At 37.1% G+C, this 72089-nt stretch overlaps 2 protein-coding genes across 5 annotated transcripts; one reads left to right on the forward strand and one right to left on the reverse strand.

Moving 5' to 3' along the window:
• Positions 1–31600: 31600 nt before the first annotated feature.
• On the forward strand, positions 31601–33310 carry LOC104212954 (zeatin O-glucosyltransferase-like). Its single transcript, XM_009762327.2, has one exon. It carries the CDS (start codon positions 31754–31756, stop codon positions 33170–33172), a length of 1419 nt encoding a protein of 472 aa, XP_009760629.1. The 5' UTR covers positions 31601–31753; the 3' UTR covers positions 33173–33310.
• LOC104219890 (glycine-rich RNA-binding protein 4, mitochondrial) lies at positions 32176–46627 on the reverse strand. 4 transcript variants are annotated; one of them, XR_011406672.1, is made up of 6 exons: positions 46428–46627; positions 43771–43839; positions 43586–43692; positions 43433–43496; positions 42983–43134; positions 32176–32327 (listed from the first exon to the last, which is right to left on the reverse strand). XR_011406672.1 is itself a non-coding variant. In XM_009770653.2 (5 exons), exons 1-5 carry the CDS (start codon positions 46519–46521, stop codon positions 43118–43120), a joined length of 351 nt encoding a protein of 116 aa, XP_009768955.1. In that variant the 5' UTR covers positions 46522–46627; the 3' UTR covers positions 42655–43117. The 4 variants fall into 4 exon arrangements, 2 of the variants coding, with proteins under 2 accessions (XP_009768955.1, XP_009768956.1); XR_011406673.1 differs by lacking the exon at positions 32176–32327 and adding an exon at positions 40917–42597; XM_009770653.2 differs by lacking the exon at positions 32176–32327 and having other exon boundaries at positions 42655–43134.
• Positions 46628–72089: the final 25462 nt, after the last annotated feature.

Below are 72089 nucleotides of genomic sequence, written 5' to 3' on the forward strand. Positions count from 1 at the left end.
CGCCCAAACCAAGCTTTTAGAAGTGAGAAGGCCCCAAACAGAAAAACATTTACTCCGATGGGAGAATCTTACACCACTCTCTTCCATAGATTGAAACAGTTGGGAATGTTGATCCCAATTGAGTCCAAAGCACCAAACCCCCTTCCCAGAAACCTGGACCATTCTGTTAGCTGCGAATATTGCTTAGGGATGCCGGGGCACGATACTGAAAAATGTTGGAAATTGAAAAATGCGGTACAAGAACTCATTGATAATCGCCGTATTGAAGTACAGGCTCCAGAGGCCCCAAACATCAATCAAAACCCGTTACCAGCGCATTATGAAGCCAATATGATCGAACTGATACATAAGGGGACAGAGCCTAAAAAACCCTCGTAGACGGTCATGGTGATCCATTCCACGGAAGCCAAGGTCAAAGAAAAGACAGTTAGCGCGAGGCCAGCGGTTCAGCTAAAAGCGATAAAAGATAAGCCAGTATTGGTAATGGGAAAAGGACCATTTGTTGCTGCAAAAAAGCCAGAGCCAGTCAAGTTAGTGGTACCGGGATCATCATCTGCACCCGTGGTTGTTGTGAAAGGGGCTTACATAGAACCAGTTGTCATAAAGCCGGTAGTCCAATTACCCATGGTTGATAGCAAAGTCGTACCGTGGAAATATGACAAGGTAGTGGTGACATACAAAGGAAAGGAAATTGAGGAAGAGAGTTGTGAAGCATAAGGACTAACTCGGTCGGGACGTTGTTTTGCTCCGGAAGAGTTGAGAAAGGCTAGGGGCGCTAAAGACAATCCAGTGCTAGTCAAAAAGGCTGTGACGGAAGAAGAGGCAGAAGAATTTCTAAAAAAGATGAAAGTGCAAGATTATTTCATTGTTGAACAATTGAGAAAAACACCGGCCCAGATCTCGTTGTTATCATTATTGATCCATTCTGATGAGCATTGCCGAGCTTTGATGAAGATATTGAATGAAGCTCATGTGCCCAACAAAATTTCAGTGAACCATCTGGAGACAATTGCCAAAAAAATCTTTGAGGTAAATAGGGTAACATTTTCTGATGATGAATTGCCTGTGGAAGGCACAGAACACAATAAAGCTCTCTACTTGACGGTCAAGTGTGAAGATTCAATGGTTACTCGGGCATTGATCGATAACGGGTCAAGTGCTAATATTTGTACGTTGTCCACATTGAACAAGTTGAAGATTGATGATGATAGAATCCGCAAAAATAGTATTTGTGTTTGAGGGTTCGACGGAGGGGGAACAAACACAGTGGGGGATATTATACTCGAATTGACTATTGGCCCAGTCGAGTTCACTATGGAATTTCAGGTGTTGGATGCTGCAGTGTCCTACAAACTTTTGTTGGGTCGACCATGGATCCACGCGGCCAAAGCAGTGCCTTCCACACTGCACCAAATGGTCAAGTTCGAGTGGGACAGACAAGAAATCGTGTTATATGGGGAAGATCCCACATGCGCCATGAATGATGCCATTGTGCCCTTTATAGAAACTGAAGATGATAAGGGACCATGGGTTTATCAGGTCCTCGACACGGTCCCGGTGAACAGAGTGCCCGAGGGTAAAAGCATTCCATGTCCCAGGGTGGCAGCTGCGACCGTCATGGAAGTATCAGAAATGCTGAGTAATGGGTTCGTGCCAGGAAAAGGTCTGGGGGCTAAGCTTCAGGGCATTGTTCAACCTGTTTCTCTGCCCAAAAATCTGGACACCTTCGGACTGGGGTTCAAACCAACAGCGGCAGATGTTAGAAGGGCTCGTAAATTGAAAAGGAAAGCTTGGGTTCTTCCCAAACCGATTCCACGCTTGTCCAGGTCCTTCGCTAGGCCGGGTAGCAAGAAGCAGTCAATGGCAAAGGTGTCGGGTCCACTGATTGGTGCAGAGGGGAACTTGGATAAGGTGTTCGAGAGGGTATTTGCTGAAGTGAACATGGTTGAGGCCGGGGAAGGGTCAAGAAGAGCAGATATACAGTACATCGGACCACATGCTAACATCAACAATTGGGAAGCTACTCCTCTTCCAATTCGGAGGGAGTCGTGGTAGTGGGTTTTGTTTTCCTTTTGTCACCTGGATTATTCCAGGGTTTGTAATTCAGTTGCTATGTTACGTCCGTTTGGATGAGTTAAAACCCTATTATCTTTACATTCAATGAAATGAAATTTTCTTCATTCCTAATTTTGTTTCCATTTTTTTTCTTTTCTTTTGTACAGTTCTTTTTATGCTGATATCAATGATATGACATGCATGAGGAATATTTGGCCCAGTTTTAAAAGCCAATCTAGCTCAGAAATAATAATACAAGAAATTGAGTGTGATGATGGGGTGGATTGTAACGACGATGAGGCTTATGAGGAAATTAGTAAAGAATTAAGTCACTTTGAAGAAAAACCCAAACCTAACCTAAATGACACAGAAGCAGTTAATCTAGGGGACCAAGACAATGTGCGGGAAACTAAAGTAAGTGTTCATCTGGAGCCACAACTCAAGGAGGAGATGATTAGAGTATTGCATGAGTACAAAGATGTTTTTGCATGGTCGTATGATGATATGCCAGGTCTAAGCACTGATTTGGTGGTTCACAAATTTCCCACTGATCCAGCACTCCCTCATGTCAAGCAGAAGTTGAGAAAGTTCAAAACGGACATAAGTGTGAAGATCAAAGAGGAAATTACCAAGCAATTTGATGCAAAGGTCATTCAGGTTACACGGTATCCCACTTGGTTAGCTAACGTTGTGCCTGTGCCGAAGAAAGATGGCAAGACCAGGGTGTGTATCGATTATCGAGATCTTAACAAGGCGAGTCCAAAAGACAATTTCCCACTGCCCAACATTCATATACTGATTGACAATTGTGCCAAACATGATATTGGTTCTTTTATGGATTGTTACGCGGGTTATCATCAAATTCTAATGGACGAGGAAGATGCAGAAAAGACGGCATTCATCACGCCGTGGGGAACGTATTGTTATGGGGTCATGCCGTTCGGTTTGAAAAATGTTGGGGCAACTTATATGAGGGCCATGACAACAATATTCCATGATATGATACACAAAGAAATTGAGGTGTACGTGGATGATGTGATCGTGAAGTCTAGACAGCAGTCCGACTATGTCAGAGATTTGAGAAAGTTCTTTTAAAGGCTTCGCAGGTACAATCTTAAGCTCCATCCTGCAAAGTGTGCTTTTGGGGTGCCATCTGGGAAGTTGTTGGGGTTTATAGTCAGCCGGCGAGGTATTGAATTAGACCCGTCGAAGATCAAAGCTATTCAGGAATTGCCACCTCCAAGAAACAAAACTGAGGTGATGAGTTTGTTAGGAAGATTGAACTATATCAGTAGGTTCATTGCTCAGCTCACGACAACTTGTGAGTCGATTTTCAAATTGTTGAAGAAAGACACCGCAGTCAAATGGACTGATGAATGTCAGGAGGCTTTTGATAAGATAAAGGGGTATTTGTCGAACCCACCCGTGTTGGTCCCGCCAGAACTAGGGAGGCCTTTGATTCTATATCTGACGGTCTTGGATAATTCATTTGGTTGTGTACTGGGGCAGCACGATGTTACGGGTAGAAAGGAGCAGGCTATCTTACGAGGTTACGTATACTCATCTGGAGAGGACATGTTGCGCTTTAACTTGGGTGGCACAGAAGTTGAAACATTATTTGTCATCCTACACTACTTACCTCATATCTCGCTTGGACCCGTTAAAGTATATTTTTCAGAAGCCTATACCTACAGGGAGGCTTGCAAAGTGGCAGATCCTGCTTACAGAGTTCGACATTATCTATGTGACACGGACTGCGATGAAAGCACAGGCACTAGCCAACCATTTGGCTGAGAACCCCGTCGATGAAGATTACAAACCTTTGAAAACTTATTTCCCTGATGAAGAGGTGACGCACATTGATGAATTGGAACAAGCTGAGAAGTCGGGATGGAAACTTTTCTTTGATGGGGCTGCAAATATTGAAAGGCGTGGGAATAGGAGCGGTGCTTATTTCTGAAACAGGTCAGCATTACCCTGTTACAGTTCGGCTTTGTTTCTATTGTACGAACAACATGGCAGAATATGAGGCGTGTATATTGGGATTGAGATTAGCTGTAGATATGGGTGTACGGGAAGTCTTGGTCATGGGTGACTCGGACCTACTGATACACCAAATTCAGGGAGAATAGGAAACACGAGATTTAAAGCTTATACCGTACCGACAATGTCTGCATGAGCTTTGCCAGCGGTTTCAGGCTATAGAGTTCAAGCACATTCCAAGGATTCATAATGAGGTTGCCGACGCTTTGGCTACTTTGACGTCGATGTTGCATCATCTAGACAAGGCTTATGTTTATCCGTTGCAGATTCAGGTCCGCGATCAGCATGCCTACTGTAATATAATAGAAGAGGAAATCGACGGTGAGCCGTGGTTCCATGATATCAAAGAGTACATCAGGACAGGAGTATATCCGGTACAGGCCACCGGTGATCAGAAAAGAATGATTCGGTGATTGGCAAGCGGGTTTTTCTTTAGTGGAGGAGTGTTGTACAAAAGAACTCCAGACCTCGGGTTGTTGAGATGCATGGACGCAAGACAGGCCACATCTATCATGACTGAGGTACATTCCGGAGTTTGTGGACCGCATATGAGTGGGTACGTTCTAGCAAAAAAGATTCTCCGAGCAGGTTATTATTGGCTCACTATGGAGCGGGATTGTATCAGTTTTGTGCGTAAATGTCATCAGTGCCAAGTGCATGGAGATTTGATTCATTCTCTACCATCAGAACTACATACGATGTCCGCACCATGGCCTTTTGTTGCATGGGGCATGGATGTTATTGGGCCAATTGATCCGGCAGCGTCAAATGGGCACAGGTTTATTCTGGTAGCTATAGACTATTTTACCAAATGGGTGGAAGCTAAGACGTTCAAGTCTGTGACTAAGAAAGCTGTGGTCGACTTTGTGCACTCAAATATCATCTGTCGGTTTGGGATTCCGAAGGTAATCATCACGGATAATGGGGCTAATCTTAATAGTCATTTGATGAAGGAGACATGTGAGCAGTTTAAGATTACCCATAGGCATTCTACTCCATACCGTCCCAAAGCAAATGGGGCGGTTGAAGCAGCCAATAAAAATATAAAGAAAATACTCCGAAAGATGGTTGAAGGGTCTAGACAGTGGCATGAGAAGTTACCTTTTGCATTGTTAGGGTACCGCACCACCGTTCGTACCTCGGTGGGGGCGACTCCTTATTCATTGGTGTATGGCACCGAGGCAGTAATACCTGCAGAGGTGGAAATCCCGTCTCTACGAATCGTTGCAGAGGCTGAGATCGATGATGATGAATGGGTGAAAAGTCGCCTTGAGCAGTTGAGTTTGATTGACGAGAAGAGATTGGCATCAGTGTGTCATGGTCAACTGTACCAACGAAGAATGGCAAGAGCATACAACGAGAAAGTGCGTCCAAGGAAATTCGAAGTCGGACAGTTAGTACTGAGGCGGATTTTGCCTCATTGGGATGAAGCAAAAGGAAAATTTGCACCAAACTGGCAGGGACCATTTGTAGTAACCAGAGTGTTGTCTAACGGGGCATTGTATTTGATAGATGTAGAAGGAAAATGTATAGAAATGGCCATCAATTCCGATGCAGTCAAGAGATATTATATATGATTTCTTTATTTCTGAATGTATCTGTTTGTATTTGGCATATCTTAAAGATTGAAATGACGAAGGCGTTTTGTCCTACTATCCAAACACTTTTATCCCTTGTCATCCCCTTTGAGCCTTACTTATTTTTCATACCCCTCTTTCGGAATCAATGACACTATCGAGGAACACAGGTGCCGAACATAAAAGAAAGAAAAGAAAAGCAAAGGAAAAAGAAAAGAAAAGAAACAAAAAAAAAGAAGGAAGAAGGAAAAGAAAAAAAAAGAAGAAAAAATGAAAAGTGAAGGAAAAGAGAAAGAGAAGGAAAAGAAGAAGAAAAGAAAGAAAGGGAAAGGAAAAAAAAAAGATAAAAGACACACAGCAATAAAGGTAACTATGATACAATGAACTACATTTGACTTGATCCCGAAAGGGTACGTAAGCAGCCTTACTACGAGGTTCAGTCATACCAAATAAAAATCCAAAAATCCCCAAGCAAGAAACTGGGGCAGAAGTTGTGATTGTTGTGAACAGTTGGATTCCGAAAGTTGTAATTTGAACCCATTTGAAATGTTTTGAGCCTTTTTATACCTTTCTTTCTAACCCAATCCAAAAGTCTACATTACGGTCCAAAGAAAAACCTTCTGATCAGTTTTGAGAAATGCCAAGTTGAACAGGTAGGAATAACTCACGATAGGGGCAACACTCTGGTTCAAGCAAGGGAAAAAATAAAGTAATAATGAGAGAGTCTTATCGGTGAAAACCTTCACAGGCACCCTAAGGCGACGGGAGTTGAGAGAAAAATAAATGAGAGAGTCTTATTGGTGAAAACCCTCGCGGGCTCCTTGAGGCGAAAGTGAGTTGAAAATGGTTATTTGGCAAGAGGGCTGTGGGTGGAAAACTGTTTTGAGGCACCGCAGGATGAACAAGGTTAAGGTCTAGGTAATTCAAACAATTGATGGAGGTCCTGGGCAATGAGGTATGGCAATTGAGAGTTGTTTAGTTGGATCGGTTGGGCTGATTAGTCCGAAATGCATGTCATGACCATTGATGCCAGCTGTTCTGGTCAGATAAGTTTCTTTTCTTCACTTCATTTTTAGTAGTCATCCGGTTTTGGATTTTTCTTATCCCTAACCCGTAAAACCATTGCATTTCATTCTCTTTTTTTTTGGGGGGGGGGGGTTGTTTGTCTAAATGTTCTAATGTCAGTTATGTTCAAAAGCAAGTGGGAAAGGATTTCAAGGCTTGCTACTAGCTTCCGAAATTGTAAAGCACAACGTGGTCAGAGCATATCAAAAACAACATGATGTCAAGTGGAATACAAGGAGTTAACGGAAATTTCATCGGTGGAATGATTGGGAAATGTCGTGAGAAATTTAAAGGTTCAAACAAAAGAGTCAGAAAAGTGAAATAACAGCATGGGTGTAAAACATTTAGGTCGCCAGAGGTTGGGGAATTTAAAAGTTGGTCAGAAAATCAAACGGTTCAGGGTCAGTGCGTGGAAGTCAGTCAACACAAAGCAATGCAGGGGAAGGATTTTTCAGCAAGAATGTCATCAACTAACCACCATTTTAAACTAACAGAATTTTCTTTGATTGGAACAGGGGCAGAAAGTTGGTTGTTCAGGAGGAATTCTCCATAAAAGGAAAGCAAGCAGTAATCAGATTTGACCGCAAAGTATGGTGGGATTAAAAACACAAGATAATCATGAATAGCATAGGGGAATATAATTTGATTTCAAAGTTTGCATGTTTAGGATAAAATGCAAGTTGTCAGGACCTTCCTGGATAATAGGACGTAATTCAAATACCCGGGTAAGATAACATGGTATAGTGAGAGGTAACATCTTAGAGGTTCATAATCGTTTGGAGTTGTCAGGATCTTCCTGGATAAAAAGATGTAGTTTAAACCCTTGTAGATAACATGATGTAGTGAGAGTAATACATTAGGTTTGTAATTATGATGAGTTGTCAGGACCTCCCTGGATAATAGGATTTAGCTTTCAATTCTTAGTAATATGTGATTCAGTTTAACACTCACCCATACACCCAGTTTCAAAACTGGGGCAGAAAAATTTTTGTTGGTTGATTATTCTGTTGAAGTCAGGAGCTCGCCTGGAGAACAGAGACATACTTCTCAAGTTTGGTGTCAGGAGTCTGCCTGAAGAACGGAGACATACAGTTTAAATTTTAAAAGTCAGGAGTCCGCCTGGAGAACAGAGACATGCATTTCAAATTTTAGCAGTCAGGAGTCCGCCTGGAGAATAGAGACATACAATTCAAATTTTAGCAATCAGGAGCCCGCCTGAAGAACAGAGGTAACACAATTCAGATGTTAGTTTTCAATCAATTTCTTTGTTCATTTTAAAGTCAGGAACTCGCCTGGAGAACAGAGGTATAGAATTCACAATTCAAAAGTCAGGAGTCCGCCTGGAGAATAGAGACATGCATTTCAAATTTTAGCAGTCAAGAGTCCGCCGGGAGAACAGAGACATACAATTCAAATTTTAAGCAATCAGGAGCCCGCCTGAAGAACGGAGGTGATACAATTCAAATTTTAGTTTTCAATCAACTTCTTTTGTCTATTTTGAAGTCAGGAGCCCACTTGGAGAACAGAGGAATACATTCAAGTTATGAAGTCAGGAGCCCGCCTGGATAGTAGAGGAATACTTTCAATTTCAAGGTCAGCAGTCAGGAGCCCGCCTGGATAACCGAGGAATACATTCAGGTTCAAGTTTATTCAAGTTCAGCAGTTTGGAGAGAAATAATAACATCTCAGTTCACGATTTGAAGTAATAATAGTGAGTTTCACAACAAGACAACATGGCGACAAGGAAGTTCAAGATGCAAGTTTGAAGACTTTAGATAGGACTTTTTTTGAAATTCGTAGTTCATAGTTTAGTTTAGCTTCTTTTATTTTTCCATGGTGTAATAAGGAAGGTTAGCGAGAAGTAGCAGCAGCAGCAATCGCAGTGAAATCACAGCTCCCGGTAGTCCCAGCTACCGGACACTCCCGAACTACACTGACCTGATTCCTGTTTAGCCCAGGATATGTAGCAGGGTGCGGTTAAACTTTTCAAAATGCTTCACAACGGAATATTTGAATGGGCAAAAATCGCTCGTATTTGCTCACTTATCTTTGCACAAAAACTCATCGTGTTTCCGAGCAAAGAGGGGCAGCTGTGAGCACGTGATTTTTGCCCTATATATGAATAATTCCCAAAAATTCAAACAAAATAATTTTTGTGCATTTTGGTATCATTTTCTGATATTGGTTGCGTTTTATGTGTGCATGTTAATTCATACAAAAACATGCATTTGCATTTAGGATATAATTTCATACTTTTAAGATCAATTGGGGGTTAGTTTATTTTAGAACCAAGCATGAAAAATTATAAAATAGTTCACTTTTGCATTTTTATTTCTTTTAATTGTGAATTTGTCGTAAAATAGGTTTAAAATAATTTCAGAATTTAATTAGTGTAGCTTTGGAATATTAGGACTTTATTTTAATTCTTGCATATTTATAAATAAAGGGGTTTTCAATACAAAGCCACAATTGAGCTCTTTCAATTGAATTCCGCCACAACCCAAAACAATGTCATCCGCCCAGGCCCAATGTCGCCCCATCCGGACCCAACCCTCTTTCAACCAAACGACATCATTTGGCGTTGTTAAATCTGAGCCCTTAAATCATGTTAATCCAACGGCCCATAACTCTTCCCCCATTTGACATAAAACTGTCCGAATAAACCCCTAACCCTATAGACATCAACCCTTCTTCCTCGTACCAATCTCCAGCCCCGCCGGAACCTCGACGTCGGCAAACGATTTCCATGCCAAAAATCCCCAAATTAACACCATAGATCCCCCATGAATCCCTCTTTACATTCTTGCTATTGGTTTCCCTCGAATATTGTCGGAGCTCGTCGAATCTCCGATTAAAGTTTTCCGGCCAAGTCGCAAACTCATCCAAACTGGCCCAAAATCACACCACACCATCCCCAGACTTCCCTCAACCCAAATCGATGACCATTTTCCTTCGAATCTCGGTGAAGCAGCTCGAATTTTAGATCTAAGAATTTCTGGCCAAAACCCTAACCCAAAATCTCTGTGATTTTGGACCGTAATATCCTTAACCATGTGTTCTCTTGTAAAAACACATGGTTAGGGATGTTATGTGTCAAAAATCTGGAAAGATTCTAACGGCAGTGGTTGATCGGAGTTTTCTCTCTGTTGGTCAGTTTCTCTCCAACTTTCTAAGCTCGATTTCCATCAGTGTAGCCTAACAGTCTCTTCTTCTTCTCTATTTGATTTGATCGATTGTGGAAATTGTACATGGTTAATTCTAATTTTTACTTGTTTTAAGTCTAATTTTGTTAGGTCGTGTTTCTATGCTTTATCAGTTAGTCGTTTCAATTAATAGTAGGACTTAGGCTCTGAATCATTGTTAGTTTAATTAGTCAGTTAGATTAGTAGTTTATTGATCGTACTTTAGGGTCATTCATAAATAATAGAATTTATTAGTTGAATGCAGTGGTATTAATGTTAATTCAATGCATGTATGGATTCTTGTTCTGATTTTTCCAGGCCTTTGTTCTGTTCTTCTCTTTTGTCTGTTTCTTGCTTATGGGTGATGATTCCATGATTAGTGGTTAGCTTAGTCTATTCTCATGTTGATGATTACTTTCGGGTGTTTATTGGCTTGGTAGAGTGTGCATTAGGATTAATTGGTAGTATGATTCAGCTTGAATATTTTGCATTAGAGGTGAACTTGGTTGGTTACAGCTGAACAAAATCTTTTGTTTTGACTAACTTTAATTAAATTTTAGCCAGGGTAAGGGACTGGGATCAGTTAACCTTAGTCTGTAGTTTTCAGACTATTGGAAGGGCATTTTAGGCATAGAAAAGGGCAGTTACTTTGGGAATAGTAATTTCAAAGTAGGGGTAAGGGTAGTATAGGTATTTTAGGGGTAGAAGAGCATCCTAGGGCATTCTAGAAGGGTACTTTAGTATAGGTGTTAGCACAATAGAGGGATTTACTTGTTGAGCAAGTCAAAAATAAGGGGACTAAACTGAAAATAAGAAGAGGGACTGTTGGGAAAAACTGAAAATCTGAGGGCTGCCCTCATTTGTGTCTATAAAAGGGCATGCCCTTCACTTCATTCAGAAGTTTGGGAGAGCTCCAAAAACTTCCCCCAAAAACACTTCTCAAGCCTGCAGATCTGAGAATTCAAATGGCAGCTCAAAACTACTTTTAGATCTTAGCTTTCCTTAAGAGAAAATCAAAAATAAAACAGTAGAAACTTTCAAAAAAAAATTAAAAATCACTGTTCCATTGCTTTTTTTTAGATCCTTTCTGAATTCCTATTTGAATGTCTTCATTTCTGTGCTAAATTCGAGTTATTAAAAGTTTCTGGAGCGAATTGTTGCTTTGTTCAAGTGATTCTGGGCATAACTGAACTGGTTTGGGTAGAGTCATTGTCTTTGATGTATTTTGGGTTCATCTTCGAGTTTATTTGGGTGATTTTGAGTTTTAGTTGGCTGGTTGAGTCTATTTTGAGCTATTTGGATGACTGTTAGCTTCAGAAGTTGTGTTGGGAGTAGTTTTGAATCTCTTTGGGTTTCTGCAAGTGAATTTGGTCTACTATCGATGTTGTTTCTTCTCTGAAAATTATTCTGGGTTGTGTCTCAATTTCCTGGGCTGTGTATTGTTGTTATTTGATCATCACTTGGTCTACTATTGTTTGAACTGCTACTGACTCACTCTTCTCCTTTATTATTCTTCAAATCTCCAGGTACAATACTCAAACCTAACATGGAATTGAATATTGATTGGCTTGCACGAAGCTGTTGGAAATTCAAGTTGAAATTCAATTAACTATCTCAAGTTTGATGTTGTTTAATACTTTTAGTATACATGATTAAGTGCTTCAGTTCCGTATATTTCTGTTTTTGGTTTGTATCGAGTGCTAGTGCATGCTAAGGGCTTAGGTTGATTTTGTTGCTTGGATCTATTGTATAATTTCAGAATACTGGGTGTTTTAATACCGTTCGAACTCAAGTGTAAGAATGGATTGCTTTTAAGCTTTCAAATGGTGATCATGTTAAGCTTAGTTGAGCGACTTTTGCGTTTCTAACTTTGAATCTACATTGGCACTTTCAATTGTGAAGTCACGTTGTTGTTTTGGTTAAAGGTTTTCAATGCTATTATAGCATGAAATGGTGACACAAACTGTATATGAGTTTTATAACATCATGTATGGCATCTCTGCTATAGAATATGATTTGGTATCAAGGAATGCATTTCATGTCTGTTTCAGATTATAAAAATAATCAGCACTTGATCGGCCTTAGGGGGTTCTCATGAATAGCTAATTTGTTTCAAGTAGTTGCCGTAAATCCCACAGTTGCGTTCCGAGGCCTCTCATCTGAATCAGCCTAGTTTAGATTTCTTCTTTGTCCCCGAGCCCAATCTCCTAATTTACATGGCCTTCGTAATTAAGCCTAGGAGTCATAGAATAATTGAGGCGCGTCATACCAAATAAAACCTCAACATGCATGGCCCTCGTTTAATTAATCATGTTTATCCTTAAAATTTGAGGCGTGCCGTTTAGCAAATTCTACGGCCCTCGCAAAGTACAAACGCGTAGTTGCTTTAGACGCGCTCTTAATAAAATTACCTTCCTAAACTCGGGTGCGCATTGATTCGACCCAAATCCAAATCTTGACGAAGTCGAAATGTGTCGACAACCACGGGTGCATTGATTGTGACGTGGTTCGAAACGCGCTTTCAAAATGTCACAATTATTTTAGAATAAACAATGATAAAAAGCGGTTTACGAATAAAAGGCACATAAGCTAGTATGTATTAAAATCAGATAAAATCAAATAACAACAGTTGAGCGACCATGCTAGAACCACGGAACCCGGGAATGCCTAACACCATCTCCCGAGTTAACAGAATTCCTTACTCAGATTTCTGGTTCGCGGACTGTTAACAGAGTCATATGTTTCCTCGGTTCGGGATACAACCGGTGACTTGGGACACCATTAATCTCCCAAGTGGCGACTCTGAATAATAATATTAAATCCCTTTCCGATTGTCCTTTAATTGGAAAAACTCTTTTACGCCCTTCCGGGGGTGTAGGTGAAAAAGGAGGTGTGACACTTATTTCAGATATAATCTATTTCTTGTTTATAAACTTTGTGAAAGGTTCAAATATCTTTTAGCATTCACTTCTTTTGGGTATATTTTGCAGGGCCCTATCATGAAGAGCCCTCAAGTTTTTGGTAAAGCTAAGGATGGTCTTTATCTTTTGGAGCCTAGTATAGCAAAGTCTAGTAGTCACTCTTCAGCAGTTGTAGTTCCTTTACCTAAAAAATGTCATTCTCATTCTATTTCAGTTAGTTTACCTATTTCTGCAAGAACAAAATCTGATGTAAAGTTATGGCATGTAAGACTGGGGCATTTGCCTTTTCAAGCAATGAAATACATCAGTTCTATTTCATTCCTGTCCAATCTTGTTTGTTCTTGTGATATATGTCCTTTAGCTAGACAAGCTAAGTTGTCTTTCCCAATCAGTCAAATCAAATCTAAAGGCATTTTTTATTTAATACACATTGACACATGAGGCCTTTTCGAATTCCTACTTATAATGACTATAAATATTTTCTCACGATTGTGGATGATTTCAGTTGAGGAACTTGGACCTATTTGCTGAGCACTAAGAGCAATGTATTTCCAGTTTTTAAATGGTTTCTTATTATGGTGGAAAGATAGTTTGCTTCAAAGGTTAAAGTTATAAGATCAGATAATACTTTAGAATTAGGGAAGGGTACAGTAGAATCTACATTTCTGAATTCACGGGGAATTTTGCATCAAAGATCATGTGTGTCCACACCTCAACAGAATGGGGTTGTTGAGAGGAAGCACAGGCACCTTCTAGAGATTGCTAGAGCATTACTGTTTCAACTAAGCTTCCTATTTGCTACTGGGGAGAATGTATTTTGACTGCTACTTTTCTTATCAGTAGATTTCCTTCTAGGGTTCTTCAAGGCAAAACTCCTTATGAACTACTGTTTTCTGAGCCACCCTCTTATCATTTCCTTAAATCTTTTGGATGTTTATGTTATATTTCCACTTTATCTCACAACAGGAGCAAATTTGAGTCTAGGGCAAAGGTTTGTGTCTTGTTAGGATATCCTACTAGGTAAAAGGGATACAAAGTGTTGGATGTGGAAACTAAGAAGGTTTTTGTTTCAAGGGATGTCAAATTCTGTGAAGACATCTTTCCCTTTTCCTCTTCCTCTTCTGACACTGCTTCACTTTTGTTTCCCTCTCCTTCTCCCTCAGATAATTCTGCCCCATCTGCACATTTTGAGTCTACTCCTATCTCACACCCAAGCTCACCTCCCTCACCTGTACATTCTCCATTACCCTCACAGCCTGCTTCCCCACCTACTTCTCTTATTTCTTCCATATTACCTAATCCCATCTCTCCTTCTCCACTATTCACCCAGCCTGTTGGGCTCATAAGGTCTCAGAAACCCAATTTAGGTACTAAGCCTAGTCATCTAAAAGATTATGTTTGCAATAACATTTACCTCGCTGATCTTACCACCTCTTGCCTTGCTACTCCATCTACCCCTCCTACCTTTTTCTTGTCATGCTCTCTCTCTCTACTCAGAGTAAGCATATTCTCAATTCTCCTTCACCTATCATAAAACCTACTAGTTATTCCCAAGCTAGTTCTCATGCAGGATGGAAACAAGCAATGGATGTAGAGATTGAGGCTTTAGAATCTAATCAAACATGGGATGTTGTTATTCTTCCTCTTGGAAAGAAAGCTTTACCATGCAAATGAGTTTACAAGGTGAAACAACATGCAGATGGGAGTATTGAGAGACCTAAAGCTCGATTGGTCATCAGGGGTGACATACAAAGAGGGAGGATCGATTACACCGAGACATTTTCTCCCATCGTTAAAATGACTACAATCAGGTGTCTTCTCTCAGTTGCTGTCAAAAAGGAGTGGATTATTTCTCAGTTTGATGTTAGCAATGCATTTCTACATGGGGACCTGCAGGAAGAAGTTTACATGAAGTTTCCTGCAGGTCTGTCCCCGCCTAGTCCTCACCATGTCTGCAAATTAAAGAAATCCCTCTATGGCCTTAAATAAGCCTCGAGGCAATGGTATGCACGGCTTGCAGGGGCTCTTAACTTTAAGGGTTTTTCTTCCTCTCTTAATGATTATTCCTTATTTTTCAAGAAGGCTGGTGATTTCATTTCTATTGTTGTCGTCTATGTTGACGACATTCTCATCACAGGCAATTATCCTAGTGAACTTTCTGAGCTCAAATCATTTTTGCATTCTGAATTTCAGATTTAGGACCTTGGTCGATTGCACTATTTCTTAGGTATGGAAATTTTAACAGAAAAGGAGGGGTTCATTGTCACTCAAAGGAAATTCACAGAGGAATTACTTACAGACGCACTGATCTTCCAATTGTTTCCTCTCCGCTGGATCCCTCTTCCAAACTCACTGCTGATTCTGGACCTCATTTAGCTAATGCCACTATTTATCGCAAACTTGTGGGGAAACTCAACTACTTAACTCACACTCGCCCTGATTTTTCTTTTGCTATGTTGACTCTCAGTCAATATATGCAAAGACCATATCCTGGTCACTTTACTGCTGCTTTAAGGGTACTCCGCTATCTTCGTGCAAATCCAGGGCAAGGTCTTCTCTTGAATGCCAAACCTTCATTTTCTCTATTAGCTTTCTGTGATGCCGATTGGGCTACCTGCCGTGACACCCACCGGCTTATTAGTGGTTTCTTCATCAGTTTCGGTGGATTCCCTATCTCTTGAAAATCAAAGAAACAAGCCTTTGTTTCTTTATCCTCTGTCAAAGCTGAATATTGACCAATGAGACGATTGGTGGCCGAACTCACTTGGCTCACTCGTCTCCTCACTGATCTGTCTCTTCCTCCACCAGTTCTGGTGCCCATTTATTCTGATAGCAAGGCTGCTATACACATCGGCCGGAACCCTATTTTTCACGAACGAACTAAGCACGTTGATCTCGACTGCCATTTCATACGCCAGCAGTTCCTTTCTGGGTTGATCTCTCTCTCATTTGTGCCTTCCCGCTCACAGCTTGCTGATTTATTCACTAAACCTTTGTCTGGCCCTTCGCGCAAATCCATTCTTGGCAAGTTGGGGGTTTCTTCGATTCCCTCCAACTTGAGGGGGGATGATGGAATTCGACCTCACTCTCACCATTTCAGCTCCTCAATTTTAACAGAGAAAAGAGTAAATGAAGAAGAAAGAGATGATTCGAGTTCGGAGTCTTCGATGTGTTTGGCAAACATTATCAAACAAGGCCAATTTAAAGGTTTGATAGATAAGGAGCCACCTGTTCACATCACAAGGCTTGATAAATGTTTTGATGGATTAAATCAGGACCATCCGATTAGAATCCAAGGAAGACTAAATAAATGATGAAATCTGGAAGCTTCTTACACAGTGGAAACCTCTCTACACGAGAGAGGAATAATAGTTAGTTAGGTTTGTTATTTTGTAGCCAATGTAATTAATACACATAGGATATATATTTTTATTTTTATTTTTCTTTACTTGATATAGTTTGTATTTATACACAGTCCATGTACAGATTGATTTATTCAATTAAATGAAAAACACAGAAAATTTTCTCAAGTCTCGTCTCTGATTTCCAATACATAAATTAGGAGTGAATAACTTTAATTTCAGTATAATGATGAGAGAGAAAGATTAATATGTAGATTAAAATGGATAATAGCTGATCCCTTGAAATTTGGCAAAGTCATTGACGTTTAATGTTTAAAATCTGTTATTTTGGTAAATGAATTTGTTATATTTGGAATAAATGAAAAATGCTTTCTTTTAGATAAATAGTCTCAAAAAGTGATCTACGATGTAAAAGTCTCATATTTTTAATAGTCTGCTATTAATGAGAGTCGCATTTAACTGTTTAATTTAATATAGCCAACCCACAAAATTTAAGTGATTCAGAGCTCGTTGCCCGAATTTATGAATCTCGTGAACATTAGCACACAAAAAGTTAATAATTGTCTTGAATTCCTGTTTTATGACCCTAAAATGCCAAAAATGAAGAGCAGTCATAGTGAAGTAAAAACTATTATTCATTAGGTCGTTTCTGATGGGCCCGTAAAATTTTAGACAATTTAACTCATTGTCCGAATTCATGGAGATAGCATCGATATTAGCACACGAAAAATTAAAAATCGTCATGAATTCCTGTAAGGTTTGTTAGGCAATTTTAGGTAGCCTTGATGAGGTCATGAGGTGAAACACTACATGGTCTCTTGTTTTTTCCTTTTTCTATTTTTGACAAAAAAATGAGGAATACTTGATCTAAGAGAATAATATTATTTTTAGTTTTTTTTATTCTATATTTTGACAGGTAAATATATAAGGAGTCAGCATATTATCTGTTTTGGCCTAACCTTTGGTGTGTTGGTGTTTTGTTACCTTGGGTTTTAACCCCCAAAGGCTACTCAATAATTGAATCTTGAACTCACTCTTATACGACCTCTAACCCAGTTGTCGGACGCTAACTTAGGAATCATATTAATTGCGGAGCAGATTCCAAGTGAAACTGAAACTCTAAAGAAAATCAACGATTTTGATGCTTGATTTTAGGGGTATCTTTTAAAGATTTTAGTGGCCTTATGTGTAAAATACATTCAACGCCTATCCAAGTGGAAATTTTCATGTAATTTTGCTTACTTATGCTTTTTGCTGCCAAATTACAATGAGCCAGCCCAAGCTAGCAATAGTAGCGTGTGGATCAGACATGGGCCTAATCAGCCCATTTGCTAGGTTTAGACATGATTACTTCGAAACTGGACTTGTTGATAGACCAAGCTGTCATGGGGGATTTGCATTTATACCCGCTTTTTGTGTCACGTTTTAACTTGTGCTTGCTTTGCAAAAAAAATTACAAGTGTACTCGTTTTTTCGCATAACTTCAGCATACGGGGCTGAAGTTGCAAAGGCAATCACGCAAAACTTCAGCATTCTAGTAGACGGGCCTGAAGTAGCAAGTGTGTTGAACCAAGTGTGCTGAAGTTTTTGTTTGTAATTGCTTAACTTAAGCATAGTAGCTGAAGTTGTGTTTTCTATTTGCTGAAGTTTTAGTTTGTAATGAAGTTTTTGTTTTGTAACTGGTGAACTTCAGTTCAAGAGCTGAAGTTTTTATTTTTGTAACTGACGAACTTCAGCTCTAGAGCTGAAGTTTTTGTTTTGTAACTTGCGAACTTCAGCTCTAGAGCTGAAGTTTTTGTTTTGTAACTGGCAAACTTCAGCTCTAGAGCTGAAGTTATTTAGTTCATTTGTAAAAACGTCAACACTATATAAGCTTCCATATTTATTGTTGACAGAGCTTCCTACTCAAAACGCTCTTTTCCATCAAGATGAATGCTCAAATACTTGTACATATTGCTTTGAATCATCAACTTGATATCTTGAACTTTTTCAGCAGTTAATTTGTTTCCATTCAAAAAATTTGCCTAATTAGTAAGGTTGTAGAATAGAAGAAATTGAGTATATGTAACAATAGAAAGCAAAGAAGTACAACTACGAACTTAATGACAAAGGAAAGTCAACATTAACCAATATATTTCGTTTCACCAGCAAAAAGCAGTATGCAACACGGCAAGGAGGAAGCATAGACAGAGTCAAGAAGGAGAAGAGGAACTGAAATCCATACAAACAAGTACATAGCCAATCATTAACATTAACTACATTGCTAATCTTCATAAAGAAGGAGGAGGAGGAGGAGGAGGAGGAGGGGGAGAGAAAGGGGGCTGAAGTTATTTAAAAAAGTGGATACAAATTAAAAGTTTTAAAAAAATTGGGTATAAGTTAAATGGGGGCGACCAAATAGGGCGCCCCATGCAATTTTTACAGCTGCCATATACGTAAACAGGTAAAATTCACAAAGGAATTTTTACATTCCAATACACTATATGAAACTATATTATCCTTCCTATTCAAGTTTTACTATAATTACATTTTATATACCAAATTACAATTTATGTACATTTTAAGGGAATTAATGATAATAATTAGTGCTCTAAAATTACTCTAATATATCTTCCACTCCCCCATATTTCTCTCTCCACATCCCATCCCCTCTCCTGTGTATCTTGCACCCACCCACGATTCCACCATTGACAACCATTAAAAAGTTTTGAAGCTTTGAATTCGAATTTGGGTTTTCAAAAAATATTATTTATTTGAATTGGGTGTTATTACAAAGAATTGGAAATTCTCTCTACGTCTCTCTATCTCTCAATCCCTAATTTCAGTAATGTAAAGCAAAGGAAAAGAGAGCATCAATTCCACCATTGACAGCCATTAAAAAGCTTTGAAGCTTTGGATTCGAATTTGGGTTTTTATTATTTGTTTGGATTGGGTGTTGTTGCAAATAATTGGGAATATGGTTTGGAGTTTATATCTCAATTTTGAGAGGTTTTGATGAAGATTAGACTTGGTTTTGGCTGAATTTCATATTGAAAAAGATTAAACATGATATACATTATATTTACGAAATTGTAGAAAAATTATATTCTGTTGTTTATATATTTTTCTTTCATTTATTTGATTATTGTATGAAAGTTGAACAATATTGTATAAAAATTGGGAATATGGTTTGGAGTTTATATCTCAATTTTGAGAGGTTTTTGTGAAGATTAGACTTGATTTTGGCTGAATTTCAGATTGAAACTCGAAGAAGAAGACATGATATACATTATATTTACGAAATTGTAGAAAAATTATATTCTGTTGTTTATATATTTTTCTTTCATTTATTTAATTATTGTATGAAAGTTGAACAATATTATATAAAAATTATATTTAAGTTGTATGATATTGTTGTTGTATATAACTGAGTAGAAATAATATATGAAAATTGTAGATAAGTTGTATAATATATAGTTAGTTGTATGAAATTTGTTTTTACTATGTATAAATCAGATACAAAATATACAAAAGACATATTGTATAAAATTTGTATTTAAGTTGTATATTATTGTAGTTGTATTTATCTAGGTAGAAATAATATCTGAAAGTTTTAGATAAGTTTAAGTTGTAAAATATATAATTAGGTGTATAAAATTTATTTTTACTATGTATAAATCAGATTCAAAATATACAAAAGACATATTATATAAAATTTATATAAAAATTATGTTTAAGTTGTATGATATTGTAGTTATATATAACTGTGTATATATAATGTATGAAAGTTGTAAATAAGTTTTACAAGCCTATGACATAACCTTTGGGATTTTCTCGGTCTCTTTTTAGACGATTAGAATAGCATGTAACTTTTTCTTTCCCTTGCAATTTTAAGTTCACAACAGCTTCTGTTATCACAACTTCTTAAAAAGAAAAGGAGATATGTCTTAAGACAAATACATGTTTGTAAAGAAAATCCATCCCCTTGAACGTCTACAAGCCATTGAAAGAGAGTGGGGCTTCCTCTTGTCGCCGGGTATTGCAATGGAAGAAATCAAGTTCCTTAAAAGGGAGTTTAAATTCCTCGATATTTTCTCAGATCGTACTCGAATTTAGTGATGCAGTTGTTAGTATTTTTGGTGATCTAGCGAAAAAAAAAGTAAAGGGTGTAACTAAATCCCTTAATTGAAGGCGCTAATAATGGATTGGGAGCCTTTTAAGGTGAAATATATATATTTTGTAAACAAAACTTGTGTAGGTAGGGCAATTTACTAAACGTAAACATTTAGGGTAATAAAGTTTTCAATAGTGTATAGGAATGAAAAAATCATATTCACAAATAGTCAATTTTTAACTCCTGTAATCAAGAATAACTATTGTCTTGAAATTTCAAATTCTAAGTAATACTCCAATATATTATCATGAAGTTTTACTTGTGAAATTTTGAACTCCGGATAATGACTATTTTTAAAAGACATGATCGAAAAGTGGTCAGTGGATACTATTTCTGTTGCGCAAACTGACTCGGACAATGTTGGTATGAAAAAATAAATTATAAAATGAACATAAAAGAAAAACGGCGAAGATAGATGTTCGCACCTTAAAAATAGCTTCTTACTCTCATCGGAACATAATAAGTGATAATTTTACTTTTGGCATGCTCATCAAGAAAATACGAATTCCTAGAGAAAAAATATGTATTCATCAAAATAACTTTAATTAATTATTACTTGACACATTGGAATATGTAAATAAGGACAAATTTTAAAAAATAAAATTAATTCTTTCTTGATTATGTAATTGAATATTTATTTTGGACCAAAATAAAAAATAAAAATGGTCACATATTGTGGACCGTGAAGACGGGAGAGTATTAAATTAAGGCGCCAATAACCACTTAAGACGGGGACATGCTGTGAAATTGAGCTTGACATGTGTGCCAATAGGATGGTGACATCTGGCTTTTTTGAATTGAATCACATGTAAAATTGTGGGTGGCTCCACACTATCATCCTATTAATTTGTTCTTTAAAAAAATCACAGTTTTATATTTAAAAATAATATTGTAAACGTCACATTTTATTTTTAATGAGAATGATGCTATAGTTACGGGTTCGAGCCGTAAAAATAACCTCGAGCAGAAATGCACATAACGGGTTGCGTATGATAGACCTGCACATAACGGGAGTTTAGTCACCGGGCTGCCCTCTTAGAAGATGTCACACAAATTTCAAAATTATTTATTTTTTATTAAATTTTGTGCCGAATCAATGTATGCCACGTACGTTGCAAAGTGAGATAATTAATGCCCAAAGAGAAGAAAATAAAACGTGACTAATAATACTCCCTTTGGTTCATAATAAGTGACCAGTTTTCTTTTAGCACGCCCATTAAAAAATGCTAAATCCTATACAAAAATACCTAGTATGACTAAACTACCCTTATTAAATATTGGTCACATAGTTATAGTGAGGAGTGAGAAAACTTTTTAGGGATATGCATATAAGGGTAAAAGAGTAAAAACAAATTAAATTTTTTCTTGATTACCTAACTGGACACTTATTTTGAACCAACATGAAAAAGTAAACCGGTCACATATTGTGAACCGGAGGGAGTAATTAATATGTAGTGGCGCATGATGTTCCTTAAGTTTCCAACACCTATCAACCTGCCTAACAAAATGAACCAATCACAATAATAGATTAAGCCCAAAAAAAAAAAATTTGATTCTCACTATCGTATTAAAAAACAATTGGTCATGAGATAATTAACTAAATAATAATTTATTTATTATATTTAGCAGATTATTTGTCTAAACTTGTTCCTTTTGACAGCTATTAAACACCTATTCTGATTATAAAACTGAAAAGTTTTATTATCGAAGTTTAGATCTCGTTACGGATATATGTGCATTTTTTCATGTCGACAATCTGATTTGTTATGAGCTAAATATTTTATACACATATTTACATAAAATCATATTAATTTACTATAATTAATTGGTGAATCGAGATAATTATATATGAATTTAACTAATATACCAGAATTTTTTTAACTAATATAAATTGAGTCTATCTTTAATTGAACTAGATTTCATTTCTTCCAATCTTGTCCAAAGTTTCTTTCTTTTTATTAATCGGTTTTTACGATGTGTAAGGCCCATTAAAGGAGAAGCACTTCTTAACATGATTATTTTTCATTTTTATGACTCAACACAAGATGTTTTGTTAAGGTGAAAAAATTATATTCATTTCGCCGTAACCTTTGATAGGAGCTACGCATTAATGTATGTAGCCTATTGCAGAAGATGAGAATTTTTCAATTCCTCCCCTAGCAAAAAGTGATCCGCCAACTGAATTTGCCTTGTTGTGATAGGGGTACCACCTTTTCATTCCCACCAAGGAGCCGTAGCTTTACTTAGATAGGGCTTGACTGCCTTACTTTCTATTATATTAGTAAAGGGTCTTTAGGCTTGACTTTACTAATATAATATCAAGTAAAGGGGCATGTATCCTTTTTTTTTTGTAAAGAAAGAGGGCTACTTCACGAGCTACTACTAATAATCGAAAAGGTTCGCAGCGAGTTTAGTCTATAGTGACAAAGGGAACGTTTCCATCGGAGGGGTTTGTCTCCATGGAAAAAGTATTCACTACTGCTTACAGCACCTTCATTCACTCGTCTTGCTACTTCGGAACTGTTCAGCGGACACGTAGAGTCGAACGTCTCTCTACAATGTTGCATAGGTAGACTGATTATTGTAGGTGACTGTCTCTAGTGGTTTAGAAAGAGTTCTGTTGCTACCAACTTCTTTCTTTGTAGTCTAGTAGATCTATATGCTCTAGTGGATCTAAAGTAGGTTTATGTTCAGCAACAGAAAGAGGTGAGGTTCTGTTTTCTTACCTGAGAATATTTACAAGGGGAAGCCTCGAAAGGCATACGAGTGCGCCTCTCGTAGACGAATACCGACTTAGTCCGCTCCTACTGCACGGGAGTCTCAGCCGGTTGGTGCCAGGTCGGCCCCTAGGGCACTATTCACCTTGGGAGTGGTTCGGCCATCAAGCTACTTTGTGGGGTAGGGGACCAGACTGGTGACTGTTGCGGTTGTTGTCTGCAGGGTATGTGACACCCCACAAGTTGACTAGTGCTGAGCCAGGAGATTTTCCGTTGGACCGTTACAACGCTCGTTGAGCGGTTCAAGTAGAAGTGAATAGGTAAGAAGTAGAAAGTCCCATATCAATTTATCTCCATAGGAGACAATATGAGCAAAATACAGGAATCCCTAAATCCCGTAGAAGAATGGCTAATGTGAACAATGGCTAAGGAAAAATGACATTGTATAGTCGTTCTTCAAATAGAGCCAAAAAAATATATATGTTTTGTATATGTATATCCTTTGTATTTTATATACAAAAATTATACAAATTTTATACACTTTTTCAGCTACCAAATGTAAATAGTTTCTGACGCAGTTTAAAAGTAATAATACCTTAATGGTTAATAAGACTCCGAATAATTCTTTGTACTTGAATACTTGAAAAAACATGAATATATAGTTATCGATATCTGTGTTGGTGGGAAGTACTAGCGAATATTCTATTAAATTACTTCACAAGCTGACTCGAACATTGCAATTATTAAAATAGACATAAATACATGATTCTCTCTCCCATTTTTTTAGCACGTGCTCTATTTTCCTGTGTAGTGGTATTTTAAAATCTGTCGTTTGTTTTTTGAAGACTTACCCACGGAATAGTTCTCGACAAAGTTGTCGGCAGGAAAAAACATTAGTTGTACATCCTTGGTTCTATATTCCATATAAATATACACTGATTTTCTTAATAATTTTGTCAAAATTAAAGGATAAAAATAATACTTTTAATGATGAATTCAAACTTGAGAGTCGACGTATTAATTTAATTGGGACAAAGATTAATTTCTATTTAACTTATAATAAATGTGAAGTCTACAATCTATTTAGAATCACTAGAAAAAAATTAAAATTAGCTATGAATTTTGTCACTAAATTATTAGTAGCTAACAAAAAATTTTGATATTCTATAGTTAATTCGTTGCTAAAATAAGATTAGCGACGAATTTTTTATGTAGCTATAGCATTTAACCGTCGCTAATTTATAGTCTTTTAATAGTAAATATATTAACGCATTCGACTAATCCGAATTCGCATGGTAGAAAGTCCACCATAAGAAATAAAGGATTCCTTTGGATGTACCTAATTGGATAGTATTGAAGTGAGATCAATAGGGTGGGGCCAATATTTTTGTATGAATTAATATTAGTACAATTTTAGATTTGTGTCTAGTTGTTGATGTGGATAAAAGCCACATGTTTCTAACATTTGGACCAATAATTAATAACTTAATAAATTCTATGTGCATATCGCGGTATCAAATTAATTTGCATGTATCTCGACTAATTTTACATGATATCTTTCTTTCTTTTACAGCAAACCCTAAAAAATTTCAACATGCAAAAAATTTCCATTTCGTCGAACCCCGAGCTTATGGTCCTCCTTTAAATGTGGGTTCAATTGAATGAATCTGTTAAGTCAAGGAACACGCACGTAGCAAATAAGAATGCTACCTATTGTTCTCTTTCATATATCAAAGTTTTTTTCCAATTAATATTATCTGCCATTTTATATGCCATTTAACGAATTCTTTTCTACACCTATTACTTTTTCCAATTCATGTTAATATGCTTTTTAAGTGAAATTGAGTGATTTTTTTATTATAAAAAGTAATTTAATAACTTTGATGCAATAAAGCAAAAAAGAAAGACCATTCAGAAAATTAATCTCTTAAACCTCTTAATGATGATTACAAACTTTGATAAGCAATCACTTAATGACAGACGAAACATATCTTTACTAATTTTCTTTTCACTCGTCAGTTCCTATTTATCGACGAATTAATGATAAATTATCAAAAAAAATTATCAAAAAAAAAATGTTAGCTATGAGCAATTTAGCGATATATTAACAGTGAAGTTTATATATATACACGTAAAAATCCCAATATAATTCCCTCTCCCCCCCACCCCCCTAGCAATATCCCTCCTAGTCCTAGCTTTAAAGTAATATGCTAAATCCAAAGGAAGCACATGCAGGTTATTTCTTATAATAGATCACTTTGTTCTCTTTTAGTTGTTGACTTGTTTAGTATGCATTTTGTACTTCTTTAAGAAAGTACTAAATAAATATTTATTGTTAATTAATTTTCATATTTATTTGCTTTGAAAATTTGACTATTAGTATTTCAATAAATCTAGAAATGGTTACTTAATGATGGATAAAATTGGAAAAAATAATAATTAATTCTCTTATGATTTGCTAAAATAGACAAGTAAAAAAGAAAAATTTTAATATATTGGACATGTAAAAGAGAATGGAGGGAGTATTGTACTACTATAACAAATACTATTCTGCATCGAATTTGAGTAAAGCCGGATATATGAATTCTTTTATTGTCAATATTTTTGTCACGATCCAAATCCTCCTTCCATGAGATGTCGTGACGGCACCTAGTCTCTACGACTAGTTAAGCTTAATATTTGCGGAATAATGAAAATGAAAGCATAAATTTAACAACTAACTACCACATATATTTAAATAACTGATATAGATGTCGCTCAGCACGTACAATAATCAACTCTCGAATATACACAGAATTTTTTCAAGACCCGGAACATCATAAGTCACAAGCTCCTTAGAATTTGTCTAATTGTTTCTATACATCAGTAACTAGAAGAAATAAAGGAGGAACAACACAAAAGGGATAGAGGGGGACTTCCATATCTGCGAATGCATGCAGATGTACCTTGAAGTCTCAGAGCAGCAGCAAGTACGCAACTAATAGCGGGGCTGGTAGGAGGTACGTGGATCTGCAAACAAAACATGTGCAGAAGAGTAGTATGAGTACACCACAACGGTATCCAGTAAGTGTCATGCCTAACCTCGTTCGAGTAGTGACGAGGTTAGGTCAGGGCCCTACCGGTATATATATATACTAATAAATAAGGTAGAATATAAATATCGCAGTGTAATAAGAGACTGGAATTTAACAAAAAGAAAATCACAGAATAATAAGAGTACAGTACACAAGAATAATACATCAGGGGATCTCTTGAGATACCGTCTCTTAGTCCCAAAAGTAAATATGCAGGGGGATCTACCGGGATACCATCCCATAGTCCCAAAGTAAATATGCAGGGGGATCTCCCAGGAAACCGTTCCGTAGTCCCAAAGTTAATATGCAGCTCAAAATAATGGAATAACAGTTACAACAAGAAAATCCTACAGTTTAGACCAAGTACACGTCAAGGAAAAGGCAGGAAAACCACCAAGCATGCTGCACAGAGTTCATATAAGCATTTAAGATACGTAGACCTGCGATACTAGGCTAATCAGGGTAACTACACATGCTAGTATAATTCAATTAAGATGAAACAAGTTATTATTCAGTAAAAATCAGATTTTACAACAAATAGCTCATGTACGCACTCGTCACCTCACGTACACGACGCTCACATATCACAACAGTACCAAATCCTAAGGGGAGTTTCCCCACACAAGGTTAGGCAAGCCATTTACCTCGAACCAAGCTCAATCAATCGGTAACAATGCCTTTTCCATGATTATCTAACTCTGAATGGCCCAAATCTAGCCAAAAGTAATTACATACCATAAATATAACTATAAGAAACTAATCTAATTAATAAAATCAAGGCTTAAGCAAGAGATTAGAAAATCGCCCCAAAAAGTCAACCCGGTCTCACGTCTCAAAATCGGGTAAAAGTCAAAAAATATGAACACCCCTTCACTCACGAGTTCACTTGTACCAAAATTGTCCAAATCCGATATCAAAATCCCAATTAAAACTCAAAAACTTGATTGAAAAACTTCTCCCATTTTTCCCAAAATTTTCAACCCAAATCCAAAATTAAAGGATGGAATTAATGATAGATTAGTGGGATATAACCAAAAACAAGTGTAGAATCATTACCCAATCGATATCTCTGAAAATCCCTCAAATTCCCGTCCAAATCCGAGCACTATATCTCAAGTTTTGATAAAAATAGTTAAACCCTCGATTTTGAAATGTTTAATACAGCCCAGGCATTCCTTCTTCGCGAACGCGGAAAAACCCTCGCGTTAGCGAAGTACAAACTTGCTTCAGCCTAAAAATACTCATCGCAAACGCGAAGCTTGATCAACTTGACTCTACGCGAATATGAGACCAACATCGTGAACGCGTAGGCAAAGAGGCCAGAAGACTCAGTTGACCACTTCCTCTATGCGAACGTGGGACCTCCATTGCGAACGCGTAGGCCAACAACTTCAGTGCTTCGCGAGACCTCCATCGCGAATGCGAAGCACAAAATCCCACCTGCCTCCAGTTCCTCTTCGCGAACGCGGGACTCCCCTCGCGAACGCGAAGAAGGAAACCAGAACTGGAGAGCACCAGAAAATCTGCAATTATTCACAAGTCCAAAATGATCCATTAACCACTAGAAATAAACCCGAGGCCCCCGGGACCTCAACCAAACATACCTACAAGTCCTAAAACATCATATGAACTTAGTCGACCCTTCAAAACATATCAAACAACAACAAAAACATGAATCACCCTCCAATCCAAACTTAATGAACTTTGAAACTTCAAACTTCTACAACCGATGTTGAAACTCATCAAACCACGTCCGATTGACCTCAAATTTTGCACACAAGTCATATTCGATAGTACGGACCTAATCCAACTTCCGAAAGCGGAATCCGACGCCGATATCAAAAAGTCCACTTCCGGTCAAACTTTCCAAAAAAATTCAACTTTCGGCATTTCAAGCCTAATTCAGCTACAGACCTCCAAAACACAATCTGGACGCGCTCCTAAGTCCAAAATCACCCAATTGAGCTACGGAACCGACGAAACTCCATTCCGGAGTCGTCTTCACAGAGTTTCGACTACGGTCAAAATCCTAGAACTTAAGCTTCCGTTTTAAGGACTAAGTATCTCAAAATACTCCGAAACCAAAAACAGAACCCCCCGACAAGTCACATAAGCAGGAAAAGATACGGGGGAAGCAGTAAATAAGGGATCGGGACTAATACTCTCAAAACGACCGGTCAAATCGTTACATTTTTTATTTAATCATCAAGTATATTCGATACTCACTGACTCGACTAATTCAGTTTTGCCCCACATGGGGTCAGTAAAACGGGAAGTGCTCCATACTAGAATTTCTCCATTGTTCCTATAACATATCTCCGATTAAGAGCGGAGGGATCATATTTTTTTCTTGCAATGGTATTACTTGCCCCCCCCCCCCCTAAATTCAAGAAATATTTTATTAATTTCTTGCTGAAAATATCAAATCAGCAGTTTTATTATTTAGCTCTTGCCGACCACAGTGGTAATAACTCTGTGGCCTTACCGACATTACTTTTTATCTTTTTGTTTTCTAATTGCAATTTGTAAATATATATTTTTTTTAAAAACAAAAAACAATGCTTCCCTAGTCATACTGATAACTTTAAGCCGCAAGATTTTTATATTGCTGTTACATCTGTCCATCATGTAAAAACAAAATTGAACATATTTCATTTGAAACTTTAGTTGCAAATTGCAATGTGCAGCAGCTAAAGTTTTTTATTCATAATTACACCACGTTGTAGTATTCTCGCACTGATCTGAAAATTCTCATTTTGTTCTCTCTGTTTAAGCTTTTTATTTTATTAGAGGTCAGCAGTGATTTTACATTGTCTAAGTATAACCTATAAGTCAGATTAGAGGCATAATTAGAAGCAGCCGTTAATACTTCTATATATTAGAGTGGGTTATCTACAACACACTTTTAGATTGTGGCTCATCCGTGAACCCTACATGAATATGGAATACTTTGTGCACTGAACTACCTTTTTATTTCGGTGGTTGGACGGATTAAAGAATGAATGTGATACAAAGAGAGCATATTCAACATGTATAAGAGTTCGTACTTTAAGATGGGCAACACTGCCCTAAAGGTGCATTCAGAGGCGGATTCAGAATTTGAGGCTTATGGGTTCCTATCGTTATTTCAGATTAATATGCAATAATAATTGGATTCACAATCAGATATTTACCAATATTTAGTGAATTTCTTAATATAAATACATGGTCTACGCAAGAGTTATTGGGTTCCGGGAACCCTAGTCCATGCACTAGGTCCGCCCCTGGGTGCATTGGTTGTCTTGTCATTTCTGCCAACGCCCAACGATGCGGTCCTAGCTTAATTAATCATGCAGGTTATGCCTCCGAAGTTATTTTTTAACAATATTACATAATAGAATAATAACAACAACATGTTTCGTCATTTCTGCCAACGCCCAACGATGCGGTCCTAGCTTAATTAATCATGCAAGTCATGCCTTCGAAGTTGTTTTTTAACAATATTACGTAATACAATAATAACAACAACATATTTCATCATTTCTGCCAGCGCCCAACAATGCGGTCCTAACTTAATTAGTCATGCCTCCGCAGTTGTTTTTAACAATATTACTTAATACAATTACAACAACAACATTATTATTAAAAACAACTGCGGAGGCATGATTGTTGTTGTTGTTATTATTGTTTTACGTAATATTGTTAAAAAACAACTTCAGATGCATGATTAATTAAGCTAGGATCGCAGTAAAATTTCATAAGTGGGATCTGGAGAGGATAGATCAGCGTACGCAAATCTTATCCCTACATTATAGAGGTAGATGGGTTATTTCCGATAGACACTCGGCTCAAAGAAAGCGATTCCAAAACATATTCGAAGAAAGGAAAAAAAATATGTCGAAAGTACCGACAAAAATAATACGATAATACTAATAAAAGAATAGAAAAAAAAAACAATACGGAACAATATTACATTTTAAAACTCAGTCCATATCAAACAACATCACAAAAATAGATAAGGACAATGTGACAAACTAATCACCCCTGCCCTACATTTTAATATTTGCAGTGTACAATTAACGGCATGCGTCACGCCCTTAGACTTTTGTGTGAATTTACAAGTATTTTATTCCTCAATTATATCCATCAATTTATATGGTTAACATTTATTTATTTATTTTGGGTGCAAATTCACATGGTTTACTTAATGGCACAGTTTCTTGAATTATAAACAAATTCATGTTACCCCTGTTCCAATATCGTCTGCACTAAAACAGACAAAAAAAAATGTTTACTCGCATATATTAGGCGCGGCCCTTCCTTGAATCTTTACACAGATACTTTGTGTATCAGACTGTCTTTTACTTGCACACGTTATTTTCGTCAAATCAATGAGTGTAATGCATGCGTATTCAATATAAACTTTGTACTCCCTTCCGTCCTATTTAGTTATACTTTGGCTAAAAATAGTTGTTTTAAAATAATCATGGTTTAAAAAAAAAACAAGAAAGAGTTACTTATATTTTTTGCAATTTTACCCTTTCTACTCTAATAAATGTTCCTCAAAGAAGTAAAAGAGATTAAGGGGAGAAATTAAAAAATAGCCAGATTTATAAGTGGTCATTCTAAAATAGTCACAGTTTCAAAAGTAATTGAAATTTAGTCACTTTTCATGTAAAGATAAATTTGAACGAAAACATTGTTCAAAATCCGAAAAAATACTTCAATATAATATACTGGAATTCCAGTATAATATACCGGTCCAGTATATTATACTGGAACTTTCCGTGTGTTGGAGTTCTAACATAATATGTTGGAAGTTCATACACAGGTGCACCGATCTCCAGTACATTATGCTGGAACTTTTCGTGTTGCAGCAAAATAATGATTATTTTTCAATGACTTTGCAAACGCTGGCTATTTTTGAATGACTAGTCCGAAAACTGGCTAGCCGGTGCTATTTTTATGAGATTGAGAGATCTAAGAATAAATAAGGGCAATTCAATCAAATAACTCATATTAGTAATGTTTTCTTAAAGTATGCGTGCAAAAGGCTAAGTAGGAGAGAGTATTGATTAATCGTGATTAAGTGTATATGCTATCACTTAAATTTGAGACTCTTAAACTTGAACTTATTAATTTAATGTAAACATCAGGTGCGAGTAAGTATTTTCATGTTAACAGACACAGTCTCCCAAACACAAAAAAATGGAATGACCTGTGACAAGCTGCTAGCAAAACATAGGCCCTGCTAACACCAAAAGACTGTTAAAGTTAAACTTATTAATTTAATATAAATATCAGGTACGAATAAGTATTTTCCTAACTACAGCCGTCGACTAGTCTTCAAATTGCTAGCAAAACATAGGCCCTAATAACACCAAAGTTCCTATATTAAGTGCTATATATTGTCACTTTATTTTGAGACGGTTAAAATTAAACTTATTAATTTAATATAAACATCAGGTACGAGTAAGTATTTTCATAACTACAGTCGTCGACTAGTCTTCAAATTGCTAGCAAAACATAGGCCCTAAAAACACCAAAATTCCTATCTCTCTGTGTATATATATGTAAAGCACATATCTAATTTTGAAATAAAACATTCATAGATTAGCTTTTTCAATGGCCTCCAATCTCCATTTCCAAAACCATGGCCAAAAAAATCATGATATTGTAGTAGTTGTTGTCCCTTTTCCAGCACAAGGACATCTCAATCAACTTCTTCAACTATGTAAACTCATTGCTTCCTATAATGTAAAAGTCCATTATGTTACAACCAAGACACACACTCATCAAGCTAAATTAAGAGTTCATGACCCTTTTTCTTTTGTCAATATTCATTTTCATGAATTCTCAACACCATTTTTCGTATCTCCCCCTCCTAATCCGAACGTTTCCATCAAATTTCCTTGCCATCTTCAACCATCATTCGAGGCAACTTCTCATCTACGAAAGCCTGTGGCCAAACTTCTTCGTGTCCTCTCGTCGAAAAGCCAGAGAGCAATCATCATTCATGACTCCCTAATGGGGTCAGTGGTTCAAGATTTTGTGTACTTACCAAATGCAGAAGCCTATGCTTTTCACAGTGTGTCAGCTTTCACATTGTTCTTGTTCATATGGGAGAATATGGGCAGGCCTTTTAACATTGATGCAAATATGCTAAAAGATGTTCCTTCACTTGAAGATTGTTTTAGTCCTGAATTTGAGAAATTCATTAGAAATGAATATGATTACTTGAAGTTCAATTCAGGGAAGATTTACAACACATGCAAAGTTATAGAAGGTCCTTTTCTTGATTTGCTGTCCAAGGAACAGATTAGTAATAACAAAAAGCAGTGGGCACTTGGACCATTCAATCCTGTTTTAGTACAACATGGGACCAAAGGTAGTACCAAACGACATAAATGTCTAAGTTGGCTAGACAAACAAGGACAAAACTCTGTGATCTTCGTGTCTTTTGGCACGACAACTTCATTTTCGGATGAACAGATCAAGGAGATGGCAATTGGATTGGAAAAGAGCGAGCAGAAGTTCGTTTGGGTACTGAGAGATGCCGATAAAGGGAATGTTTTCGCTAAAGATCAATCAAGAAAGATCGATTTGCCAAAAGGGTTCGAAGAGAGAGTTAAAGAAAAGGGAGTGGTGTTAAGGGATTGGGCGCCACAGTTGGAAATATTGGCACATTCTTCTGTAGGCGGTTTTATGAGTCACTGTGGATGGAATTCGTGCATGGAGAGCATTTCCATGGGCGTGCCAATAGCAGCGTGGCCAATGCATTCGGATCAACCCCGAAATACTATATTGGTCACGAAGATTTTAAAAGTTGGCATAGTCGTTAAGGATTGGACTCGTAGGCACGAGATGGTAACATCTATCATGGTGCAGGCAGCAGTGGAAAAATTAATGGCGTCTAAAGAAGGAGAAGAAATGAGGAACAGAGCAATGGATTTGAGTGCAGCTCTTAAGAAATCAGTAGCAGAAGGTGGTATTAAGAACATGGAGTTGGATTCATTCATTTCTCACATAACAAGGCAAATTTGATCAATCCTAGATCACTTGACTCTCCCCATTTCAACGGTTTTCATTGTGCAATAAGGTCTTACTATCTAGAAGGATTTATTTAATCTATATAATGTAAAGAATTTTTATATTATTACTGTATTTTAACCTATTTTAGCATGTCATTTGCCTTATTTCCAAGTTACTACATTAACAACTGTTAGAGATAGTTATGTAAATGTTAGAGATAGCTATGTAATTGTCCCACATTGGAATAGGAGTAGTATCTCCTTTGTATAGAGTAGCTATAAATAGCACCTCTTGTATTGCATCACACACAACATCAATATATCATATTTTCTCCCGTGCCTTCTCACATGGTATCAGAGCTATCGTGAGAGATTTATCGCTGTGCATAAATTCCAGCGATTCCGGGAAGTAAAATCAGTCACCGGAACCCTTTTTTCCGGCGACTTTCAAAGTTGTTTTGCGTCTGCTTTGTCTCGGTCAGTGTTGTGCACAAAATCCAATACTACCACAAGAGTAGTCACTGTCCGGCGACCAAATCCCAGTGAAAATCTCTGACGGTACTGTAGCTGTCCAAAGAAAATTTTCCGGCGAAGTTCCAACGTTGCGTGGGCCACCTTCCGGCCATTTTTTGGCGACGACTCTTCAGGACAGATTGTTTCCCTTGCAATTCCGAGCCTACCCATCCAGGTTACACCAAATTCCGACCACTTTTTTATTTTTCCGGCGTGAATAGTGATTTCAAAAAGTTGACTTCCGGCCATTTTTTGAAAAAGTTCCTTCAGAACAGTTGGGTCTTCTGGTAATTCCGATCCTACCCCTACTGTTTTTATTTCATTCCGACCACTTTGAATATTTTCCGGCTGCAACAGTAACTTTCCAACTGCTACAGTAGTTTACTATTCTGGTTCAGTGTTCCTTACTCTATTTTCAGTGGATTACAGTTGATTATTTCTCTTATTTGGTAATAATTTACAAGATGTCTTTGGGAATTGATGTTTTTGGGTCTAAAAGCATGAGTTCTGGAAACTCTAATGTTATGATTACCTCGGAACCTTTAATGGGAGGTTCAAACTACTTAGCTTGGGCTTCATCTGTCGAGTTGTGGTGTAAAGGTCAAGGTGTGCAAGATCATCTGATTAAACAGTCTAGCGAAGGAGATGAAAAGGCGATAGCGCTTTGGGCAAAAATTGATGCTCAATTATGTAGCATCTTGTGGCGTTCTATTGATTCTAAGTTGATGCCTTTGTTTCGGCCATTCCAGACATGTTATTTGGTTTGGGCAAAGGCTCGTACGTTATACACTAATGATATATCTCGCTTCTATGATGTGATATCACGGATGACAAACTTAAAGAAGCAAGAATTAGATATGTCTACTTACTTGGGTCAGGTACAGGCAGTCATGGAGGAATTTGAGACATTGATGCCAGTTTCTGCTAGTGTGTCAAAACAACAAGAGCAGCGACAGAAAATGTTTCTAGTTCTTACACTCGCTGGACTTCCTCATGATCTTGATTCAGTACGAGACCAGATTTTGGCGAGTCCGACTGTCCCTACAGTTGATGAATTATTCTCTCGATTACTTCGCCTTGCTGCAGCACCAAGTCACCCAGTGATTTCATCACAGATACTTGATTCCTCTGTTCTTGCATCCCAGACAGTGGATGTTCGGGCATCTCAAGCTATGGAGAATAGACGAGGAGGCGGTCGTTTTGGGAGATCTAGACCCAAGTGTTTTTATCGTCACAAACTTGGACACACTCGCGAAATGTGTTATTCCTTAAATGGCCGTCCACCCAAAAATGCCTACGTTGCTCAGAGCGAGACTACAGGTAACCAGGGCTTTTCTGTATCTAAAGAAGAATATAATGAGCTCCTTCAGTATCGAGCAAGTAAGCAAACATCTCCACAAGTAGCCTCAGTTGCCCAGACTGACACTCCTATTGCTGGTAATTCTTTTGCTTGTGTTTCCCAGTCTAGTACTCTTGGACCATGGGTCATGGACTCAGGCGCTTCTGATCATATCTCTGGTAATAAATCACTTTTGTCGAATATTGTATATTCACAGTCTCTTCCTACTGTTACTTTAGCCAATGGATGTCAAACTAAGGCACAAGGAGTTGGACAAGCCAACCCATTGTCTTCTATCACCCTAGATTCCGTTCTTTATGTTCCTGGTTGTCCTTTTAGTCTTGCATCTGTTAGTCGTTTGACTCGTGCCCTCAATTGTGGTATATATTTTATTGATGATTCTTTTATTATGCAGGACCGCAGTACGGGACGGACAATTGGTACAGGTCGTGAATCAGAAGGTCTTTACTACCTTAACTCGCTCAGTCCTTCCACAACATGTCTAGTTACAGATCCTCCAGATCTAATCCACAGACGTTTAGGACATCCGAGTTTATCCAAACTTCAAAAGATGGTGCCTAGTTTATCCAGTTTGTCTAGATTAGATTGTGAGTCGTGTCAGCTTGGGAAACATACCCGAGCTTCCTTTACGCGTAGTGTTGAGAGTCATGCAGAGTCTGTTTTCTCCTTGGTTCATTCTGATATATGGGGTCCTAGTAGAGTCAGTTCAACCTTGGGATTTCGTTATTTTGTTAGCTTTATTGATGATTACTCAAGATGTACTTGGCTTTTCTTAATGAAAGATCGTTCTGAGTTATTCTCTATATTCCAGAGTTTTTGTGCTGAAATCAAAAACCAATTTGGTGTCTCTATCCGCATTTTTTGCAGTGATAATGCCTTAGAATATGTATCTTCTCAGTTTCAGCAATTTATGTCTTTCTCATGGAATTATTCATCAGACATCTTGTCCTTATACCCCTCAGCAAAATGGGGTTGCAGAAAGAAAGAATAGGCACCTTATTGAGACTGCTCGCACACTTCTAATTGAGTCTCGTGTTCCGCTGCGTTTTTGGGGCGATGCAGTTCTCACAGCTTGTTATTTGATTAATAGGATGCCTTCATCTCCCATCAAGGGTCAGATTCCACATTCAATATTGTTTCCCCAGTCAGCCTTATACCCTCTTCCACCTCGGGTTTTTGGGAGCACATGTTTTGTTCATAACTTAGCCCCGGGGAAAGATAAGTTAGCTCCTCGTGCTCTCAAGTGTGTCTTCCTTGGTTATTCTCGTGTTCAGAAGGGATATCGTTGTTATTCACCTGATCTTCATAGGTACCTTATGTCAGCTGACGTCACATTTTTCGCGTCTAAACCTTTCTTCACAACTGATGTCACTTCTGCTGACCACTGCTGACCACCATGACATATCTGAGGTCTTACCTATACCAACTTTTGAGGAGTTTAGTAATCCTCCTCCACCTTCAACCACAGAGGTTTCACCCATACCAACTTTTGAGGAGTCCAGTGTTATCCCTCCTAGTTCCCCAGCCACAGGAACACCACTCTTGACTTATCATCGTCGTTCGCGCCCTACATCAGGCCCATCTGGTTCTCGTCCTGCACCTGACACGGCTCCTACTGCGGATCCTGCTCCTAGTACACCGATTGCACTTCGAAAAGGTATACGGACCACACTAAACCCTAATCCTCATTATGTTGGTTTGAGTTATCATCGTCTGTCATCTCCCCATTATGCTTTTATATCTTCATTGTCCTCGGTTTCCATCCCTAAGTCTACAGGTGAAGCATTGTCTCATCCAGGATGGCGACAGGCTATGAGTGACGAGATGTCTGCTTTACATACAAGTGGTACATGGGAGCTTGTTCCTCTTCCTTCAGGTAAATCTACCGTTGGTTGTCGTTGGGTTTATGCAGTCAAAGTTGGTCCCGATGGCCAGATTGATCGACTTAAGGCACGTCTTGTTGCCAAAGGATACACTCAAATATTTGGGCTAGATTACAGTGATACCTTCTCTCCAGTGGCTAAAGTGGCATCAGTTCGCCTTTTTCTATCCATGGCTGCAGTTCGTCATTGGCCCCTCTATCAGTTGGACATTAAGAATGCCTTTCTTCATGGTGATCTTGAGGATGAGGTTTATATGGAGCAACCACCTGGTTTTATTGCTCAGGGGGAGTCTCGTGGCCTTGTATGTCGCTTGCGTCGGTCACTTTATGGTCTAAAGCAGTCTCCTCGAGCCTGGTTTGGTAAGTTCAGCACGGTTATCCAGGAGTTTGGCATGACTCGTAGTGAAGCTGATCACTCTGTGTTTTATTGCCACTCTGCTTCAAGTCTATGTATTTATCTGGTAGTCTATGTTGATGATATTGTTATTACGGGCAATGATCAGGATGGTATTACTAATCTGAAGCAACATCTCTTCCAGCACTTTCAAACTAAGGATCTAGGCAAGATTGAAGTACTTTCTAGGTATTGAGGTTGCTCAATCTAGCTCAGGTATTGTTATTTCTCAAAGGAAATATGTGTTAGACATTCTTGAGGAAACAGGGATGACAGGTTGCAGACCTGTTGACACGCCGATGGATCCGAATTCTAAACTTCTGCCTGGACAGGGGGAGCCGCTTAGCGATCCTGCAAGCTATAGGCGGCTGGTTGGTAAATTAAATTATCTCACAGTGACTAGGCCCGACATTTCTTATCCTGTGAGTGTTGTAAGTCAGTTTATGAATTCTCCCTGTGATAGTCATTGGGATGCAGTTGTCCGCATTATCCGGTATATAAAATCGGCTCCAGGTAAAGGATTACTGTTTGAGGATCGAGGTCATGAGCAGATCGTTGGGTACTCGGATGCTGATTGGGCAGGATCACCTTCTGATAGACGTTCTACGTCTGGATATTGTGTTTTAGTAGGAGGAAATTTGGTGTCCTGGAAAAGTAAGAAACAGAATGTAGTTGCTCGGTCTAGTGCAGAAGCAGAATACCGAGCAATGGCTATGGCAACATGTGAACTAGTCTGGACCAAACAATTGCTCAAGGAGTTGAAATTTGGTGAAATCAGTCGGATGGAACTTGTGTGCGATAATCAAGCTGCACTTCATATTGCATCAAATCCGGTGTTTCATGAGAGAACTAAACACATTGAGATTGATTGTCACTTCGTCAGAGAAAAGATACTCTCAGGAGATATTACTACGAAGTTTGTGAGATCGAATGATCAACTTGCAGATATTTTCACCAAGTCCCTCACTAGTCCTCGCATTGATTATATATGTAACAAGCTCGGTACATATGATTTATATGCTCCGGCTTGAGGGGGAGTGTTAGAGATAGCTATGTAAATGTTAGAGATAGCTATGTAATTGTCCCACGTTGGAATAGGAGTAGTATCCCCTTTGTATAGAGTAGCTATAAATAGCACCTCTTGTATTGCATCACACACAATATCAATATATCATATTTTCTCTCGTGCCTTCTCACAACAACAACTATGCCTCAATACCCAAGCTAGTTGAGGTCGACTGTATGAATCTTCATTATCATAAATACTTCATTAGGTCCATAATATTTCAATACTTCGTATTTAAGGATTTATCTAACACTAGAGATTCTCCAACATACTCTAGTGATTATATCTCTAACATATTAAGAGCATGTTTGGATTAGCTGATAAGCTTGAAGTATTGAAAAGTTTTTTTTGCCAAAACTGATTTTTAAAATAAGCATTCACGTGTTTGGATAGAAGTGTTGAAACTGATAATAAACAGTTGATGTGTTTGATAAAAAAGTGTTGATAAGCTATTTTTTTGTTAAAATGATTGAAATACCCTAGAATTTTTTTAAAAGATTATAAATTAAAAAATTTCTTTGTAAAGAAAATAATTAACAACGAATATGGAATGAAGAGAAAGTCAAGAAATTTATTTTGAGAAAAGTATTTTGTAAATTAGAAAATATTACCGTACCAAGGATAAACCAGTAAAAGTAATTGGTCAAATTAAAAGTGCTTATAAGCTAAAAAGTCATAAGTTAGGGGTGACCAGCTTATGACTTATGACTCATTTTAGCTTATAAGTACTTGGCTTATAAGCACTTTGGATGTTTACCAAACGCGTAGATAAGTCAAAAGGTATTTATAAGTCAGTTTGACCAACTAATAAGCTTAGCCAAACACCCTCTAAGAGTCTTCAAATGAGCACTCATTTCTAGTTGGGATCACCTATACAGATCTTCAACTTCTTATTTAGTATATATACGTACATGCAGTTATCTTTTATGTGAAACTAAACTCGTCTAAAATCAATGGTCAAGATCTAATTTGTGTTCAAACTCAGATAAGTGACATAATGGTCCTACAGCCAAGTATCTGAAATAAGAAGTTGGAAAAAGAAGTTAAAAGAAGTTCCAAATGGAAAAAACAAAAAAGGAAGCAGCAGAGGAGCAACTTGTAGAACAGTTCTTAGAAAATGTTATAGACTATATTGTGTGTGAAAGATTCTTTTCTTGTCTCAAGCTCCTCTTATCAGATAAAATGATCAGATAAAATGAAAATGATTCATTTTATCTGTCTTAGGACAAGGACATCCTCAACTTGATTCTCCACTTGTCCCATGTTGTCTCCCCCTACAACATCCCATTCAGATAAGTAAGCACAACAACCAGGCTACAGACATCGTGGCCTTCCCTAACATCGTTTGTCGAACATTGACCACAAAGACTAATCATGGTTCTTGATTTTTCTTTTTCTATGATTTTTTATTGATGGTATCGTCTTCTTGAACCGAGGGTCTATCGGAAACAGCCTCTTTATCCCCTCGGGGTAGAGGTAAGGTCTGCACACACACTACCCTCCCCAGACCCCACTTGTGAGATTACTAGGTGGTTGCTGTTGTTGTTGTTTGGTAACCAAAAAACTCGAGTTATCAGGCTAAATCCCAGTTCTTCTCATAAGTCAAAACTCGGGGAGTATGACCCCGCCCCTTTGCCTGCTGACTTAAATACCAGGTTTTGTCAGCTGCAGAGTTTGAACTCGTAACATGCGGTTAACTCACACTTCAAGTGTTGCGCCCTCATCACTGAACCAAAGCCCTGGCGATGTCATAATCCAGGAGGTAAATTCATTACCCAATTTGGATTCTTATGCACTTTTAGTATCATTTCAGCAATTATTGCAACAATTCTAGTTGGCTAGTTGCAAGTGAAACATCTGCATCAATGCAGCTTCCTCATAGGACAAGTTGCACATGTATTATACATATGCTTCGATAGAATTTCAATATCCAGAAAAGTAACGTTAAACATAAATTTGTCCCAATCACCTCTCAAACCAAGATATTAATACTATTCATCAAAGAAAACATCACATAAACAGGAGACTCTGTGCTAATTGTACAAGTATGTAAACTAGCTTGTATGAGGTTTTCCTCAATTGATCAAAATTGTTTTGATATAGTATTTTAAGAAATCGAATACTAAATTGAAACTTTTCAAAATCATATCGAACTGAAGAGTGATGTTTATTTGTCAGTTGATCATTGCACTCCTCATTTGGGCCAGGCATAAATATGAGTATTTTTTTATTTTTTTTTAAGAAATCTAATATTAAATATGATCATTGCACTCCTCATTTGTAAGTACTCAATTCAAATATTGTAAGTAATTAACTGACTACATTGCGAATATTATTTTTTATTATTTGAATTTTTTAAATAAAATATTAAAATACTATATTTTACTTTTTGTCCAGGTTTTTTTTTACCTTTTCTCCCACTTCCCCTTTTCCACTTTTACAACTTATAAAAGAAAAGAGTAATCTTTTCTATCTTTTTTTCTTTTTTTTTTTTTTTTTTGGGGGGGGGGGGGGGGGGTTGTTACTGAGTTTTAAGTTTGAAGTAATCTTCCCTATGGTCCATCAATCGTCCACCAGAATTTGGAGGCAATTGTTGTCGGGTTCTGAGTCAACTCTTACCTCCTTTATTTAGATATCTCTCTGGTTTCTTGTTTATGACTTCGCTTATATTTTTGTCTACATTGCTTGGATCCTCCAAAAATGAAGCTGGATATATGTCAAGTCCTTCAAAAGTTGTGCACTTTCGGAGTATCCGACACGGGTGCGGCTGCATTTTTTGAGGATCCGAGCAACATACTTTTTTAGTACACAGAGACAACAGAACCAATTATCTAACTTCTCTAATACATTTATGTCATGCTTTAAACCTTATTATATTCTTGGAAAAGAGTATTTTAGTCTTGAGAAAATACTTCCTTAGTTGTATTTTATCACAATACAAGATTTGGCAAAGTAAAGATCTGAGGCTCCAAACAAGTTCTCATTTCTCAAAATCTCTTTCAGGTAATTGAAGTTTAGCTAATTATACTGATTGTATGATAGCTAATCTCAAGTTTCTTTTAGATACTACGTGCCCGTTTGGACATAAAATTTGATGGAAGATTTTTCCAAAAAAAAAATTCACTTTTTCTCGAAATCAGGGTTTGTTCACAAAATTTTCAACTTTCACTTGAATATGCATTTTGGAAATTCTCGAAAATTTGAAAAACTGCAAAAAACTGTTTTTCAAATTTTTCACTCAAATCACTCACAAAATTTTAAAAACAACCCGAACTGAAATTTATGTCCAAACACAACTCTAAATTTCAAATACCATTTTCACTTGAAATTTTTTTTCACCATTTTTTCGAATTTTACAATTCTTATGTCCAAACGCCTACTACGTCGTTGTTGTTTTCTTAGGTTCTTGTAAAGCTGTAAATGTTCAATAATCCATCTCCCTTCTTCTTCTTTCCAATCCTTTCTCTACACCCATTGAGTTTGTTTTATCTGTTCTTCTTTTTTCTTTTTCTTTCATTTCCAGAAGAATAGGGGCAAGGATTGTGAGGATTCTTCATATATTGGCTACTTTTATGCTAGCTGGACTGAGCCATAGTTGTTGTACTAAAACAGACTCGGTGTAAAATGTATGTACAAGTTTTTATGATAGCATGTATCATCCACCGTTATCTATCAAGTTTGTCACCTATCTTTGCACAAAAAGATACAAGTGAAAGATTTGATTGTTTCAGAGTTTGTAGGCTACAAAGCTAAAAAAGAGCAGCCCAATGCACTAAGCTCCTGCTATGCGCGGGGTCCCGGAAAAGGCCGGAGTACAAGTATCTATTATACACAGCCTTACCCTGCATTTCTGCAAGAGGTTGTTTCCAAGCCTCAAACCCGTGACCTCCTAGGCTACAAAGCTAGTAGGTAGAAATTTATGACTCTAGCAATGAAGCATGCCAATATGTTTACTATACTAAAGGCCATGGAATAAATAGCTTGATGCTTCTGTATTCATCATGTGTAACTGTATGCAAAGTCTCCTGTTTCCTCAGCTCACTTCATAGTATATCTTCGTTAGGCGAAAGGAATTAGTTTCTCCTAATTTCATCAACGAGTATTATTTTTGCTCAAATTTTGTGAAAGATCTTCCTTTTCATGTTTGGTTTGGCCGATCATGGGTTGGAAGATATGGTAGTATTACAAACCGAAATAGTTCCGTTGTAGTATTTGATAAAACTCTGAGAAAGAAAATTTGCAAAATAATACAAAATGTTAGCCAGGGACAAGGGGTCAAATTTCAAAGAATTTGTCTTTTTAAAACAATGTGCAGATACAGAAGGTAACATTCAACTTTAATATGATCTGGACTTCTCCAAATCCAATCAAAGTGATGCAAATGAAATAATTCTTTTGATTCCCTTCAGAGCTTTGAGCAAGTTGAATGGCCCTATACATTATTGATAGTAAAGCGTATCACCCTAAACAATTTCAAGCTAACACAATCATAGTTCCCTTGTAATAGCTGTAAAATTAATTCCTTAACAATCCTTAGTCCTACACAAAACATGAATATGCATGCTACAAGGGAAAAAGAAAATGGATCAATTAAAGTTTGATTTGAACCTGACACGCGATGCAAAATCATGGCATAGGACCTTTTCGGTGGATGTTTCTCCCTTGACCAAACTCAAGAATCAAGATTAATCTTGAAGAATCTTCAACAAGTATCTACAGTACCAACTTTCATGGATGAAATCGCTAGTTCTCGCACACACCTACGTCATAAAATGGAACCTTACTTATTTTCAAGTCATTTAAGAATTCTTAGGGTGGTTGTACTTGGTTTAAACAGAGGATTAATGAACATACTTGAAAGTATTAAATATTGCAATGAAGACATATGCAAGTGTACATCAAGACCACGATATCATGATATGGAAATTTTTCAGTAAATTCTCAGGAAGAACACAATCAGCAGAACGTTCAGTAACTTCTTTTAATTAAAAGATCTATGCTTGTGTAAGAATAAGCCACAAACAAATATGACAAAAAGTGGAGAATCTAGAAACGTACGAGGAAAGATGAAATTTGGAACCCTCAATGTCATTCCTTGTGGGCATAACTGATACGAATATTTCTGCCATCCAATAACTGAGAAGCATAACAAACAAAACTGTAACAGCAAATATAAGAATAGAAGTAGAACTTATGCTATTCTGCATTTACCTGACCGTCCATTTCCTTCAAAGCCTTGCTAGCTGCAGTTTCAGAAGTGAACTTTACGAACCCGTATCCTTTGGATTTTCCACTTTTATGATCACATATTACTTTCACTGAAAGTGGATAAGCTTATACCTCCATATAAAAGCAAGTCACAATAACAAAGAGAACTATTGGCATCCGTACATTACCTTCAATTATCTCACCATGTTGCTCAAAAGCCTGTTTGAGAACAGGTTCATTGGTATCATAACAAAGCCCTGAAAGAAATCAGATGTCATAAAAAACGGGTTATTGACTCAAACTGACTCATTTTGACCAAAGATATCATATTAACATTGATCCAAGAAAATTTCTCCTTGACATTGTCATTCTGTTTTTAGATATGACAATAAGGTGTTCATCTGGATTTGATCATAAATGTAAGCAAAAAAAAATTGGTCTTTGGGTTCCTTATATACTGTCAAACACTTCGGAATGCACATACTATCTCAATTCATAGAAGTGAACAACGGCAAGACCATCATCCAACAGCATAAACTTTGATGGGAAATAACCATGTGCAAACATGTGACAGTTAATCCATCATTAGCGCTTAATCTTGGTTATGCTTTTGCTCACTTAGCAATATAAAATGCAATTGTCATCCAAGGAGCACTCTCTGTCATGTCATTGGCTGACCCCCTCCCACCCCCACCCATTTTTCCCCCTTCGAAGCAAATCATGTCTTTCATATTTAGTGACCAGAGAAAGAACCTAACTTTAACACGATCCAGGATTTTAGTTCATTAAAGGTAGTACACCATTGGATATATATGGTAGGCGCACGCCACAAGTTTGAAACTAGTTGTTTAACCAAGTCTGGTATTTAAGAGGAGAAAGGTAGATGGCCGGACTCATTGTATCCGAACCTCAAAATTGAAACAGCGGATTTCATGATCATTAAACAAAAACCCAACTTTAAAAACCATTAAGAGAATTTGCATATTGCTGCAGAAATTAGAACACTCTGGATAATATTAGTGCAACCTTCTCTACAAACAAGAGACAAGAAACTGCCAGTCTTTTATTTCACTCACATAAAACTTTGTAAGAGTGAAAATCTTTAACATGAAAAGATCAGTGATTTTTCAAGAAAGAAATTATTACATCAACATTCAGGAAGAAATCAACTAAGCACAGCGAGACACGAGAAGCAATATTTATCTTCGCATGTATTTGGTAGTCAAAAAAGGGACTCTTCTAAGAACAAATCCTTTAGAAAATGACAGGACAATCTCTGCACTGACGACATACAATAGCAGGGAACTTCAAATCCTACAACATTTATGCCTCAGTCCCAAACAAGTTGGGGTCCGATATATGAATCCTTACTAACCATGTTACTCTATTTAAACTCAAATCCTACTTTAACAAGAAAGGGAGCTAATTATTGATATCAACTTTCATTTTTCATACGCCATTCCTATCCCATTAGAAATATTGCAGCATTAAAGCTCGCCCAACTGTTCAAAAAACATTCTTTTGGAAATGTCAAGATGCAAACATGACCGAGTCTATCTTCATGAGCTTCGCATAACTACTCCCAAGTCCTAATAAAGGAGAAAGGCTGCAATCAGTTGTTGTGGCGGATCCAAGAATTTATACAAGAGGATTCAAAAAAAGTAGATTGTTACATTTGAGATTTGAACTTGTACTCTAAAGCAATTTTTGAACCCCTTTGGGAGTCTACTAGTATTTTTCCTTATCTCAAGAGGATTCAGCGGTTTACATAACCCATTTTATTTTTTTCCTAATACATATTCGTAATAACAGTCATAATTGTATAAAGAACCTCTAGTTTTACAGAATCCATAATTTGCATCAAAAGACGACATATTTAACACTATCGGAAAGAAGTAGACCAAAATAGAAGTTGAATGGATATTGAGGACTAATATCACCGACCCCAACTAGTTTAGCATTGAGGCATAGTTGATTAATATGGAAATAAGACACAAAAATTAGTATTACAGGAAAAGGTAATACATGACTCAAGTTAAATTTGAGAAATAAAAAATTAAAACTAGTGAAAATGGTCAACCAAATTGAGCAATTTTGTCATCTTTAAACTTTTGGATTAATATTACCCCGCTTCTAGGAAACAGTCCCGGTTTTTCCCTTGACCCCTAACGAAACTCCAAACTGAGGGTAATTTTATACCATAGTCAGAAATTGTTTTCGACCTTTTCTCTCGCACAATTTGGACACATTTGAGTCACACATTTCACGTTGGAGCTCCGTCAAAGGCAAATAAGAGAGTATTCAATAATAACAAGAGTGTGAATGGCCCAAAAATATAACATAAGGCAAAATTGAGCAATTTCTACCAGGGGCGGAGCTAGCCTATCAGCTACAGGTTTGGCCGAACCTAGTAGTTTTGATTCAAACCCTGTATTTGTCTTATGAAATTCATTGAAAATGTACTAATTATTACCCCTAATTTAGATGTCAGTAACTTAAAAGGATTAGAACTCCAAACTCGACAACAACAACAACAACAACAACAACCCAGTAAAATCCCACTAGCGGGGTCTGGGGAGTATAGTGTGTACGCAGACCTTACCCCTACTCCGAGAGAGTAGAGAGGCTGTTTTAAAACTCCAAACTCATAACCTTCAAATCCTGGCTCTGCCTCTGATTTCTAACAATACCAAATTTGAACCTTTTCCCTTAACACTATAACATTCCTATGGAAACGCAATGTTAATCATGATATAAGCAAAGAAACAGAATGATAGAAAGTCAGAAAATCAATTCAATACTAGATTCTAAACACAGTATTAGTAAAAATGGAAGTAAGAGAGACCTCCAATGAATAATTTGCTGCAAGAGTGGCGTGAAATGATCATTCTAGAAAGTAGGGTTTGATAATTTACAAAGAATCCATTTGAACGTAGCATTTGGAAGCTTGAAATTTTTTGCTTTGCCCTTCCAATAAAGCTGTGTTCGTTCTTGAACTGTCGAGGTTTTTAGCCTTCAGGTGTTTGTTTAGTCTTCTGTTTTTTTGGTTTTGCAGCTGATGAAGTGGGCCTTTAAAGATGCAGTGCACTAATAGCCACTTTTAAGTCTACTATTTAAAAGTAATTTTTTTTAGCTATACTTTATTAGAAATTTATTTACTAATATTCTTTATATTTTGTAATTTTTAATAAGTATTTAGATTTTTCTTACAAATTGTATAGATTTCTCTTTAAAAGTCTCTCATTTCATTATTAGTGTCTTCAATTAAGGGATTCAATTATATCCTCTTTTTTTCCATTTCCTTTTCTCTCTCCTTTTTTTTACATCAAAATTCCTTAATCTACATCCAGAATCTCCATCTTCTCTCTTCTCACCATTGGCGACAGCTTTATATTATTAAAGGAATTTTTACATTCCTATACCATATAGGAAACCTTATTACCCTCAATGTTTAAGGTTTGATATAATTACATTTAGTATACCAAATTACCAATTCTATACCATAGTGTATTTTAATGGTACAATTAATGCAGCGTATATCCCTCCTTAATTCAAGGTACCGTATATCCCACCCCTCCCACGTTTCTCTCTCCCAAACCCTCACCCACGTTTTAGTGAGGGATTTCTTTTCTTCATACCCTTTTTTTCCCTTCATATGTTTTTGGTTCAGATACCATGAGAATCTTTGACACTAGTACTTCTACATATTTAACTTGTAACATGGTCTGTTAATACTAAAATTAGAATTGTTCACTAGGCGTTCGGTTCTTTGAAATCTATGTAGCTTATCGGTTCAGAAATTGATTCCTGGGCTTCCAGAATGAGCATTGCTTTACGTTTTAGTTGTGTAGAATATCCAGAACGCAATTCTTTCGGGTTGGAGTTGAAGGATGTTTTAGTTAAATTCATTCAGATCTGCAAAATATGTTGTTCCCAGGCTTCCACTAACTGGACACTCTTCTTTTGCGTTGGATATTTTTGCACATTATATGTACAAGTTGTCACAAGCTTTAACTTAGCTCCATGTGTTATTTCAATATTTATTCTTCTTAAATCATAAAGATTCGTCCAATCTCATAAATGGCAATGTCTTTTACTGCAAAGTAACTTTTAGTATGTACTTCTGTTTCATACAAACCAATTGACTTAGTTGGCTAGTCAAGATCTGAAGAGCTCCTTGTTTCCAAATATTTTTTTAATTTAATCTATGACCACAGAACATAATTGCGTTTTTTGACATAATTGCATTTTTTGCAGAAGATTTTGTATAAGTTTTAGTCGTTTTGGATTTGTGAAAACAGAAAACAATGCATCTACAATCAGAATACAAATAATCTACAAAATATCTACAAACTGGGTACATTGAATTTTAATATCCCAATTCCCATTTTAATTGTAGCATAATTGGAATTTTCGACATAATTGCGTTTTTGAAGAAGATTTGTAGAAGTTTTAGTCGTTTTTGATTTGTGAAAACAGAAAACAAAGCATCTACAATCAGAATACAAATAATCTACAATTTATCTATAAAATATCTACAAACTGGATACATTGAATTTTAATATCCCAATTCTCATTTCAATTGTAGCATAATTGGAATTTTTGATATAATTGCGTTTTTTGCAGAAGATTTTGTAGAAGATTTAGTCGTTTTGGATTTGTGAAAACAGAAAACAATGCATCTACAATCAGAATACAAATAATCTACAATTCATCTACAAAATATCTACAAACTGGGTATATTGAATTTTAATATCCCAATTCCCATTCGATTGTAGTTTAATTGGAATTTTCGACATAATTGCATTTTTTCAAAAGATTTGTAGAAGTTTTAGCCGTTTTTATTTGTGAAAACAGAAAATAAAGCATCTACAATTAGAATACAAATAATCTATAATTTATCTACAAAATATCTACAAACTGGGTACATATTTGGAATCGACATGCTTCCCCTGAAATGTATGTTTCACATTTTTATACATATTTTTGTCCAAAATAGTACTAAATCATCCACTTTAATATAATTTTTATACAATGTTGTTCAACTTTCATACAATAGGTAAATGAATAAATAAATAAACAACAGTCTACAATTTATCTATAATTTTTCTACAATTTCTGCAATGTATTTTTCTTCTTCGAGTTTCAATCTGAAATTCAGTCAAAACCAAGTCTAATCTTCACCAAAACCCTCAAAATTGAGATATAAACTCCAAACCATATTCCTGATTATTTTCAACAACACTCAATCCAAACAAATAATGATTTTTGAAAACCCAAATTTGAATTCAAAGCTTTCAAGCCTTTTAATGGCTGTCAGTGGTGGAATTGCTGCTCTCTTTTCATTTGCTTTGTATTACTGAAACTTGCGATTGAGAAATAGAGAGAATTTCTGGAAATAGAGTATATCGCAAAAACAGAGTATGGAAAATCTTGTTCTGCATATTGTATCAGAGTTGTCTTAGGTATTGACGTATCAAATACAACTCAAATGCAATTATGATACATTTATCATACAATCGTAATACAATTCTGAAACTTCTTCTTCCTCGAGTTTCAATCATAAATTCAACCTAAAACCAACTTTAAACTTAACTAATCTCCCTTAAAATTGAGATATAAACTCTAAAGGATATTTTCAAGCATTTTCAAGAACACCCAATCCAAAAAAATTACAAATTCGTAAAATCTGAATATCTAATTCAAACTTCAAAGCTTTTTAATGGTATATCAATGACATACCCCTCCACCTACAATTTCAGAGATAATGTTGATGGATTTGTCAATACTTGAAGCTTTTTAATAGTTGTTGGCAGAATTGGTTCAGAGAAATATATGATGCTACAATTTTGGAGAGATAATAGTTTGATTTGTATGAGGGAGAGAGAGAGAGAGAGAGAGAGAGAGAGAGAGAGAGAGATGTTGGTTGATTTGTATGAAAAAAGGTGATGATTTAGGGTATTAGTGGGTTTCTTATGGTGGATAAGTACAAAGTCAGATGAAATTTTGTAATTCTTTGAAAAAGGAAGAGTATCTTAAATGTAGGGGGATTATGTGTAACTGATACCCAGTATTTAAGGTATGTTTCATTTCCTCCTTTTTATGATTTTGTATAAAATTAGTAAATATAGGTATATAAAGTAATTAATAAGGAACCTAAATAAAGGTAGTAAATAGGTTTCTATTAAAGTAGGTAAGAATCCCTATTTAAAATACAACAATAATAACAACCTAGTAAAATCTCATAAGCCGAGTCTGGAGAGGATCGTTTGGATGCAGACCTTACCCTACCCCGGAGTAGTAAAAAGATTGTTTTCGATAGATCTTTGGCTCAAGAAGAAGAAAAGAGACAATAAATCAGTAATAACAACAAAAGCTAAAAAGATAATACCAGGCATGAGAACTAGAAAATAGATGGAAGAGACTGCTTTTTAAAATATATCCATAATTTATAATGTATTTAAAGATTAATCAATTCACTCAAATTTCAGTATTAAGTATTCTGAATTTTTCTATCCAAAATACTTGAGCTACTAATTTGAAGTTCAGGATTTAGGGTTCTAAATTTTTAAGCTGCTAACTTGAAATTCAGAACATAAGATTCGAATTTCTAGACATAATTTTCGAATTTTAGGATCTGATATCCTGAAGTTTGAACTTTGAGATTTAAACTCCAAGACGTCATTTCCTGAAGATTAAGCAAATTGTCTAGTATTTAAATAAATTATAAATTGTGGATATATTTTAAATAACATTCTTAAAAGTGGCTACCTGGTGTCATTTCCATTGTAGGATGATCTTAATTTTTTGATCTCCAATTGCCCATGGGCAAATCTTTAAGGTCAAAAATCAAAATTGTTGCTAGCACGCGAGGGGCAATATTTATTAAACTTAAAATTTTGCTTATGTGGCAAGCGGGGTCAAAAAAATTACGATTGGCACCCGAAATATCCTATTTTTGCAAATCACCCTAAGCTGGGAATTGATCTTTACATAAATAGCCAGCTTGATTTACTATTTATTTTTCTTAGCCGATATACATATAATAATTATATATAAACTATACATATATTATATATTTATTAGCTATTTTTAGTTTAGACGGTTGTGTTGGCGGTTATTTAGGTTAATTCTTCAATTGGGTAAATGGACCTGAAGCCTATAGTCCATGTTATGTCATTTGAAGGTCCAGTAATAAAAGGAGACAAGAAGCCCAAGAGAGATTGGGCTGGTTGGAAATCATATTGCTGAAAGAAAGAGCAAGGAAATTGGTCCAAATGTGTCTCATACTATCCGAAATTGTTCAATTTACCCCTAAACTTTGGCGATAGTTTAAAATTACCCTCAGATTGTAAGGAAATATTGAGAGTTTTTCCTCCTCAAATACATAAGGAACATGACCATGAGCCTCGGCTAGAATTACGATTTGAAATGCTTAATTAAAGGCTTTTTGCCTTTTGCTTTGGGAACTTTCGTAGTTTATGACTTTTTAGGTATATTTTTCTTGAAGTGATATACCAATTTGAAACTTCCCTTTGTATCTTTTGCTTTTAGTGCACGGGCTACAAATTCACGTATACTTAATAACTTTTGTTTAAATTTTATATTTATATTAGAAAATTTATTAAATATATACAAATATTTAGCTCGAAACTCAATTTGTTAGTCCGATTAATATCTTATATTAATTCGAGAATGCTGCAAAAACCTATGAACTTAAAATTCTGAATTCACTTCTATCTATAGGGGCTTTTGGTGTCCATTTTCTTGAATATTGACAAAATGATCTCCTAACTTTGTGTCCCTTTCTTACTTTTGGACATTGAACAATACGTGGAGAATTGGTACTTAAATTCTTATAACACGTGATTAGATGGTTTTCATGGTTGAAAATTGGCTATTCTTGACCTAAGAATTGAGTGCTATCCAAAGTACCTAATTCAATTAATTTGATCATATATTACTTTGCTACCAAACATTATTCAATGTGTTAATGTGTGTTTATGCAATTAATTAGGGGATGCAACTCACAATATGTAATTTAGGACCATCAATATGGTAGGATGGTTGAGATTTCCTCACTTTTAACCGGAATCTTGGATTCGAATCCGAGATGAAGAACCTTCGAATAAGTTGTGCTTTATCTCTTCGTAAGCTTACTCGACGCAAATTTACATTAGTCGAGTCGATAAGTTTTACAACTTGTTTGGATTGAATGTTACATGTCGTTTTATAATGTATTGTATTATACTGTGTTGTACTAAATTGTTTGATGAATACAATGTTTGGATAGATTGTATCGTTTGTCGGTGTTTCATGATGTCACAAACCAACAGTATGAAGAATAAAGTTGCAATATTACTAAGAATAAATAGGATACAGAGTAAAATTATTATATAAAAGAGTAGGGTAAAGTATAAAATATAATTATTTAATAATAAAGAAGGGCAAGATGAGAGAAAAAAGCAAAGTAACGACGCCACTACACCAAATTCGTCGTTCCATAAAGTGACACTTTTTCGTTGTTACGACGAATTTAATATTATTATATAATAAAATTTAAGTAATAATCAAATCAAATATTATATTTAAAATAATAACACGATATAATACAATAAGTAACAACCATCCAAACCAGCTGTTAGGATATCGACCTTAATTTCTATTTTTGGATGAAGAATAAAGAAATAAAAAAGAAAAAATAAAGAGGGGAATTTATGGGCCAAAAAATGAGTAGTTTCACATGTTATTTATTTATTTATTTATTATTATTTTTTTTTTTATGTCAAGCCATCATGTGACTTTTTTCAACCAGTGGCCACTGGTCCAACTTCAAGAAATGGGGCTTTGTCAGTGTCATCAGATTAAAAAAAGTACCAAAAAGAAACTAAAAGAGGAAAACATTAAAAGAAATGTTTTATTTAAAGAGAGAGACTAATAGACAATAATAATTTATTTAAAGTAAATTTATAATTTGTGATGTGATGACAGTATCTAACATATAATCCAGGCAAAGAGTTCTTTACTCTAAGGATTGTTGGGTTTACGGTATACAAAGATTATGTATTGATTTATAATACATGAATTATTTATGTTTGTGTATATAATATAATTGTTATCCGATAAATTATAGGCATAATTATTATATGATGAATAATGATACAGTAATTGCTTTGTATGGTCTACTTAAAAAATCTTTTGTCTTTAGATACCCTCTTATTTATATACTTTTACGGGTCGTTTGGTTTGAATACGGCTTATGCCGGAATAAGTTATACTGGTACAAATTATGATGGAATTATTTTTTATTCATTATCTGATATGTTGTATTAAATATGACAATTGCATAATTTGTAAGAAGAATGTATAAGTTATACTGGTGCTAATTACCCTACCCTCTATAAGGTATAAGTTATCCCGATATTAATTTTAATCCTGGGATAACTTATCCCTGGTTTGAGAACCGAACAAAGTATTAAGGTGGTATTAAATTTTTATACCAATACTATACCTTCTTATACCTCATACCAAACGACCCCTTAGGATTTGTTTGGTACATGAGATAGGAATAATAATATCAAGATAGAATTGAAATTGTATTTATCTCATGTTTGACCATATGTATTAACTAATCCCATGTTAGTTTTTACACTAAAATAGTGGAATTAGTCTCATAGGATATCTCGCCACTATATCAAACTACCCTTATTTTACATTATTTTTTCATATACAGTGAGGTCTTTCTATAACAGTATCCATATATAAAAGTCATTCGCTATAAAAGTCAAATTTTTCTCGCAATTGATTTATATGTTATGTTATAATATATGTCCTCTATAATAGCACTTCAATATAACAAACAAAAAATATCGAAATAAACGAGGCTGTTACGAAGAAGTTTGACGGTAAAATAATTCTTTAACGTTTGCTAAATTATTCCACTACTAGTAATATATGCGGTTTTTCATGCAGAGTTTAATACTGAAACTAAAAGCTATATTAGATATTATATTAATAATGTAAAGTTTTACAAAATTTTAATATAGAAAATTAAATATTACTATATAATTCAAGATTAAACATTCATATCCCTCAAACCAAATAAGTCCAATTGTACACTCTAACGGCTCTTTCTGAGCTTGCTTCTTACTGAGGTTCACTGACACAGCCTGACACCTTTGTCAGTTTTTTATTCGTTCTTAAATTACTAAATAAAAAAATCAGAAATTGCTCAATAATTTCAGGAATAAATCAGTAGTCTCGAATATTTATTTCAAAATAAATAAATTAGCTAACTTTGATCTGTTCTAAAATTCTTCAAGTATTCATATAGTGTGTTTCAAAGAACAAAACTATTTTTCAGAAATAAAATTATTTTGTTATTATGTAAACAGTTTTAAATGCCATGACTCGGAATTCCCACATTCGGGACCGTGATGACGCCTAACATTTCACTTACTAGGCAAGCCAACGTTACAGAATTCACAAAATCAACTTCAGCCAATTTTTAATAACAGAACTTAATTATGCTAAACAGAGTTTGCGGAATATTATACAACCCAAAATAACTGAAACATTTAGGATCTGGAGTCACAACTCACGAGCTACTACGATTTACTACAAATAGAGTCTGAAAGATAATACACTATTCTGAAAGAAAAGAAGCAGTAAAATAACAAATCTAGGAAGAGACTCCAGGGTCTGCGGACGCCATCAGATCTACCTTGGTCTCCTGTCGATCAAGTCCAGCTGCTAAACTCGGGGTCAACTCAGGCCAGTACAAAAATTTGCACAGAAGTGCAGTAGTATCAGTACAACCGAACCCATGTACTGGTAAGTGCCGAGCCTAACCTCGACGAAGTAGTGACGAGTCTAGGACAAGACACATACATAATAACCCTGTGCATTTTAACAGAATATGTACAAAATAACGACAAATAAGAGGTAGATAGGTAATATCGGGAGGGGGACATGTCGAGGGGATTAGAAGATAAAGAATCACAGAAGTAAAGAAACTTGAGCAGCTAATACACCTTGAACCAGTAATAACAAGTAAACACAATAACGAAAAATGCACGGCATCACCCTTCATGCTTTTACTCTCAACATCACCACATAATCAATAGAAACGGCACGACATCACCCTTCGTGCTTTTACTCTCAACCTCACCATATAAATCAAATAAGAATGGCACGACATCACCCTTCGTGCATTAACTCTCTCATAACATGGCACGACATCACCCTTCATGCATTAACACTCACAAAATATGGCACGACATCACCGTTCATACATTAACACTCCCCCTCACCAAAACAAGGAACAATAATAATAGGAAGATAGAAATGATAACAACAAGTCTTGCTTCAACATTTGGTTCCACAATATCAACCTCGACTTTGAGTCAATACTCAATCAATACCAAAATCCGTACATATGATAAGAACGATCAACATAACAATAAACTAATCTAAGCATGAATAATATGATCACGAAAAGCTACAATTTTATTAATAAGACTCACTAGCATGCTATGACTCAACAACTACGCATAAGTACTCATCACCTCACTTATACGTTGTACTCAACATTCAAACACGTAGCAAATAGGCAAATAAGACCTAATCCCTCAAGCCAAGGTTAACCACGATATTTACCTTGCTCTAACGGCCAACTCAAAGCTCAATTACCGCATTTCCTCAAGTATCCACCTCCGAACCACTCGTATCTATCCATAATTAACTCAATAACATCAATTATTGCCAAAGGAGACAACTATAATGCAAAAATTTAGATTTCTCAAACTTTCCCCCAAAAGGTCAAAAATCGACCGCGGGCCTGCTTGGTCAAAACTCAAGGTTCAGACCAAAATCCATTCACTCATTCACCCCCGAGCCCGGATATATAATTGATTTTGGAATCCGACCTCAATTCAAGGTCTAAATCTTTAATTTCCAAAAACCCAATTTTACCATGAACACTATAGATTTTAGGTTGAAAATTCATGAAAAGTATTGGGTAATTGAAAAAAAGTAGGTTAGAATGCTTACAAAAAAATTGGGAAAGAAAAATCTTGTGGAAGAATTGCCTCTAGGTCTCTTAGTTTTGAAAACCTTGATAGAATGGCCAAATTCCTGTTTTTTGGTCTGTTTTGAATAGCTGGGTGACATTGTTCATCGCGATCGCGTGAACACTGTCGTGTTCGATGTAATGAACCGACCGGTCGTTTTGAGCTCTAGCGCATCGTTCAACAGTTTGAGGCCATGAACAGCTTCACTTCAGGTATTATGACTTGTACGCATTGTCGGAATTAAATTTCGGGAAGTTTGGAGTTGAATTGGAAAGAGAATTCTCATTTCGGAAGCTTTAAGTTGAAAAAATTAACTATGATTGGATTTTTGAGTAAAAAAACCTCAAAATCGGGATTTGAAGGTTCTAACAGGTTCGAATGATGATTTTGGATTTGGGCGTATGTCCCGATCGGGTTTTGGATGACTCAGGAATGTTTCAGCGCCTATTGTGGAAGTTAGCGTTTTGGAAGAATTTCATAAGTTTGGGCTGAAGTGCATTTCAATGTTATCAATGTCCGTTTGGGATTCCGAGTCTGGGACTAGCTTCGTATGGTGATTCTGGTGTTGGGAGCACGATCGGAAGTAAATTCGGAGGTTCGTAGGTCATTTTGGAGTCATTGGGCTAATGTTAGGAATTTGAAGGTTTTTGAGAAGTTTGACCGGAGGTGGACTTTTTGATATCAGGGTCGGATTCCGATTTTGGAAGTTGGAGTAGGTTCGTAATGTTAAATATGACTTATGTGCAAAATTTGAGGTACACCGGACGTGATTTGATAGATTTCGGCATCGAATAAAGAAGTTTGAAGTTCTAAAGTTCATCAGGTTCGAATTGGAATGTGATTCGTGATTTTTGCATTATTTGATGTGATTTGAGGCCTCGAGCAAGTCCGTAATGTGATTTGGAACATGTTGGTATAATTGGTTGAGGTCCCGAGGGCCTCGGGTGGATTACAGGTGGCGAACGGATCGATTTGGACTTGAAGGAGTAGCTGAAGGGTGTTCTGGTTGATGGTGTAACCGCTTCTGCGGAAGCTTCACCGCAGAAGCGGCCCCGCAAAAGCGAGAAGGTGAACCGTAGAAGCGCCTGGAAGTGAAGATGGTTAGTGGCCGCAGGTGCGAAGGAGTTCCCGCACCTGCGTGATCGTAGATGCGGTCTGGGCGGCGCAGAAGCGGACTGGGGCAGCTGAAGGCTTTCCGTAGAAGCGGAATTGGAACCACACCTGCGGAACCGCAGAAGCGGTCAAGGGACCGCAGGTCCGAGAATCGGGCTGGATAGTGTGTTCTTTTAAAAGCGAGGGTTTGACTCATTTTCATCATATTTTCTCCATGAGAGCCGATTTTGGAGCAACTTGGGAGTGCCATTTTCACCACCAAGCTTGAGGTAAGCGATTTATGCTAGCTTTGAGTTAAAAACATGATTATATACGGATTTGGATATGGAAATTAGTAGAAATTTGGGATTTTGAGGAAGACCTAAAAATTTGGTATTCTTGGATTTTGACGACGATTTTGGGCAATGAAATTGATAGTAAATTATATATTTGAGTTTGTGAGGTTGTGGGTGTCGCACCTCCTTTTTACCGCGTCCGCGGGGCGCGTGGGGGAGTTTTCTCCAATTGAAGGACAGTCGAAACGGGATTTATTTAATTATTTCAGAGTCGCCACCTGGGAATTTTAAGGCGTCCCAAGTCACCAATTTTAATCCCTGAATCGAGGAGAATATGACTCTGTTTATTATTCTGCGAACCAGAAATCCTGAGTAAGGAATTCTGTTAATCCGGAAGAAGGTGTTAGGCATTTCCGAATTCCGTGGTTCTAGCACGGTCGCTTAACTGTTTTTATTATTGGCTTAATTATCTTGATTTTATTAAATACATTTTTATTACGTGATTTTTACTACCGCTTATACTTATTGTGATTAAGGACCCTTCTTTGAATCGAATTACGCGTACGTATATTCGTGTTATAAATTTAAAAATGCGGAATTGTGTCACGCGTACGTGTACACGATAACTTTTGATAATATATTTATTAAACAATCATTTTTTCGAAATTGTGTCGAATCAAGAATATTTGTTTTTCTTAAATAGTGAACCGCACATCTCGGGTTTTTATGAAATTAATTTAACGTCCTCGAAGAAATCCCTTATATTAAATATTCGCTCGAAATTGCGCGTACGCATAATTCGAATTGCTTTTATTGGTATAATCAGATTACGCGAACGTATCCCTAATTACACCAAATATTCTTAATGGTATTATGAATTTTTCACAAATTGTTTGTTATATCTACACATTTTATATGAAAATACTGAGAAATTCATATTCAAGGGATGTCTTTAAATTCTTTTAAAAGAAATTCACAATTTATTAAATATTGCCCGTCGATTATAATTTCCGGATATAAATTATATTCAGCCCAACTATTCAAGTTCAAAGAAAAGAATAAAAATGTGATTCTAGCAAATACAACATATATATACCAAAGGATGAATTATATATGAAACTAACAAACATGATTTATGAAGGGAATAAGTATTTTTGAACAATTTTTCATTATTTAATTAGTGCAAATCCTATTTCTAATTGTCATTGATATAAAGTGTTGCAATTTGTATATCTTATTCTCATATACTTGCTTTTAATCTAATAGGCCTAATTATTTATTTAGGATGGTAAATAGGCATCAAATTGATAAGAAAGAGAATTATAAATCAATTAATAATATTGCCTTACATGCAACATAGTTGTATGTCTAAAACATTCATAGCATTTTAACATCATAATGAGATACATCAACTCATCATCCCTTAATAGTTATATATATACCTGTTATCACGCCATATATGAACGTATAACTCACATCATTCAATCCATAACTAAATCAGGTATTAAAATAAACTAGCAATATAGTTTTTGACGTTTTTATACTACTCTTTATTCAACTAACAACATCTAACCTTAATCCACAACCAAACAATCGAACTACACTAACCATGCATTTTCTTGATATTTCAGAATACTCTATACCTGACTAACAATGTCATAGGACTTAACTAATAGCCAACTTCATGCCATGTTCCCTACCTTAACAATTCAATCATAACTATACTTTAATGAAAATTTAGAAAATTAACCTTGTTACAACACTTATACAATCTTCAATAAAGGACATTTAACTTACAGTCATTCTATCAACATATACTACTTATTTGATCAAGAAACAAAACTGAATTTTTAATTAAAGAGCTCAAATGAATAAAGATATTATTACAATTCAAGCTTCATTTATCTGTCATGCTGAATCTCTTTCCAACATAGAATTTAAAAGGATATGTACCTGGAAATGAAGGTATAAGGAGTAAATTTCAGCAGTTACAAAATCAGCAGAATAGCAGTATTTCCACAGATTTGAGCAATAATAAGACCCGAGGAAACCAGATGCACAGTAACAGTATTTTTAAAGAAACTTCAGATTTTAACTGAACAATGGAATCAAATAAATTTGAACAGATTCAGCGAAAGAACAATATTTCAGATTTCAGTTTCTTTTCTGTTTCAAAATCCCATTTCTGATTTTTCTGTTTGATTTTCCACACTCAAATCTGACTTTTCACTCTCTTAAAAAAAACTTTCCCTGAAGACTGATATTCAGTCCTAAACTCTTTGTCTGAAAACTGATTTCTCTCTCTCAATTCCCTCTTAAAATCTGATCTTGAACTCTCTCAATCTCACACTCTTTTTTTTTCTTCTTCTGTCTGAAAGGATCTGCTCTTTAAATCTGATTTTTTCTCTCCTAAAATCTCCTAAAATATGCCTTTTAAAGTCTGTCCAGCTCCCTGTATTTATACAGGGCTGCTCCTATCTTTTTAAGTGCTTCTTGGACCCTTTTCTCCTTTTAAAATCAGAAAGTTCTCCATTAAAACTGCTTTTGAATACTTTAAATTTAAGTGCTCTTATCCTGATTTTTCAGCAGCCCCATTATCCCTTGTTTCCCATTATCACTTAAAATAATAGCCACTAACTTTCCATTTTCAGCCCATTATGCTATCATATTACCCTTATTGTTCTGCCCCAAAATGTCCCAAATTTACTGTTTTCTACTGGCATTATTGTCTCAAATTTTAACAAGTTATCTGAATCTAAACTTGTCTAGCAGCTACAACCAATCCTAAAGTTTTGGACTGATTCCTAACTAAGAATGTAATCTTCTAACATAATTACATTTAATCAACATTTGTAAAATTACTGAATTCAGAACTATCCTCATAACAACATCTCACTGAAATTATTATAACAATTTAGACTGGACTTAAACGTTGAACCAAGATCAAATACACACAGGAGCATTGTCAATATACTGACAATGCCCTGTTCAGAAAACAATATATACACATCATACATTTGAATTTACTGATTTGCAAACAAACATGATTTAATTGACGAGTATTAATCAGTTGACTATTTACAACATTTGTCCATAATCAGTCTAAAACAATAGAAGCAGACTGTTTCAATCAGCATTATCATAAATGAGAATTCATAATATAACTAATCGACGAACTTAATCGAGTCGATTACTTACATTGTAAATAATCACAACCAACAGAAACAATTTACATTTAGAATCAAGTAGATGGGTAGGAGACAGTATAACAGAATGGACTAGAAAATTATAAAAATTTAAACAAACTAATGAAACGAACATAGAATACATGTAGAATACACATAAAAACAGAAAATTACCTCTGAACCTTCAAATTCAACCAGACTCAACTCAACTTGGATTTGGACTTTGTTTGAAATCAAACAGACCTTAGTCAAAGTATTTTCTACTGAAAATACTTTGACTAATGTCGATTAAACCTCAATCTTTCGTCTGAAGTGAAAAAGATGCCAAGGTTGGAAAATTTAGGGTTTAACCATTTCTGGTTAGATTCGAGGGGAACCAACAATAACACAAGGGTGAAGGTAGCCTAGGGGTCATTTGGCGTCAGTTTAGAACAGATCTGAGTTTGTTCTTGTTTGGTCTGAATCTTCAAAAGAAGATTCGAGAAGCTCGGAAACTATTCGAACCAAACAAACTTCAGATCCATAACGAGGCATGCTAGGGGGTACTATGGTGTTAACTAGGGGTTGTTTGGTTTAGATCTGAGTTTGGCTCGAATCTTCAAATGAAGATTCGAGAACCTTCAGGAAGATTTGAGCCAAGAGGCTAACATATTCGGATAGAGGGTGTTCAGGGGGTTCTGGGGTGTTAAGGTGGTGACCGGCGACGTTGATGCCGCCGGGTTTCATGCTAAGGGGAATAGGGGCGGCTAGGGTTAGGGGTTTGGTTTGGGAACGATGATGAATAGTGAGAGGAGGGGGGGTGTTAAGTTAGGGGCCGGGGTAGGGGTTTGATCCTTAAATAGGGGTGGGGTAGATTGATCTCATCCGTTGGATCAATTAAGATTCACGGTTGAGATCAATCCACTTAACCAAACGTTGTCGTTTGGTCTAAGTTCAGGGTCAGCCTGGATCGGGTCATTGGGTCGTGTAAGGGCTATGGGTTACGGTTCGTGGGATCTCAGCCGTTGGTTGGCTTTGATCCAACGGCCTTTGATGAGGGCGACCAAACGCTGTCGTTTTGGCTTGTGTAAATTGGACCGGACAAGCTATTTGGATTGGGCTGTGGGGAGGGTAATTTGATTTGGGCCTGGATTTTAATCCAGGTCCAATTTTTATTTACAACTTATTTTATTTTATTTTATTTTATTATTTATCATTAAAAAATCCTAATAAAAAATTATAAAACAATTTTAACCTTACACAAAAATATTAATTACTTTATAACAACTATTTAACACATAGTCAAAACACTAATCACACAGTAACATATTTAAAATAGAACGAATGCATATTTTTTGTGATTTTATTTAAATTATCTTTCAAATGCATAATTAAATCCTATAAGCATGCAACATGTATTTTATTTTAATTTTCACTTTATTATGACAAAGTAAACATTTACGGACATAAAGCAAATATTTAACACCACGCAAATTCAAAAATTACACAGTAAAAGAAATTTATTTTATTTTTCGATTTATTTTGGAGTAGTTTTCGTAAGGCAAAAATCACGTGCTCATAGCGGGTAAACTTTATCTTCGATAAATTTTGGAATCCAGGCACGTGGGCCCGAGGGCAATTTTGTCGGCTTTTTGACCGGGGTTAGAATTGTTATAAATTGGATTATAATAAGTAATTGAGCATATATATTAATGGGTTTAAATAATTATTGGCTAGTTTTGGAGCGTTGTGCATCGATTTGAGTCTTCGGAAGGGCGTGGAATGCCAGTTATGAAACTTCGGAGCTAGGTGAGTCTCCTTTCTAACCTCGTAAGAGGAAATTGTCCCCATAGTTGAATTAATTGGTTATGTGCTTCTATTTGTGGGGGCTACGTACACACGAGGTGACGAGAGTCCGTGCGTAGCTACTATTATGCTTAAGTCCGGGTAGTCTAGGACCCAAAATCATGATTTACTTATAATATTTGTAACCTTATTGGCAATTGAAATTGCTTAAATCGTATCGAATCGGTAAATGAATTTCTAAATAAATTAAACATCATTTTTCATGACCGTTGTCACACCTCCTTTTTCACCTACACCCCGCAAAGGGGCGTAAAAGGAAGTTTTTCCAATTAAGGGACAATCGAAACGAGATTTATTATTTAATTCAGAGTCGCCACTTAGGAGATTTATGGTGTCCCAAGTCACCGGTTGAATCCCGAATCGAGGAAAAGATTGACTCTGCCTCCTTATTACACCTTACTTCCGAGGTAATACAAAAAGCTAAACTAGACTATGGTACATGAATTATAAAAATCTTATCTAGATCATGCCCCTGCGTTTCTTGTTGTCTTGATATCTTGGTGACTCTTGGGCATTTGGCTTATTCTATTTTCCTCTTCATTGTGTCCCGTATTTTCTTTATCTGTTTAGGATTCTTGTTGTTTCCTGCTGTGGACTTTGTTGGACTCCTCTGTTTTATTGACTTTAAGTGTGCTCCTTTCTCATATGAACGGGCTTTTGACTTCAACACTTCAATTGCATTCCCTCGCTCTCCAGGTGGGTGCCTGACTGCTTCTTTTCTTTCTTCATCCTCATTCTCCAGGTGGACGCCTGACTTCTTCAATTTTCATTCTCATTCTCCAGGTGGACGCCTGACTTCTTCTTTCCTCATCCTCATTCTCCAGGTAGACGCCTGATTTCTTCAATTCTCATCCTCATTCTCCAGGTGGACGCCTGACTTCTTCAATTCTTCATCCTCGTTCTCCAGGTGGACGCCTGACTTCTTTAATTCTTATCCTCGTTCTCCAGGTGGACGTCTGACTTCTTCAATCCTCATCCTCATTATCCAGGTGGATGCCTGATTTCTTCAATTCTCATCCTCATTCTCCAGGTGGACGCCTGATTTCTTCAATTCTCATCCTCATTCTCCAGGTGGACGCCTGACTTCTTCAATTTTCATCCTCATTCTCCAGGTGGACGCCTGATTTCTTCTTTTCTCATCCTCATTCTCCAGGTGGATGCCTGATTTCTTCAATTCTCATCCTCATTCTCCAGGTGGACACCTGACTTCTTCAATTCTTCATCCTCATTCTCCAGGTGGACGCCTGACTTCTTTAATTCTTATCCTCGTTCTCTAGGTGGACGCCTGACTTCTTCAATTCTCATCCTCATTCTCCAGGTGGACGCCTGATTTCTTCAATTCTCATCCTCATTCTCCAGGTGGACGCCTGACTTCTTCAATTCTCATCCTCATTCTCCAGGTGGACGCCTGATTTCTTCAATTCTTATCCTCATTCTCCAGGTGGACGCCTGACTTCTTCAATTTTCTTATCCTCATTCTCCAGGTGGACGCCTGACTTCTTCAATTTTCATCCTCATTCTCCAGGTGGACGCCTGACTTCTTCTTTCCTCATCCTCATTCTCCAGGTGGACGCCTGACTTCTTCAATTTTCATCCTCATTCTCCAGATGGACGCCTGATTTCTTCTTTCCTCATCCTCATTCTCCAGGTGGACGCCTGATTTCTTTAATTCTCATCCTCATTCTCCAGGTGGACGCCTGACTTCTTCAATTTTCATCCTCATTCTCCAGGTGGACGCCTGACTTCTTCTTTCCTCATCCTCATTCTCCAGGTGGACGCCTGATTTCTTCAATTCTCATCCTCATTCTCCAGGTGGACGCCTGACTTCTTCAATTCTTCATCATCGTTCTCCAGGTGGACGCCTGACTTCTTTAATTCTTATCCTCGTTCTCTAGGTGGACGCCTGACTTCTTCAATCCTCATCCTCATTCTCCAGGTGGACGCCTGATTTCTTCAATTCTCATCCTCATTCTCCAGGTGGACGCCTGATTTCTTCAATTCTCATCCTCATTCTCCAGGTGGACGCCTGACTTCTTCAATTCTCATCCTCATTCTCCAGGTGGACGCCTGATTTCTTCAATTCTCATCCTCATTCTCCAGGTGGACGCCTGATTTCTTTCTAAATGTCTCCTGACACAAATATTGTCTTTGCCCCTGTTTTAAATCAAAGAAAACTTCGTTAGTTTAAAGCAGGGTGGTTAACTGGGGTATTCTTGCCGATGGTGAGGCTTCTCTTCGTCTCTTTTTATTGCCTTGGAATGGTTGAAAAGACTGTTTTGTCCTTGTAATTGATCCTTGACTATAGGATTCCCCTCTGTATGTTTTCCTTCAAACCCTTTTAACTGTAATCATATGTCCCTTCTGACTTTGCTGATCCACTTTTGATTTCACTTTTCTTACACCCATATCTTTTTATCTCCCGCCTTTCATGGCCGTATTTTGCATCATGTAACCTTGAATCTTGGTAGTATACCTTGACATTCCTTCTTATTTGTTTGGAATAAAACTTATCTCAAAGCTTTTAGAAAAGTAAGATTATTAGTGACGAAACACGCTGATTTCGACAATTATAGAATGAAAAGAAAAATCCAAGTTTGGATGACTGTTGGAGAAAGAATAAAAACTTATCTGATTGGAGTTACTGGCACCAATGATCAGGGTATGCATTTCGGATTAATCAACCCAGTCTTTTAATCAATCTCCTTTCAATTGTCTTATTTTCGTTTTCCCCAAAATTTCCATAATCCAACTTCATTTTTCATTTCACAGACCTGTTGGACTTGCAATATCTCAAAGAGTTTTCACCGATAAACCTTCCTCATTTGTTCATTTCTCACTTCCTTTTCGCCTTATGGTGCCTACGAAGGTTTTCACCAATAAGACTCTCTCATTTTTACTTTTCTCTCAACTTCCGTCGCCTTATGGTGCCCGTGTGGGTTTTCACCTATAAGACTCTCTCATTTTTACTTTCTTTTCTTGTTTGTACCAGAGTGTTATGAACCATCTTCATTTGCTTGTCTCAGCATTTTTCTAAGATTGATCGAAAGGTCTTTTTGGTATGGGGTTAGAAATGGAAAAGGTATTAAAAGCTAAATAGCTTTGGTATGGGTTTAAAATTACAACTCTTGGAATCTTTTCTTATTTCCAATACAATTCCTGCCCCAGTTTCTTGATTGGGGTCTCTTAATGTTTCTTTTCGTGCACATTGTGTATGTTGTGCACCCTATGACCGAGCCGTGAGGCGCCTACATATCCTTTTTTGAGGAATCAGGTCAAACGTAGTTCACTAAATAATAGTGATTTTCTTTTTTTTCTTTTTTTTTATTATTATTGTTACCTCAATTTGATTTTCATCGATTCCAAGAGAGGGTAGGAACGAAACAAATATGGCTCAAAAGGGGAAGCAAAGGGTATAGTGTTTGGATAGCAGAATAAATTGCCTTTGTCATTCCAATCTTCGAAATAATGCTAAATACAAACATTCAAAAAGTTATGCGTAATATCTCTTTACCGCGTCAGAATTGATCGCCATGTCTATGCATTTGCCTTCAATATCTGTTAAGCATAGTGCACCATTCGACAATACTCTGGTCACAATGAATGGTCCTTGCCAATTCGGGGCAAATTTGCCTTTCGCCTCAACCTGATGTGGAAGAATACGTTTCAGCACATGCTGACCCACTTCAAACTTCCGTGGACGCACCTTTTTGTTGTATGCTCTTTCTATTCTTCTTTGATATAATTGACCATGACATACTGCGGCCAATCGTTTTTCATCAATCAAGTTTAACTGTTCCAGACGGGTTTTGACCCATTCATCATCATCAATCTTTGCTTCGGCGATGATCCGAAGGGAAGGAATCTCAACTTCTGCAGGAATTACTGCTTCAGTGCCATATACCAACAAATAAGGAGTTGCTCCTACTGAAGTGCGAACAGTAGTGCGGTATCCCAATAATGCAAATGGTAATTTTTCATGCCATTGTTTTGAACCTTCTACCATTTTCCGAAGTATCTTCTTTATGTTTTTGTTGGCTGCCTCTACTGCTCCATTCGCCTTGGGCCGATATGGGGTAGAGTTGCGATGTGTAATCTTAAACTGTTGACATACTTCCTTCATTAAGTTGCTGTTAAGATTAGCACCGTTATCTGTGATGATCACCTTCGGGATTCCGAATCGACATATGATATTTGAGTGGACAAAATCGACCACAGCTTTCTTGGTCACTGATTTGAATGTCTTGGCCTCAACCCATTTGGTAAAATAATCAATAGCTACCAGAATGAACCTGTGCCCATTGGATGTTGCCGACTCAATCGGTCCAATCACATCCATGCCCCAGGCAACGAAGGGCCATGATGCCGACATTGTGTGCAACTCGGATGGTGGAGAATGAATCAAATCTCCGTGTATTTGGCATTGATGACACTTGCGCACAAAACTGATACAATCTCGCTCCATGGTAAGCCAATAGTAACCAGCTCGGAGGATTTTCTTTGCCAACACATATCCACTCATGTGGGGTCCGCAAACTCCTGAATGTACTTCAGACATGACAGTTGTAGCTTGTCTGGCATCTATGCATCTTAATAATCCAAGATCTGGTGTTCTTTTATACAAAACTCCTCCGCTTAAGAAGAATCCATTTGCCAATCGCCTAATGGTCCTCTTTTGATCTCCTGTGGCTTGTGCGGGATATATCCCCATCCTGATATACTCCTTGATGTCGTGGAACCATGGTTCACCATCAAATTCTTCTTCAACCATATTGCAATAAGCGTGTTGATCATGGACTTGAATATGTATCGGATCTACATAAGCTTTGTCCGGATGGTGCAACATTGATGCCAGGGTAGCCAATGCATCGGCAACCTCATTATGGATTCTTGGAATATGTTGGAATTCCACTGATTGAAACCGCTGACAAAGATCATGTAGACATTGTCGGTATGGTATGAGCTTCAAGTCTCGGGTTTCCCATTCTCCTTGAATTTGATGTACCAAAAGATCCGAATCTCCCATGACTAAGATTTCTCGGATACCCATGTCTGCGGCTAGCCTTAACCCCAAAATGCAAGCTTCATATTCAGCCATATTATTGGTGCAATAAAATCGCAATTGAGCCGTAACAGGATAGTGATGCCCTGTTTCAGAAATGATTACAGCTCCTATCCCGACTCCTTTCATGTTTAGCGGCTCCATCAAAGAAAAGTTTCCAGCCAGGTTTTTCAATTCGCTCCACCTCGTCGATATGCATTGTTTCTTCATCAGGAAAATAGGTTTTCAACGGCTCGTATTCCTCATCGACCGGGTTTTCGGCTAAATGATCGGCCAGTGCTTGAGCCTTCATTGCAGTTCGAGTTACATAGATGATGTCAAATTCTGTGAGCAATATCTGCCACTTTGCAAGTCTTCCCGTTGGCATAGGCTTTTGAAAAATGTATTTCAATGGATCCAAACGCGAAATGAGGTAAGTAGTATAGGACGATAAATAGTGTTTCAACTTCTGAGCAACCCATGTTAGGGCACAACATGTCTTTTCCAGATGAGTATACTTAACCTCATAAGCTGTGAATTTCTTGCTAAGGTAGTAGATGGCCTGTTCTTTTCTGCCGGTGAGGTCATGTTGCCCCAATACGCAGCCAAATGAATTTTCCAAAACTGTTAAGTAAAGAATCAAAGGTCTTCCTGGCTCTGGCGGGACCAATACGGGTGGGCTTGACAGGTATCTTTTTATTTTGTCAAACGCCTCCTGACACTCGTCGGTCCATTCGACCGCAGCATCCTTTTTCAATAATTTGAAAATTGGCTCACAGGTTGTTGTGAGCTGAGCAATAAACCTGCTGATGTAATTTAACCTTCCCAGCAAACTCATTACTTCAGTTTTGTTCCTTGGAGGTGGCAATTCTTGGATGGCTTTGATTTTTGATGGGTCTAGTTCGATGCCTCGTCGACTGACTATGAATCCCAGTAACTTTCCAGATGGAACTCCAAATGCGCATTTGGCAGGGTTAAGCTTGAGATTGTACCTTCGAAGTCTTAAGAAGAATTTCCTTAAATCCCCAACGTGGTCGGCCTGATGCTTTGATTTTATGATCACATCATCCACGTACACCTCAATTTCCTTGTGTATCATATCATGAAACACTGTGGTCATTGCTCTCATATAGGTTGCCCCGGCGTTCTTTAAACCGAATGGCATTACCCGATAGCAATAAGTTCCCCATGGTGTGATGAATGCCGTCTTTTCTGCATCTTCTTCATCCATTAGAATTTGATGATACCCGGCATAACAATCCACGAAAGATCCTATATCATGCTTGGCACAATTGTCGATCAAAATATGGATATTGGGTAATGGGAAATTATCCTTTGGACTTGCTTTGTTGAGATTGCGGTAGTCGACGCATACTCTAATTTTGCCGTCTTTCTTTGGTACAGGAACGATATTAGCCAACCAAACAGGATATCGAGTGACTCGAATGACCTTTGCTTCCAATTGTTTGGTGATTTCTTCCTTAATTCTTACACTCATATCAGGCTTGAATTTTCTCAGCCTCTGCTTGACAGGAGGCACCGTTGGATCGGTGGGCAATTTGTGAACCACTAAATCAGTGCTCAGGCCCGGCATGTCGTCATATGACCATGCAAAAACATCTTTGAATTCTATGAGTGCTTTAATTAACTCTTCTCGGATCTTTGGTTCGAGATGGACACTTATTTTAGTTTCCCGGATATTACTCGTGTCCCCTATATTGATGTCTTCGGTATCACTCAAGTTAGGTTTGATTTTTTCCTCAAAGTGAATTAACTCTTTACTAATCTCTTCAAAAACCTCATCTTCATCATATTCTGATTCATAATCACAATATATTTCTTGAATTATTACTTCGGAACCAGATTGATTTTTAAGACTGGGCTGAGGATTCCTCATGCATGCCATATCACTAGAGCCAGCGTAAAAAGAACTGTACAGAAAAAAGAAAAAGAAAAGAAAACTATCAGGAATGATAATAAAAAGGAAACTGCTTTTTATTGGATGATGAAAGATAACAAGGTTTGCACACTTCAAACAAACTGTAAGATAAGCTTTGGGATTACAACCCTGAAGTAACCCAAACAAACTTGAAAGAAAATCAAAATAAACTACCAAGACTCCTTTCGAATGGGGAGAGGAGTGGCTTTCCAATTATTAAGCTTTGTTTCTGGCCCAATGAATTGAACTTCTGCGTCGCTACACCCTTCTCCATTTTCCAACATATTCACATCATCAAACAATTTCTCGAATCTTTCAATTAATTCTTCCTCAGGATGGACCCGGGATTTAGGAATTGTTGTTATCGGGCGATTTTTAGCACCGGTCTTGATAAAAGACTTTGACAGATGTGGGACTGGTTTTGGAAGAACCCATGCCTTGTGTTTCAACTTTCTGGCCTTTATCACGTCATTTACGGTGGGTATGAACCCCAAACCGAATGTTCCCCAGTTCTCGGGGAGAGATACTGGTTGTATAATTCCTTGCAAAGATAAGCCCAGACCTTTGCCGGGTATAAAACCATTCTTTAACATTTCATAAGCTACCATGACTGATGCAGAGGATATCTTTGGATTCGGAAGGTATTTCCCTTCTGGAATTTTCTCTACCGACACTGTGTCGGACACTTGGTATACCCATGGTCCCTGGTCATTTTCTATTCCCTCGACCGGTACAATGGTACTGCTGCGAGCATTTAAACTTTCTTCCCCATGCACAACTATTTCTTGATGATCCCATTCAAACTTGACAACCTGATGTAGTGTTGACGGGACTGCTTTAGCAGCATGGATCCATGGTCGGCCCAACAACAAGTTGTAAGAGACAGTTATGTCCAACACTTGAAATTCCATTGTGAATTCAACTGGCCCTATTGTTAGTTCCAACACTATGTCGCCAAATGAATCTCTGCTTCCACCCCCCGTACGCAAATACTATTTTTCTGGATCCTCTCTTCTTTGATTTTCAATTTGCTTAAAGTGGAGAGAGGGCAGATGTTTGCACTTGACCCATTGTCAACCAATACCCGGGTTACTACGGAGTTTTCACATTTCACGGTGAGGTAAAGAGCTCTGTTGTGCTCGGTACCTTCCATAGGCAATTCATCATCAGAAAATGTAATTCTGTTTGCCTCAAAGATTCTGTTGGCTATTCTTCCCAAATGATTTACAGAGATTTTTTCAGGAACATGAGCCTCATTCAGGATTTTCATCAAAGCCAGACGGTGCTCCTCTGAATGGATCAGTAATGACAACAATGAAATTTGAGCGGGTGTCTTCTTCAATTGATCCACAACAGAATAGTCATGGAGTTTCATTTTTCTTAAAAACTCTTCCGCCTCTTCTTCCGTCACAGCTCTCTTTATTGGTGTTGGATTATTTTTAGTTTTTCTTAACTCTTCGGGCGTAAAACATCTTCCCGAACGAGTCAAGCCTTGCACCTCACACACTTCTTCCTTGACTTCTTTTCCCTTGTACATTACAGTCACCCGTTCATAGTTCCATGGGATGGCTTTGTTGTTGATGACTGGCAGCTGGGTTACAGGTGTGATAATAACCCGATCTGTACGGGCTCCTTCCACGAATACAATGGGTTTGTTAGCAACCCCTGGAACTATCACTTTCGGTCTTTCTTGTTTTGGGGCAACTTTGCTCGATGATCCCTCCTTGTCTACCACAGATGATTCATCGCCATTTCTGCTCTGTTTAGGTACCGGCTTCTCCTCTGTTAATTACTTATTTGGTTTGGCTTCATGAGACTTGATCATCATGACAGTTTGTGACGGCTTCTTTGTCTCCCCATCAGCTTGTATGATTTCTATCATATTGGCCTCTTGATGGGCTGGCATTGGATTTCTATTGATATTGGGAGCTTCGGGGGTTTGAACCTCGATTTTATTAGTATCAATCAGCTCTTGTATTGCATTTTTCAAATGCCAGCATTTCTCCGTATCATGGCCTGGTGCACCGGAGCAATATTCACAGCTAATGGTGTAATCCAGATTCTTTGGAGGAGGATTGGGTAGCTTGGATTGTATTGGTCTCAGCATGTCTAGCTGTCTCAGCCTGTGGAACAGACTAGTGTAAGACTCTCCCAATGGAGTGTAAGTTTTCTTTTTCTGTTCCCTTTCTCCCCTGAATGCTGGCCTAGGCCTGAAACCTGGTCCGGGATAGGCTCGTGGGTAAGTATTTGGTGTGACAGGAGCACGCCAATTGGTGTGAACAGGTGGCTGATTGTATGCTTGAGCATGGTTAATGGAAAAATGAGGCTCTGAAGGGTGATAGTAGTGTTGGGATGAATCATGGTGGTAAGCTGATTGGCGAGGTCGTTGTTGATTATAGTAAAGCGGTGAACCTCTGGGTCCCGACCAAATTCCTGAATCAACTACCGCTGCTTCCTCCCTCTTCTTTCTTCCGATTCCTCCTACCCCGCCTTGAATAGCTTGAGTAGTTGCCTTAATTGCTGAATAGCTCATAATTTTATTTGTTTTGAGGCCTTCTTCCACCATACCTCCCATCTTCACCACTTCGTTGAATGATTTCCCAACCGCTGAAACTAGATGGGCATAGTAAGTTGGTTCCAAGGCTTGGAGGAAGTAGTCTACCATTTCACTCTCCTTCATAGGAGGATCCACTCGTGCTGCCTGTTCTCTCCATCGGAAAACCATACTCTCTGAAACTTTCATTGTGTTTCTTCTCAAATTTTGTCAAAGATAATCGATCTGGGATGATTTCCAGATTGTATTGGAAATGGTATGCGAATGCCTGTGCCAGGTCATCCCAAGTGTACCATCTCCCATGGTCCTGGCGTGTATACCACTCCAAAGCTGATCCGCTTAAACTTTGACTGAAGTAAGCCATCAATAATTCATCCTTTCCCCCAGCTCCTCGCATCTTGCTACAGAAACCCCTTAAGTGGGCTACTGGGTCGTCGTGCCCGTTGTATAGGTCAAATTTGGGCATCTTGAAGCCAACTGGTAATTG

The sequence above is a fragment of the Nicotiana sylvestris genome, chromosome 4 (assembly GCF_000393655.2).
Source record: "Nicotiana sylvestris chromosome 4, ASM39365v2, whole genome shotgun sequence".
Taxonomy (NCBI): domain Eukaryota; kingdom Viridiplantae; phylum Streptophyta; class Magnoliopsida; order Solanales; family Solanaceae; genus Nicotiana; species Nicotiana sylvestris.

Excerpts from the sequence above, each read along its gene's own strand:
- LOC104212954 (XM_009762327.2), top strand. The coding sequence starts at position 31,754 with ATGGCCTCCAATCTCCATTTCCAAAACCATGGCCAAAAAAATCATGAT.
- LOC104219890 (XM_009770653.2), bottom strand. The coding sequence starts at position 46,521 with ATGCTACGTTCAAATGGATTCTTTGTAAATTATCAAACCCTACTTTCT. Across the intron at positions 43,840-46,427 it reads CAGCAAATTATTCATTGGAG|GGCTTTGTTATGATACCAAT; the intron begins GTCTCTCTTACT and ends GATTTCTTTCAG. Across the intron at positions 43,693-43,770 it reads ACATGGTGAGATAATTGAAG|TGAAAGTAATATGTGATCAT; the intron begins GTAATGTACGGA and ends ATCCACTTTCAG.